Source organism: Primulina eburnea, unplaced genomic scaffold (genome assembly GCF_022965805.1).
Source record: "Primulina eburnea isolate SZY01 unplaced genomic scaffold, ASM2296580v1 ctg1426_ERROPOS348043, whole genome shotgun sequence".
NCBI classification, from domain to species: domain Eukaryota; kingdom Viridiplantae; phylum Streptophyta; class Magnoliopsida; order Lamiales; family Gesneriaceae; genus Primulina; species Primulina eburnea.
The window spans coordinates 26,096-98,184 of record NW_027330954.1 but is presented as its reverse complement, the minus strand read 5'-3'; the positions used below and the strand labels follow the sequence as shown (position 1 = coordinate 98,184).

General features: G+C 37.0%; 2 protein-coding genes and 1 long non-coding RNA gene across 4 annotated transcripts; all 3 read left to right on the top strand.

Moving 5' to 3' along the window:
* Window positions 1-344: 344 nt before the first annotated feature.
* On the top strand, window positions 345-1,328 carry LOC140820760 (NDR1/HIN1-like protein 2). Its single transcript, XM_073181105.1, has one exon. It carries the CDS (start codon window positions 415-417, stop codon window positions 1,120-1,122), a length of 708 nt encoding a protein of 235 aa, XP_073037206.1. The 5' UTR covers window positions 345-414; the 3' UTR covers window positions 1,123-1,328.
* Window positions 1,329-19,450: 18,122 nt separating this feature from the next.
* LOC140820761 (uncharacterized) lies at window positions 19,451-23,743 on the top strand. Its single transcript, XM_073181106.1, has 4 exons — window positions 19,451-21,109; window positions 21,761-22,055; window positions 22,188-22,922; window positions 23,118-23,743. The coding sequence occupies exons 1-4, from the start codon at window positions 19,451-19,453 to the stop codon at window positions 23,741-23,743; spliced, it is 3,315 nt and encodes a 1,104-aa protein (XP_073037207.1).
* Window positions 23,744-28,571: 4,828 nt separating this feature from the next.
* LOC140820763 (uncharacterized) lies at window positions 28,572-29,947 on the top strand. Of its 2 annotated transcripts, none has more exons than XR_012115572.1 (3): window positions 28,572-28,622; window positions 28,696-29,239; window positions 29,564-29,947. It is a non-coding gene; the product is annotated as an uncharacterized lncRNA (long non-coding RNA). The 2 variants fall into 2 exon arrangements; XR_012115573.1 differs by having other exon boundaries at window positions 28,578-28,622; window positions 28,682-29,239.
* The last annotated feature ends 42,142 nt before the right edge of the window (window positions 29,948-72,089 follow it).

The window sequence follows — 72,089 nt, the reverse complement described above, 5'->3', positions numbered from 1 at the left end:
ATTGTAGCGTCAAAAAAAAATTACAAAATTGATCCTAAAATTTACGTGTTTTGATATTTATTATTTAAAAAAGGAGCAGCAAATTTAGAAAAAAATCAGTAATATTACTTAGTCAATGCCTTGAATATATGGCCCTTTTCCATACGAAACTACCGAGCAACACACATCAATATCCTACTCTTCAACAAGCGAACGCGTCTATTAAATTCAACACTATAAATTAATTAATTATTTTCCTCCACAATTAATACAAACCGCCACATGTCACACGCTTTCTCCCTATATGTAATATACGCGCGTTTTACTCATTCTCCGATTCCCACCAAAATCGTAACTCAAACTCCATATTATATATATAACCCTATTGGATTCCAATTTCTCCATCGTTGTTCTTCTTTCTTCTCAAGTATTGCCATGGCTGATACTAAACAACCCCACCTCAACGGAGCCTATTACGGCCCTTCGATCCCTCCGCCGTCCAAGTCCTACCACCGCCCTGGTCGCGGAGGGAGCTGCTGCTGCAACCCCTTCAGCTGCCTTCTCAACTGCCTCTGCACCTGCGTGTGCCAGATCCTATGCGCCATCCTCGTAGTCGTTGGAATCGTCGTTCTCGTGTGCTGGCTCATCTTCCGCCCCAACGAAGTTAAGTTCTACGCCTCAGGGGCCTCGCTGACCCAGTTCAACCTCGACAACAACACGATGCTGCAATACAACTTGGCCGTCAACCTGACCATCCGGAACCCGAACCGCCGCATCGGGGTGTATTACGATAGGATCGAGGCGACAGCAATGTACGAGGGGAATAGACTCAACACCAAAGAACTGCAGCCGTTTTACCAGGGACACAAGAGCACGAACTTCCTGAACGCGGAATTCAACGGACAACAACTGATTCTCCTCGGAGCCAATGAGTTATCTGATCACAACCAGAACAAGATTTCCAACGTCTACGACATCGATGTGAAGCTTCGTCTACGAATCAGGCTGAAACTGGGGGTCGTGAAAACGCCGAGGATGAAGCCCAAGATCGAATGCGACTTGAAAATACCATTGTCTTCCAACAGCAACACGACTTCCGTTGTGGTGTTTGAATCAAAGAGGTGTGACTTCGATTGGCGCTGAGTTTGATCTGATTTTCTCAGATCAAGTTCATATATACATATATATATATTTTGTGATACGAGATTATACACGATTATATTTCTTGATTTTTGATGTTATTTACTAGGATGACTATGCATTTCGGTTATGGATTCTTTGTAGATAAATAATGAGACTATGTATTGTGGTATTATTTTTTTTGTGTTATATTATATATTTTTAGTCAATTCTTGGAGTATTTTATTTCATGGGGTTACGTTGGTTACTTAACATGATATTGAATAGTAAATGAAGTTGAACATTTAAAACGGGGATAAGTTCAATGGACTAGTTGGTTACGGTTCAGGTACGGAAGCACGAAAATAATGTAATTAATCACACATAATGGTCTGAAGAATATGATAAAAATGACATTTTATTTCGAAATTGACAATCTTTATTCATCAAACTACGAGACTGGAATACGAAAGATAAAAATATGGAAAATATTCTCAAAAATCGAAAGTGCATAATTGAAAGAATAAGCCAAATTAAAATTATGCAAATTAAAATTATGTTTGTCTTAGAGTAGATGCCCTGCAAGCCAACGGTTGGCTAAAGAATTTATTGACTCAAGTGAAATAAACAATCTTTATTTTAATATAATTTAATTTTTTATGGTCTTCGTTATACTTTATCTGTATACTAATGCAATCAGCATAGATAAAGTCCTTGATTATGCTTTAATACAAATGAATCGTAATTCGATGTTGAAACTCATTTGTAAACACTACATATTCTAAATTCGTTCCTAGTCGATTCAGCCGCATAAAACATGGATAAAGGTCGCTTGAGCTCGAGACTAGCATATGTGATGTTGTGTACTGCGTTTCTTGGTAAGGGCATGGAGATGTCCAAACATGCAGATGGATAGTCATATGATGATTATACCAAACAATCCTCCCTCGGACTTTCCAAATGGTTATCATTAATCGAGAGGATAAGTCCGTGGTTATGATTGTACACCATTAATCCTTACGACCCGGGACAACACTGAGGCTCTATATGCTAGGGCTGTGCTTTGACTCGTTTACCTTCTCCAGGAGAGTCATTAGGTGGCTAGGTTGGGTACAGTTGCGACACATATAGGAGCCAGTGCATTGTAGTCGGGGATTCACCACTCACCTACGGGTGTGGATATCCTATGTGATCTAATGAATAATAGTGCATGGAATCTCTGGCCAGAGTACGAGATGTACGTTGGAGAAGGAGTTCTCCAAATAGTACACGCGATGCCACTATTATAGTTATCACATAGTTATCGAATTAATATGCAACCCTCGATGAACCAATGGTTAAAGATTCGATAGGGATATATGAGATGAAAGGACCGTACTGTACGTTAATCATAATCGACTGGTTCTTGCAGGCACTATTAGTGATACCTAGGGGATCATGGGGCGATGCTACTAGACGCTCTTACCATGATCCGATGGGTGCAATCAGAAATGAGTTCTGACATTCTTGATCAAGGTGTTGATGAAAAGAATGGGGCTAACTAGGGTAAGCCCGAATAAAAGATTATGTTTTGAATCACAAAGAGTTGTGAACTCACGGCTAGCTGTATCCTTGAACCATTGAGGGTCACACAAGTACTGGATTGTTTGTTCCCGTTGAGAGAATAAATTCAAGAAGTTGAATTTATATTATATAGTAAATTTAAGGAGTTGAATTTATGATAATTAAATTTTGAGAAAATAAATTCAAGGAGTTGAATTTATAAAATTTGAAAATTTAATTTATTAAACTCAAAAATATGGTTTATTAAATATTAAATTTTGGAGGTAATAAAAATTCAAGGAGTTGAATTTATAATTTAAATAATAAATTCAAATGTTGAATTTATAATGTATTTATTTATTAAGCTCAAAAGTTGAGTTTATTAATTAATAAATCAAATATGGTGGGTAGTACGTTTTATGGGCTTGTAGGAGTACAAGTCCAACATAATAAATAATTAAAGTTTTAATGGGCTTTGATTAAATTAATTAAACTAGTTGGACTAGCCCAATTAATTAAATCAAACTCATTAATATTAATTATGTAATTAGGTTATAATTTAATTATATATAATACATAAAAAATCAAAACCTACCACCACCACCACCACCAACCAATTTTTCGAGAGACGCACCTCCGAAAGAAGCAAAAAAAATTCGGCCATTCTTTGTGAAGAAAAAAAAATATTGAACCGGCTCTCAATTTTCTCTCTTACGCAAAATTTCTTTCACATTCTCTAGTGCAATTTGAAAGAGGAACATACTATCTAGTCGTGGACTTGATAGGAGGATTTCATCGAAGAAAGTTAATAGGGAATCAACAAGAGCTAATCCGTTTATACCGGATTAGTTAGAGTCCAGTGATTTATTCACCAAAGGTATAATTTTCTAAACATCCTATGAATGTTTTGATAAATCATACGAGCGCCTAAAGCAACATTATTTTGTTTTTCAAAATAAAATAAAAATTTTAAACTTCCGCTGCGTTTGGGCGTGTAGAAAACCGAGCTCAACAGCTTGAAGGAAGAACAAGGAAACTTAATCGAATTTTGAACTTTCAAAGTTAATTCAAATTAAAAAAACAAAATAAAAACTAGTTCAGAAGTTTAAACGATGGAATTTGCCACAAATCGTATACACCATAGTGAAATGACGAAATTTACTCAATATTTCCATCGATCCAACTATATTTTCTTATTCCATGTCCGGCCGGCATTATTTCATTTTTGGTGATCCCACGATTAAAACCTCATTGCACGGCATCAAGCATTTAGTTTATTTAAAGAATTTATTTTTGTTGACTTGCATTATTTCTTTTGAGATGATCCCAAGTGCCATAAAGACTCGTTGTACCATGAAATGTTTATTCACGATAACCATATTCTTTTTTTAGGTTATAACAAATTGATAGAGTTCGTGAGCCAACTTGTGATTTGGGCATTATTGACTTTATGTAAAAATAAATAATATTTTAATAAAATTTTACGGTTTTATCTAATTATTAAATTTATTTTATTTGTATATTCATGCAAATTACACTGATAAAGTCTTTGAATATGCGAAAAGTAAAATGAGATATGATTCCCAAAGTAAGATCATGAAACTCATTAGGAAGTGTACCGAATATTTTAAACAAGTTCCTAGTCAAATTAGCCCCTAAAATAAGGTTAGAGGTCACTTGAGCTTGAAACTAGCATCTTTAATATAAACGTATGTTTCATTGGTAAGGACATAGAGATGTCCATTCATACAGATGAGTGATCATTTGATGAAGCCCTTAACAACCCTCATTTGGACTGTCCAAGTAGTTATCACTTATCGAGTGGAATAATGCACAGTTATGGTTGTACATCATTAGTCCTTTGAATTTAGACAACGTAGATGCTCTATTTACTAGAATGTATTTGATCTGTTTATCGAGTCAATTGAAGGTAATCACGTAGCGAGGTTGGTTGTAGTTTTGAAATACGTAGGAGCAAATACATTGTAGTTGCACTGCAAAAATATAGAATTAACAACGATTTTAAGCAAAACCTTTTTCTTTGTCCGGTTTTTTATGATCAGATACAAACTGTTGTCTATTAGAGGGTGTAAAAACCGTTGTCTTTGAGCAGGTTTTCTTTGACTATAAGGCAACAGTTTTTTTTTTTTAAAAATCGCTGTCTATGAATGAGTTCTTTGTGGCTACAACAATGGTTTTTTTAACCGTTGTTAATGAGTGGGGTTTTTGAGATTACAACAACATTTTTAAAAAACTGTCATGTTTGAGAGAAATTTTTTTATGTTCAAGAAAACGTATGTTGTCATTGACTTTTGTTTTAAAAAATTATAATAAAAGACATTGTTTGATTTTTTTTAGAAAAATTATATATAAGTATAGTAGCTATTATATACACACAATACATAAACATACTTCCCAAATCCTAAAACAGTCGTCCCTTCTCTCTTTCTCTTCAAATGCGCCGCCGTCGCCACCGCCGCAGCATGCCATCGGAAATGTCAGCCGAACACCTATCTAGAGCATGAAAAGTCTACATTGTACGACACACCTAACTAGTCAAAATACAGCAGCTCTCAAGCATATCTATTGGAAAAAACAAATTTATTGATGAGAAATCCGCAAACTCATGTTGCGATGAAGACCAATTACAAAGGAATACAATCTCATAGACTTTGACTAACTGACCCCTCACTATTTAACTACTCAATATATTGACTATGTGTGTGTGCTGACTATGCACTTATGAGAGTGAGCTGTACATTTATAATCTCTATTCTAACACTCCCCCTCAAGATGCGAGTGTATGTTGTGTACACCCATCTTGACTAATAAATCCCTAAAGCGTGAAGGATACAACAGCTTTGTGAACAATTCTGCCAGCTGTAACTCAGAAGAAACATGCATCAGTTTGATAACCTTCGCCTGCACTTGCTCATGTACAATGTGACAATCAATATCAATGTGTTTCGTTCGTTCGTGAAAGACTGGATTAGAACCAATGTGTATAGCAGCTTGGCTGTCACAGAACAAGACGGATGGTTCATCTTGTTCAATTGTTAAATCTTTGAGCAAAGGTTCTGATCCACAAGACTTCACAGGTTGCTGCTGCCATAGATCTATATTCAGCCTCAGCAGAGGACCTTGAGACTGTTTGCTGTTTCTTCGATCGCTAAGATATCATGGACTCACCAAGGAACACACAATAACCTGTAATTGACCTTCGTGTGTCCAAACAAGAAGCACAATCTGCATCTGAAAAGAACTTAAGTTTCAAATCAGATGTGCTCTTATACAACAGACCTTGACCAATTGTTCCTTTCACATATTTCAAAACATTCAATGCTGCCTCCATATGGGATGTGTGTGGTTTAGCAACATATTGACTCAACTTATTCACAACATACGTCAAGTCTAGACGAGTGATTGTGAGATATAATAAACGACCAATCAACCTCCTATATGCTGTGGGATTAGACATCAACTCCCCATCATCAAGGGAAAGTTTGGTATTTACATCCATATGTGTGGATCTCGGTTTACATCCAAGGAGTCCAGCCTCTGTAAGTAGTTTGGCAGCATAGTTTCGTTGACAAATTGAGATGCCACCTTGCGACCTAGCTACTTCTATACCTAAGAAATATTTCAACTCTCCCAAATCTTTCAACCGAAATTTGCTGTCAAGATACGTCTTCAGTTCATTCGCTTCTTTCTCGCTATTGGTAGCAATAACAATATCATCAACATATACCAATAAGGAAATAAAAACATTTCATTTTGTCCTGAGAAACAACGAATTATCAGCATGAGATTGTAGGAAACCGATGTCTAATAATGCAGCAGAAAATTTGGCAAACCACTGACGAGATGCTTGTTTTAGCCCATATATCGACTTGTGGAGTTTGCATACAACATTTGGTGGTAATTTCTCCCTCTCTCTGCCACACACTTGGGGAAGAGACATGTAAACTTCTTCGGAGAGATCACCATGAAGAAATGCATTATTAACATCTAGTTGAATTAAGAACCAACCTCGGGCAGCTGCTAAGGCCAACAATACTTTGACAGTCACAAGTTTAGCCATCGGAGAAAAGGTTTCAAGATAATCAATACCTTCTTGTTGCGTGTACCCTTTTGCCACTAAACGTGACTTGTATCGTTGCAGGGAACCATGGGCAGAAAATTTGGCTTTATAGACCCAGCGACAACCGAAAATAGATTTGCCACGAGGCAAGGGGACAATTGACCAAGTGTGATTGGATTCTAAGGCATTGAGCTCATCAGTCATTGCTTGTCTCCACTCGGGAAATACAGCCGCCTGAGAGTATTGTTCTGGTTCAATGATGGAGGAGATATTGTTGACAAGAGCAGAAAAAGAATGAGAATGTCGACGAGAAATAAGATAAGTGGACAAAGGATGAGCTATTGTGCACGGAAGAGTAGATGTCACAGTAAAGCAGTGATAGTCTCGAAGATGAGATGGAGTATGAACAAGACGCTTGGATCTAGTGTGCTGAGGCAATTCGTGAGGAACTATCGTTGGAGAATGATGAACTAGTATGACATGATCAGAAAAAATATCAAAGGAATCCCGAGTGTCTTTGAAAGGAAAATAATGTTCATGAAATATGACATCCTGTGGGATGAACAACTCGTTAGTCTCCATATTCAGCAACTATATCCTTTATAACCCGGTGGATAACCCATGAAAACAGATCGAATTGCCCGAGAAGAGAATTTGTCCCGAGTAGAAACGCAAGTGGAAGCAAAACACAAACAACCAAAAACTCTTAATTGTGAATAAGAGGGCTGCTTAAGATATAGCAATTCGAAGGGTGACTTATTTTTTAGCAAAGTTGAAGGTGTACGATTGATCAAACAAACAGCGGTGAGGATACAGTCAGTCCAATAGGCCAAGGGAATATTTGATTGAAAAAGGAGTGCTCGAGCCACATTCAGAATATGTTGGTGTTTTCGCTCAACAAAGTAGTTTTGTTGTGGTCTTTCGACGCAAGAATGAAAATGGATACTTCCTTTTTTATGTAAGAAGTCAGTAAAATTGAGTTCAGGAGGATTGTCACTCCGAACACCCTTAATGTTGACACCAAATTGAGTACAAATCATTTGGTAAAAGATTGGAAAGATTGTTTGAACGTCAAGCTTAGCTTTCAGCATGTATGTCCAAGTAAAACAAGAATGATCATCCATAATGGTTAAGAAATATTTATGGCCTTCAACAAAAATTGGATTAAAGGGGCCCCAAATGTCAATATGCAAAAGTTGGAAAGACACAGTACATATATTGTTTTGAGAGTTGAAAGTTAACCTTTTTTGCTTTGATAAATGGCAAATTGAACAAGGTATATGACTTTGTTTTACAGAAGAAGATCCGAAGTATTTACTCAAAATAGAAAGTTTAACAAAGGAAGGATGTCCCATGCGAAAATGCCACAAATGTGAAAGATCAACAGTAACATTACAAATGACTGGAGAAGGTACATGCCCAAACTTGTTCAGCACATATAGATTTCCAACGCGTCTACCCATCCCAATCATCTTGGCTTGGTTTGTATCTTGGATTTTACAAACATTAGAAAAAAAACACACTGAACATGAAAGGGATTTTGTAAGAGAAGTAATGGACAGAAAATTGAATTGGAACTGTGGCACATATAAGATGTCATTAAGAACAAGGTTACTGGCCAGTTGGATAGAACCTACATGAGTAACACTAATTGAAAAGTTATTTGGAAGGACTACTCTGGAATTAATCTGTTTGATTGTAGTAAAGACAGACATGGAGCAACAAATGTGATGTGTAGCTCCTGTATCTATTACCCAATCCAGGCGCTGAATAGCAGGAGAAGAATCAAACAGAGAGAAAATACCATTGAAGCAAGATACCGATGACTCGTGCTGCTGTCGTTCCAAAGTGGAGTTGCTTATTGTTTGAATCTTGCAGCTTAAGAGTTCAATCAGTTGATTACATTGACTATGAGTGAGAGAATCAACAGAAGTCGAAACATGTTCTGGAGAGGCATTAGTTTGACATGCTTTAGCTCTTCCATAGAATGGCTTGAATCCAAACTTGGGATGTCCAGGAGGAAATCCATGCAACTTGTAACACTTTTCTACTATGTGATTAGTGAAATTGCAATGAGAACAGACCTTGTCACTTTTACCCTTGGTATTGATAAAATTCCTGGTGGTTCCTACAGTAGAAGATGCACTTGAGGCAAACGAAGTGTCAATGTCCAGTTTGGTAGTACCAGAAGTGATAGACCTTTGTCTCTCCTCCTGAGTTACAAGATAAAATACCTTGGCAATACCAGGAAGAGGATCAATCAACAAGATTTGCGCGCGCACTTGTGTATAAGAGTCATTCAGACCCATTAAAAACTACATAACGCATTCCTGATTGTGGTAATTCATCCATTCTCTCTTCGATCCACAACTGCAGACAGAAGCTGGTTGATAATCTTTCAATTCATCCCAAAGTGTTCGTAATTTTGTGTAATAAGAATTAACACTTAGAGATCCTTGAGTAAGAACACTGAGCAGTTTCTTAATTTGATAAATCCTTGGCGCATTGCTATGTTTGAATCGGTCACGCAGATCAACCCAAACCTCGTGACTGGTAGACATATATATGAGGCTATCAGCAATTTCACGAGAAACTGCATTCAAAATCCATGAAATCACCATACTATTACATCGAACCCAAGCGCCGTATAGGAGATCATCGGGTGAAGGACAAACCACAGTATTATCCACAAAAACAAATCTATTTTTGGCAGTTAAAGCCATGGCCATAGCTCTGCTCCAAGTGTTGTAATTTGAACCAGAGAGTGGATGAGATACAAGAATGAGACCTAGATGATCGCCATTTTGTAGGAAGTATGGATTGCTTGAATCTTCAGCAAAGGTGCGATTCGCGGAAGCTTGATTTGAATTATTGTTGATCGCTTGACCTCCAGCTTTCACCATGGTGAAAAAAATCGAATCAATCAAGGAATGAAGCTGATGATTATTAAGCCGAAGCAAAAAAAATCAATTAGAGTTTTGCTCTGATACCATATTAGAAAAAAAAAATTATTGATGAGAAAACCGCAAACTCATGTTGCGATGAAGACCAATTACAAAGGAATACAATCTCATAAACTTTGAATAGCTGACCCCTCACTATTTATACTACTCAATATATTGACTATGTGTGTGTGCTGACTATGCACTTATGAGAGTGAGTTGTACATTTATAATCTCTATTCTAAAAATATCTTCCTTCGATCCTTGATTCTGGAGTTTCATTTCCATTTTTGTTAGGTGTTGGAACCCAACAAAATATGGCTTTCTCTGGATATTTTTGCTCTCTGCAATCTGTTTCTGGGCTGTCAAAATCTTCTTTTTTGATGCAAAGATCTTCAATCGATTTCTGATGCGTCTTTTCAATTTTCGTCAGCGTCTCTGAATGGAAAGAAGCCCCTTTTATCCATTCAGTCAGCCTCGGTGGAAGGTAATCACTTTAGACATTTGCGCACAATCGATATTGTTTTTTGTTTAATCATTGAAATTTATTGGAGTTTCCAGTTTTTATTTTGTGGGATAATTCAATGTAATAACATGAAAGTAAAAAGACTCGGATTGTGCTTGTTTGATGCAAGAGCAGATGATTCAATCCTTAGAGACAAATTTGTAATTTTTAGGAATGTTGAGGAGAGCCAGACTAAGGGTATTGAAATATATGTTAGGTAAGTCTAGCTTTACATTTACCTTATTAGTGATAAGCCGTTGTAAAGTTCAGAGGCTACTGTAAAACATTGCATAACTGTTAATTCTTGCCTTTTTTATATTTATTTTGTGAAACTTTGGGATTGAAATGTTACTTGTTATACATTTGTATCAGTTCTTGAACAATATCTCCATTGATGAAAAGCTTGGTTATTTCTCTGAGTTTTCTGTTCTTTTACGAAATATTAGAAATTTAAATTTCTGAATCATGGTACGATTTTCCCCTAAAAGATGAAATTCTTTTAACTTTTAAATACTTAAAGAACCTAATGCAAATTGAATAAAGCCTTGCATTTGATTGAAGTATGATCTGTAACGTACCATAATTTTAAACTATTTGAAATTTGAAAAAAAATAAAAATTTTCTTAAATAAATAATAATATTTCAAATTACGATATAAAAAATCTGTTGGTCTAAAAATGTAGGAAATAAAAACAATTACAATCGAAGTTGGCAAAAAGTAAATTTTTAACCATCATAACCAATCTCATAGAAAATCAAAGTATTTGAACCAACATGCATAAATTCTTAAAACATAGGCGGACCTTGGGTTAAGCTTCCTGCACAGACCGAGCCGGCTCATTGATCCCCACCCCTCGTCTCCTCTTAGTCTTCCTCACTTGCGTCGATCAAGTTTAGTGAGTCTAAAGACTCAACACGTATAAACTAGGAATAACAAGTAATACGTAATAAAATCACATGCATCTTTAAAGTAGAATGCCCATACTTAAACTTGAATGTAATAACATAAACATAGACGTGCCATCATCATGAAACTTTTCATAAACATACTTGCATCATACATACTTGGACATGCATAAACTTCATCGTTTTGCATAGAGATATGTTTCAAAGCAAGTGACCCATGCATAAATGCGTCTGATCAGACTAAACCACAGTACTTGACTGGCAGGAAAAATCTACTACCACATACAAGAGATCCCCGGTCATGATTTACCGAGTGGATTGGTCCCTGGTCATGCTTTACCATTTTCCAATCCTGATCTAAACCCAGTCATGTTTTACCGGGGTAGAGAGGTCCCCGACCACATTCACCGGCTTCCAATTCGTTCATAGTTGGTCACAAGACATTTAGCATACCTCAAAAACATAAAATATTTTCTTTTGCACGTCGAACATACTTACATGGCGTTGAGGGATTTGTTGGATCTTGCTTGGAGCCACAGCTGCAAATACTATTACGATTACGTACACTTACTTTTCATAACTTGGACGTAAAATTCATGCTCACCACCTGAAATGAAAATTTACTTACGACCTTCTAAATCACTCGGGACTTGACCTGGTTTAATCGTCGTACTAAACCATGACATCGAACCCCAAAACAATCTCTATATGAAGTGTGAACATTTCCCCAAACATGGAAACATGGACCTAAAATAGTGATTTAAAAAGACATGGACAAGCACCTAGGCGCTGGATAGGTAGTGCTGCAGCGCTGCAAGGCCGCAGGTCGAGCGCCACGGCGCTAGTCTTGCGCAGAACGGGCGCTGCGGCGCACTTGGTGAGCGCTGCGGCGCCAACCTTGTGGACAACCATCCAAAAGAACACATTTTGATGCAATTTTAAAAGTCACGCACAAAAGACTCGAACCAATGCAATAAGACTCATACTAGGACGCTATGGCAATGATTCAAACTCACATGACGCCCCAAAACAACGACGCAAATCATACAACGCAACACAACCCGTGAACACGAACTTTTGACACCAAAATATTTCTTACAACTTCTAATGCAACTAAGTGTCTATTGACACGAAATGAAACACCAAAAATCGTCCAAACATCATACTTAATATACCTAAATGTAGCATCGATCACCCAATGGTTGCCAACGAAGCCTGCAACAAATAAATTTCAAGAACACGTCAAGAACACATTTTCATAAAATCACAGTTTGAGCAGTCTCACGAAAATGATCATAACTCACTCATTTCTTTTCCAAAAATTACGAATTTACTGTCAAATCGAAGATATCGAAGAGTAATACGTTTTATATGTTGATAGATTTCCCAGAAAATCAACCGAATTTCACATAGCAGACACGTTTTGAGATCTAAAACTTTTTATCTAAAAATAATTTCAAACGTTTTTACTCAAACGTTTGCACAACATACATAGATTTTAATGCATAATAAAAATCAAAACATATACTATGATGAGATCGATGAAAAATGAAAGAACATACATGCCTTGATCTTTAAAACTACCGAAACGAAGATACCGAAGCGGGAAGGATGCGAGGTTTGATTCGAGACGAACGTGGCACGATTTTCTTGTAGAAAACCAACATGAATCACTAAAAACCGATGGGAAAGATGGCTACTGGAAGAGAATTCTAAGAACCCTTAACTTTTCTTCAAACAAATGCAATGGAAGCCAAGGAAAAATGTGTGTGTGTGTCCTATAGGTGTGTGTCTGAAAATGTGTGCGCGCGCATGTTTAATATAATTAAGGGAACAAAATTGCTTAATTAATAATTAAAAAACTAATTAAATATTAACCCCTTCTAACTTTAATAAAATCCCCTAATTAAAATAAAATACACAATTTATAAATTTTAACAATTTTAAAATCACCTAATAATTACATTAGGCTTTAAAAATTCTAAAAACTAAATAATCCTTTAAAAAGGACACTTTATTGACTTGGAATAAAATACCACGTTTTAAAATCGTACCAATCGTCGCAGTCTCTTTACCTCGATCCCGCATCGAATAATCGTCTGAAACATTAAAATCAAGAAAAATTTTTTAACTTGCATCGAATAAATATAAATAATTTAAAACAATACAAATTCATAAATCATGCACCGCTAAAACTCATTTTAAATTTAATTAAATAATTTATCAATTGAATAAATGCATGGGTTTTACGTGTACTGATTTTGGGTTCTACAATTCCTCCCTCACTTAAATAAATTTCGTCCTCAAAATTAAACCTTACCAAACAGTTCCGGGTAGCGATTCCTCATATCTGCCTCGGCCTCCCAAGTGGCCTCGTCCACTGATTGATTCAGCCACTAGACCTTGACCAACTTGGTCACTTTGTTCCGAAGTCTTTGCTCTTGCTTGTCTAAGATTGGACAGGTCTGGAGCAAGTTGCAACGGCTCAAAACTCAAAACATGCTAAGGATTTGCCATATACTTCCTCAGCATTGAGACGTGGAACAAATTGTGTACTCCGGCCAGATTCATCGGTTGGGCTACAAGATAAGAAAGTGTCCCGACTCTGTCAAGAATTTTGAATGGTCCAATAAATCTCGGACTAAGCTTGCCTCTCTTCCCAAATCTCATAACACCATTCATATGTTCTATCTTTACGAAAACATGATCACTTACTACAAATTCGAGATCTCTCATTCTCTTGTCAGCATAACTCTTTTGACGACTCTGGGTGGTTTTCATCCTGTCTCCAATCTTGACCACCAAATCTGCAGTTTGCTGAACAATCTCAGGACCAAGTTCAGATCTCTCACCGACTTCATCCCAATGAATCGACGATCTGCACTTCCTTCATACAGTGCCTCGTGGGGAGCCATACATATCGATGATTGAAACTGTGTTGTAGGTAAACTCCACTAGAGATAAATTTTATTTCCAACTCCCATGGAAATCGATCACACTTGCTCTCAACAAATTCTCCAAAATCTGAATCACTCGCTCAAGCTGGCCATATTTCTGAGGGTGAAATGCAGTACTGAATAGCAACTTTGTCCACATGGCTGCATGTAAAATCTTCCAAAAGGACGATGTGAACCTCGGGTCCCTGTTGGACACAATAGAAACTGGGATTCCATGCAATCGGACCATGTCCCTGATATAAAGCTCTGCATACTGAGTTATGGAGAAAGTCGTCTTCACCGGTAAGAACTATCCCGATTTAGTAAGTCGATCTACTATAACCCAAATGACATTAGATCATCTGACTGACCTCGGCAAACCAACAACGAAATCCATGGTGATTTTCTCCCATTTCCACTCGGTAATAGGGAGCGGCTTAAGCATTCCTGCTGGCCTCTGATGCTCTGCTTTCACTTGCTGAAAAGTGAGACATTCAGATACAAATCAGCGGATGTCTCGTTTCATACGTGACCACCAATACAGAATTTGCAAATCCTTGTACATCTTGGTACCTCCTAGATGGATCAAATACAGATATGCATGTGTCTCTTTCAGAATATCCTCTCTAATCGAATCAACACTAGGCACCAAAATCCTTCCTCTGTACTTCACAATACCATCAGACACTGTGTAGAGTACACTGCCATTGGCTTCATCCTTCAGTCTCCTTTTCTGTAACTGCTCGTTCAAAAAAGGCTGACCTCTACGGAACCGATCTAGCAAATAAGACTGGACTGTAAGATTAGACAGCTTAGGAGCTCTGCCCTTAGGATAAACCTTTAAACTTAACCTCTGAATCTCTGACTTAAGATATCTCTGCACTGACATCTGTGCTACGACTACAACTTTTCAGCTCAAACCATCTTTCACAACATTAGCTTTCCCTGGATGGTAGCTAATTTCACAATCGTACTCTTTCACTAACTCCAACCACCGTCTTTGTCTCATATTCAGCTCTTTCTGCGTGAAGAAATACTTGAGACTCATATGATTAGTAAATATATGGCATTTCTCTCCGTAAAAATAATGTCTCCATATTTTCAACGCAAATACAACGGCTGTAATGCCCGGTTACTTGTACAAATGATTAATAATGTGTTTATGTCATTTATTAGGTAGTTATTTAGCTCATTATGTTTTACATATTGATTGAGATATCGATATTGAGATTGAAAATGATTTTTAGATTGCTAATAGTATATTGAGAATGCATATGTGTCTAAATAGTGATAGTAAGACGTGTAGGTAAAAGTAATGTAATGGAAGTTGGTAGGAAAATGAGATGAAAATATGGTAGTTTTTACGGGTTTTAGTATAAAGATTTTAATATTGATCTAAATTGTGTGAGGCCACAACCATTAGAAAGATAAGATATAATTCTACAAATTTCATGTTTTGCGTTTTGTTCAAATGATTGTGGAAGACAAGCCAAAAGGGCCCTGAAGTGTGTCGTGTGTATCGTTATTCCTACCATAACACATTTTGGTAGATTGAGCATAACCTTTTACTCATACGTTCAAATGACATACAGTCAACTGGAGATGCATGCCAAGCCATAGGGCTACAACTGTCATGTTTACCACTTTTTCAGATTATGAAAGGAAGATTCTGGAGCGATCTTTGGTGAAACAATGTACATGGACAAAATGGTTGGCGCCCGAGCGGTTAGATATCACCACCCGAGCGCCCCTATGCTAAAAATTCAATATTTTTCCAAATAGTTCCGCGCCCGGGTGGTAGAAAATGACCGCCCGAGCGCCGGTGCACCAAAACTTTAGTTTTTTGGGCAAAATGTTCTGGTGCACCATTTCCATCATTTCTCAACTATTTAATAGCAAGTAACTCGAGAGAACTTCAATAAATCTTCCTCCAAAAGCTCTTTCATCATTTTATTCAAAGATTTGAATTTAGAACTTAGTTCTTCATGACAAGAACTTCCTAAGGGTGTTAGTTTTGATCTCTTTTGGTTGTTATACATGTAGAGGAGTAAATTTCACCTATTATAGACATAGTAACTAAACTATTGATATATTTGACAGTATAGGAACGAGAAACATCGTCTCAAACCAGTATTACGTTTGGACGGTAAGTTGACATGTTCTTGAAGTACTACATGAGAAATATTATGATTTTCAAATGCTTCCCATTGTTTATTGATATATGTATATTGTTAGTATGTTTATTGATGAAAACATAGCACCATATTTCATTGTTATTGAAACGCCTGCTTATTCATTTTGCTTAAAAAGCACTAGTTTTTTTTTATTTTTTTATTTTTAAACTTACTACATAACCATTCGGCCGAAACATGTAACTACACTTAAAAATATTTTTGCACCATTTAAAAATAAACCAACCAACTAGTATTTTAAAATCCAACAGAAATAGTCAAAACATGAAATCGTGTTACGTTTTACCAAACAATTTTTTTTTTTGAAAAGTATAGCTCATACTAATCTTTCAAAAATCCCTCATAAATAAATCGTTGTAAAAATATCTTTGACATCAATTAAAATCATAAATCATAACTAGTGCGGAAAAATAGGGTTGGTCCTCGGGTTATGAGAACCTTCAATCCAGCAAAGTCAACCATCAAGACCTCCAAAAACATTATTATCATAATCACCTGCATTAATCACACATAGTGAGTCTAAAGGCTTAACACACCATAACCTTGATAACAAGTACTACATATACACATCACATACATATACAGATCACATACAACAGTGAAAATGTGACACCCTAAAAACAAAGGTGCATATATGCATTTTTATTAGTATATATTTTATTATTTTCATTTTTAAATTTTATCACATTATTTTTTTCGGTACAAATTTTATTTTTCCAAAGTATCTAGAAATACATTAAAATACATCACAATACACTTAAAAATTCATCGAGCACTATAAGGTTCTCATTTCAAAATCAAATACCCAAAATATAATAAAATATAATAAAATAATATGATTAAACTCAACATATATGTTAAGTAATTAATTACAATAATTATTGAGTTCAATATAAGATAATTAGGTTCAATAATTAGATACACGAATATAATAATATAAAGTTTGGATAAACATGAGATTTTTTTCATTTAATAAATAAATAAATAATAAATAAAAAAATAATAAAAAAACGAGGGATAAACTTGAAGTTCAGCTATAAATAGCTGAAAATTCTCCTCACTTTCCTCACGAGACCAGCCGAGAGGAGGGAATAGAAAAGAAGGAAGAGGAAAGGAAGGAGAAGAGGAAAGGAAGGAAAAGAGGAAGAAAAATAGAAGGAAAAGCCATATCCTTTCCGAAAAATCCAGATAAATCACCAACTATTCACCTCATATCATAAAACAATATAGCGCTGGAGGTGACGTAAGAAGATCGACCGAAAACAAGGAAATCCAACAAATATATTCCGCAAATCGTCAACGGTATACCGTATTCAAGCTAGGTACTTTTCGCTTATTTTTCTTATAGTTACACACCAAACTAGAGGTCGACTTTAGTAACAAAGTTGCACCTCTTGTTGCATAGATGAAGTACATATCGTCCGTCGTCCCAAAATATTGTCAGAACTAAGATTTCCGGAATGCCGGAGTACCTCAGTTAACCATACAACGATATTTAATTCTGGTCTTGATCGGCTAGGAATTTGACAAATCTTGCAACTAAAGAATTAAAGATCATGAAAAGTTACATATCCTGGAAAAAAAAGCCGGCCGCGCGTGGCCGCCGGACGGCCAGCCACGCGCCGGCACAGTAGGCGCGTGTATCACACGCGCCGCCGGAACGGCGAATTTCCGGCGGCCGAACGTTCCTGAGGTTATTTCCGACTTTTTGGCCAATTTTCATAATTTTTGGACATACCTTCTAATTAATATGAATTTTTGAAACTTAATTAAAATCAACCGGATTAAATTTGGAACAAAAAATTATCTGGAAATGATCAGCTAATTACTTAAAAAACTCTAACACATAAATATCATTCATAATATATTTTTAGGACTTGCTCCAGCAACTCGGAGTATTAATCAAGCCTAAACTGTAAGTTAACAGGTGAGGAAATTACTATTCATTCTTCTACTAAAGCCCTTGGCATTTGGCCTGGAAATTTCAATAGCATTTATTTAATGTTCAAATATCATCCACTGTTCATTTCAATTACTGATATATTTTCTTGCATATTTATGAATGGATTGATATATCATGAATGAATGAATGAATGGAGTCATGGACAACGGATTTCGGTCCGGAAATTGAGTCCACTGGACAACGTGGCTTCGGCCCGGAAAATGAGTCCAATGAACAACGGGTCAAAAGTCCCGGGTATATGGTTCATCTGAACAACGCGTACCGAATATTTCGGTCCGGAGAATGGTTCACCTGGCTCGCAAAAAGTGCTCGATTAGACCCACCAATGTTATTTTATGGAATTTTCATTTATCTATTATTTCATTGCATATCATTCATAATATCTAAATTTTTATTCTTATTATTTCATGTATAATTATGATGAAGTGTTATTTAAAAGCCATATATTGATTTAAACTCACTAAGTCCTCAAAGACTTAACCCTCTGTTTCTTTTCGTCTATTGTAATTTCCAGACACAGGAACCCCCGAATTGGAACAAGAGGAAAATAACTGAAGCTGAAATAAGAGTATTTGAAACTTGAGATGATCTGTTCATAAATGAATGTTAAACTTCCGCTGTAACATAATTGTACATATGAATGTTAGACTTCCGCTGTAAAATAATTGTACATATTTGAAATAAGAATGTAAATATTTGTAGATAATCCTTAAATTATTGTAGAAAATATTCAAATTTTTATCTACAATATCTTTCTAATAATAATAATGGTAAAAATAAAAATAGAAGTTCAATAAAGAAATTTTGAAGGTAAATGTGGCACTTAGTAAGGGAATAATTATGAATTCCTAAACCGGGCGCCACAGAGGTGGTATCAGAGCCTAGGTTTCTTAGAGCCTAGGTTTCTTAGAGCCTAGAGTCTAGAGACAGGAGCCTTAAGTTTATTATAATGTCATACATTAATTTTTATGTTTTCCTGATAATTGAAATGTCTCTTCTCAGGATGACTCAGTTTGCTTGTTCTGTTTGGGTATTGTAAATATTTGAAACATGTCTTGTTTATAAATAAAACTGACTGTTTACCCTCTGACCTAACTATGTACATGATATGTTCATATTTTATATTCATATGTTTAGAATGACGTCTTCACAAAATAGTACTCAAGCCAGAATCAGACAAGACATCCCTCCTCAAGATGACCACAACTCGACAACTGGTGGAAATTCCAGAAACGCTCAACACAATCCCCCCGAAGAACAAAACATACAAAATATGTTTGAAATAATGCATCAATTTGTGCAGTTTTGTCAGCAAAATCAACCACGACCTCATGATCAAGCTCAAGAACATCACCTTGAGGCGAATGATCGAGCTCTTGAGAGATTTTTGAGATTCAAACCGCCAAAGTTTGAAGGAAAACCAGATGCTTATCAAGCAGAATCTTGGTTAAGCAAAATCAACAAAATATTCTCTATTCTCAAATATCTTGAAGAACAAAAGGTGAATTTTTCCACTTACTTATTTGAAGAAGTAGCTCATAACTGGTGGCGTACAGTGGAACATAGGTGGACAAAGAATCACACCCCAAAAACGTGGGAAAATTTTCTGCAAGAGTTCGAAGGTAAATATATAACTCAAGTTATATTAAATACCCGAGAACGTGAATTTATGGATTTAGTCCAAGGTGACATGACCGTAGCTCAATATGAGGCAGAATTCCACCGTCTTATACATTATGCACCACACTACATGGAAGATGAGGTAAGAAAAATGAAAAAATTTGTTCAAGGGTTAAAACTCGATATTCGTTGGGCAACACTGTCCACAGAAGTTACCAGTTATGTTTCTGCTGTTAATCAAGCCTTACGAGTGGAAGAAGACATCAAGACACTTCTTAAAAAAGAGGAAGAAGAAAAGAAAATTGGGAAGTCCAACCTTTTTGAGGATAACCGGAAAAGAAAATTTGAAAAGAGAACACAACCAGTCAAGCAAGGAGAAGCTGTTAAAGGAAAATTTCCAAGAAACAACAATAAAAAGTGTGGATATTGTGGATTACCAAATCATGAAGAAGAAAAGTGCTGGAGAAAAGGTGGGAAATGTCTTATTTGCGGAAGTGAGCAACACCGTATTCAAGATTGTCCAAAAAGAACGCAAAAGACTCAACCCACAACAAAGCCAAAGATACCTGCTCGAGCCTATGACCTCTTAGGAAACCAAGAGGAGGAAGTTGACCCCACTGCAGTCGTAGAAGGTACTGTTACCATATTATCCAGTTCTGCAAAAACTTTATTTGATCCAGGAGCTACTCATTCTTTTATCTCAAAAGTTTTTGTGCATAAATTACCACTGTTACCGGAGCAGCTACCATATAGCTTCGAAATTAGCTCACCTTTAGGGACAACAATGATTACTGACATCATTTACAAAAACTGTCCCTTAAACTTCCAAGAAAAAGAATATCTAGCAGATTTGATTGAATTACCAATCAAGAACTATGATATTATTCTTGGAATGGACTGGTTATTTAGATACCAAGCCCAACTCAATTGCTACACAAAAGAAGTTTATCTTCAAACTTCTCATCCAATCATTTCCAATGCTAACCATACCATGGGAATAGTATCAACCGTAGAAGCTAGAGCTATACTAAAAGACAACAGACAAGGATTTCTAGCTTATTTGATAAATAAGCCAAAAGATCAACTCAAGATCTCAGAGATCTCAGTTGTACAAGAATTCCCAGAGGTTTTTCCTGAAGAGATCAATACTTTACCTCCTCAAAGAGACGTAGAGTTTTCCATTGATCTAATACCTGGAGCACAACCCAGATCAAAAACTCCATATCGAATGGCACCTTCAGAGTTAAAAGAATTAAAACTTCAATTACAAGAGCTCATGGACAAGAAGTACGTCCGGCCTAGTACATCGCCATGGGGTGCTCCTGTATTATTTGTCAAAAAGAAAGATGGAACTCTAAGGATGTGCATTGATTATCGAGAACTTAACAACGTTACCATCAAAAACAAATATCCTCTTCCCCATATAGAAGAATTGTTTGATGTTTTACAAGGATCTCAAGTATATTCAAAACTTGATTTTCGGCAAGGATATTACCAATTAAGGACTAAGGAGGATGACATCTCCAAAACGGCTTTTAATACTCGTTATGGACACTACGAGTTTGTGGTAATGCCATTCGGATTAACCAATGCTCCTGCAGCTTTCATGGATATGATGCATCGAATATTTCAACCATTCTTGGACAAATTCGTTGTCATATTCATAGATGACATTTTGATATTTTCAAGAAGTCATGAGGAACATGCTCAACATCTACGATTGATTCTCAAAACTTTGAAAGAGCATCAATTGTATGCCAAATTCAATAAGTGTGAATTTTGGCTAGAAAAAATGTCATTTCTTGGCCACTTTATCTCTAAGAAAGGACTGGAAGTAGATCCTGCAAAAATAGAAGCCATATCTCGTTGGAAACAACCAATCAACATCACAGAAATCAGAAGTTTTCTCGGCTTAGCAGGATACTACCGAAGATTCATTAAAGATTTTGCGAAAATTGCTGTTCCCCTGACACAGCTAACTCGCAAAGACAACCCTTTCTTGTGGAATGATGAGTGTGAGAAAAGTTTTCGCAAACTAAAAGAAATGCTGACCAGTGCACCTATATTAGCTTTACCAGAAGGAACAGAAGGATTTGTGGTTTACACAGATGCCTCAAAAGAAGGCTTTGGATGTGTACTGATGCAAAACGATAAAGTTATTGCATATGCATCGAGAAAATTAAAGAATCACGAGTTAAATTATCCCACTCATGATCTGGAATTAGGAGCAATAGTGTTTGCATTAGCAAAATGGAGACACTACTTGTACGGTTCCAAATTTGATATTTATACAGACCACAAGAGCCTGAAGTATTTATTTACTCAAAAAGAGCTGAACATGAGGCAAAGAAGATGGATTGAATTTTTGGAAGATTACGATTGTTCCATTCTTTATCAATCAGGTAAAGCTAATGTAGTGGCTGATGCTTTAAGTAGAAAGATTAGCATGGCTTGTTTGGAAATGAAAGAAGAAAGAGAATGGGTACACATCCATTCTCTTGGGCACTTGGCCGGATTGAGAATTGAACTTGAATTTCATACCAGAATTAAGCAAAATCAAGAATTGGACCAAGAAGTTTCAAAACTCCGTACTGATACCAATTTTGTCACCAATTCACAAGGAATACTATGCTATCATGACCGCATTTGTGTGCCTAGCTCAATGAAAAAGGAAATAATGGAAAAATCACATCAGTCTCGGATCAGCATTCATCCAGGAGGATCTAAGATGTACCAAGAGATTAAAAAATACTTTTGGTGGAAAGGAATGAAACGAGATATCGCAGATTTCATTTCACAATGCCTATCTTGTCAAATGATAAAGGCTGAACATCAAAGACCAGCAGGTCTTTTGCAACCACTTCCTATACCAGAATGGAAATGGGATCAAATAACTATGGACTTTGTGACCGGATTACCCCAGCTCACAGGAGGTTTTAATAGCATATGGGTAATTGTTGATCGCTTGACCAAGTCAGCACATTTCATACCCATAAGTCACAAATATGGGGTGGAAAAACTGGCTGAACTCTATCAGAAGGAAATTATACGGTTACATGGTATTCCCACTACCATAGTATCTGATAGAGATCCGAAGTTTACGTCAAGATTATGGAAAAAACTTCAGGAATGCCTTGGTACCAAATTAAATTTTAGCACAGCAACACATCCGCAAACTGATGGTCAGTCTGAACGAACCATTCAAATATTGGAAGACATGCTTCGCGCATGTGTGCTGGATTTTGGGGCAAATTGGGGAAAACATTTGCCTCTAGTTGAATTTTCATACAACAATAGTTATCAATCCTCAATAAAAATGGCTCCATATGAAGCATTATATGGAAGAAAATGTCGATCTCCTCTTAACTGGGATATGGATGAATGGAGAGGCACAAGGAATGGACAAGAACGAGCAATCAGGCCTGACATTATACAAGAAGCTATCGACAAAATACAACTTATCAGGCAACGAATACAAACAAGTCAAAGTCGACAGAAGAGTTATGCGGATAAGAGGCGGAAAGATTTGAAATTTGAAGTCGGAGATTACGTATTACTAAAAGTATCACCAAGAAAAGGAATCAAGCGTACTGGAAAGAAGGGAAAGTTGCATCCTCGATTTGTAGGACCCTTTGAAGTGATAGAACGAATAGGCACTGTGGCTTATCGTCTATCTTTACCAGAAAACATCTCTGGTATACATAACGTATTCCACGTATCACAATTAAGGAAATGTAAAGTAGACTCAGCCCAATTGATTGACCACCAACAGATAGATCTGGAAGAAAATCTAACATATGAAGAACAACCTGTGGAGATTTTGGACCAAAGAATAAAGGAAATTCGTGGTCGACCAATTCAGTTGGTAAAAGTCTTATGGAAAAACCACAACATTGAAGAAGCAACGTGGGAAACAGAGAAAGATATGAGATGTCAATATCCTCATTTATTCCAATAACTCCTAAATCTGGGGACCAGATTTTTAAAAGGAGGGGATATTGTGACACCCTAAAAACAAAGGTGCATATATGCATTTTTATTAGTATAAATTTTATTATTTTCATTTTAAAATTTTATCACATTATTTTTTTCGGTACAAATTTTATTTTTCCAAAGTATCTAGAAATACATTAAAATACATCACAATACACTTAAAAATTCATCAAGCACTATAAGGTTCTCATTTCAAAATCAAATACCCAAAATATAATAAAATATAATAAAATAATATGATTAAACTCAACATATATGTTAAGTAATTAATTACAATAATTATTGAGTTCAATATAAGATAATTAGCTTCAATAATTAGATACACGAATATAATAATATTAAGTTTGGATAAACATGAGATTTTTTTCATTTAATAAATAAATAAATAATAAATAAAAAAATAATAAAAAAACGAGGGATAAACTTGAAGTTCAGCTTTAAATAGCTGAACATTCTCCTCACTTTCCTCACGAGACCAGCCGAGAGGAGGGAATAGAAAAGAAGGAAGAGGAAAGGAAGGAGAAGAGGAAAGGAAGGAAAAGAGGAAGAAAAATAGAAGGAAAAGCCATATCCTTTCCGAAAAATCCCGATAAATCACCAACTATTCACCTCATATCATAAAACAATATAGCGCTGGAGGTGACGTAAGAAGATCGACCGAAAACAAGGAAATCCAACAAATATATTCCGCAAATCGGCAACCGTATACCGTATTCAAGCTAGGTACTTTTCGCTTATTTTTCTTATAGTTACAACCAAACTAGAGGTCGACTTTAATAACAAAGTTGTACCTCTTGTTGCATAGATGAAGTACATATCGTCCGTCGTCCCAAAATATTGCCGGAACTGAGATTTCCGGAATGCCGGAGTACCTCAGTTAACCATACAACGATATTTGATTCTGGTCTTGATCGGCTAGGAATTTGACAAATCTTGCAACTAAAGAATTAAAGATCATGAAAAGTTACATATCCTGGAAAAAAAGCCGGCCGCGCGTGGCCGCCGGACGGCCAGCCACGCGCCGGCACAGTAGGCGCGTGTATCACACGCGCCGCCGGAACGGCGAATTTCCGGCGGCCGAACGTTCCTGAGGTTATTTCCGACTTTTTGGCCAATTTTCATAATGTTTGGACATACCTTCTAATTAATATGAATTTTTGAAACTTAATTAAAATCAACCGGATTAAATTTGGAACAAAAAATTATCTGGAAATGATCAGCTAGTTACTTAAAAAACTCTAACACATAAATATCATTCATAATATATTTTTAGGACTTGCTTCAGCAACTCGGAGTATTAATCAAGCCTAAACTTTAAGTTAACAGGTGAGGAAATTACTATTCATTCTTCTACTAAAGCCCTTGGCATTTGGCCTGGAAATTTCAATAGCATTTATTTAATGTTCAAATATCATCCACTGTTCATTTCAATTACTGATATATTTTCTTGCATATTTATGAATGGATTGATATATCATGAATGAATGAATGAATGGAGTCATGGACAACGGATTTCGGTCCGGAAATTGAGTCCACTGGACAACGTGGCTTCGGCCCGGAAAATGAGTCCAATGAACAACGGGTCAAAAGTCCCGGGTATATGGTTCATCTGAACAACGCGTACCGAATATTTCGGTCCGGAGAATGGTTCACCTGGCTCGCAAAAAGTGCTCGATTAGACCCACCAATGTTATTTTATGGAATTTTCATTTATCTATTATTTCATTGCATATCATTCATAATATCTAAATTTTTATTCTTATTATTTCATGTATAATTATGATGAAGTGTTATTTAAAAGCCATATATTGATTTAAACTCACTAAGTCCTCAAAGACTTAACCCTCTGTTTCTTTTCGTCTATTGTAATTTCCAGACACAGGAACCCCCGAATTGGAACAAGAGGAAAATAACTGAAGCTGAAATAAGAGTATTTGAAACTTGAGATGATCTGTTCATAAATGAATGTTAAACTTCCGCTGTAACATAATTGTACATATGAATGTTAGACTTCCGCTGTAAAATAATTGTACATATGATCTGTTCATAAATGAATGTTAAATAAGAGTATTTGAATGTTAAACTTCCGCTGTAACATAATTGTACATATGAATGTTAAACCTCCTCCAGCACTTGATTCAGATCGTCTCCAGTTGAAACCAAGCTACGAAGCCGAGCTACGTCCATCTCTGACCACGAACTTAAGCCGCGTCGTCGGAGTGAGGGCATAAGCCGTGACGAGCTCAGTCTAGCTCTTGGTATTTTCATGTATTCTTCTTTCATTTTCTGAACTCTCGCTTTTGGTATTTAACGAAAGTTTTTGCTGATTTAGAACACGTCTGCCCAGTCTAGCTTTTGGTATTTAACGAAAGCTTGTCCATAACCTTCTATATCTTCTGCTGATTTCTGCTCGGCTATATCTTCTGCTGATCTCTGCTCGGTTTCGATCGCCTAATCGGTGAGAAATCTTTGATGTTCCATTTTTCATATCTGACTGAATCTTTGTTGTTCTATATACTGACATAGGATGATATATTGATATTGCCAGTAGGTATCAATGCAAGAAAATATTTCAAATATGGACGTTGATGGTAGTTGTTCAGTACGACAACCTTCAGTGGGAACAAAAACATGTGTTGATTCAAAAGTAAAGGCAACCAAGCGAAAACCTGTCCAATCAAGAAGTGAGGTATGGAATCATTTCACAAAATTTACTAATGAAGATGATGAAAAGAAAGCCAAATGCAATTATTGTGAAAAGGAATTTTTTCCTGACCCGTACAAGAATGGAACTACAAGCATGAAATATCATTTGAATTCATGTAAGAAACATCCTCATGCCATTGAAATGAATCAAGCACAACTGTGTTTACAGGCAAGTGCAATAGAGGGTGAGGTTAGCTTGAGTTCTTGGAAATTTGATCAGGATGCATGTAGAAAAGCTTTGACTAAAATGATTATAATGGATGAATTGCCTTTCAAATTTGTAGAGAGAGATGGTTTTAAATTATTTATGGCCACTACATGTCCAAAGTTTCGAATTCCTTCAAGATGGAGTGTTGCACGTGACTGTGTTGAATTATATAGAATTGAAAGAGAAAATTTGAAAAATTTGTTGAATACTTTGTCACAGAAGTTTGTTTGACCACTGATTCATGGACCTCAATTCAAAACATCAACTATATGTGTCTAACAGCCCACTTTATTGATAAAGATTGGAAGTTACACAAAAGAATTATCAATTTTTGTCCAATTACAAGTCATAAAGGTGAGGCAATTAGTTTAGCAATTGAAAATTGCTTGAGGGGTTGGGAAATTGACAGAGTTTTCACAATTACAGTTGATAATGCAAGTTCAAATGATGTGGCTGTAAATAATTTCAAAAAGAAGATGGCTAATTGGGATTCTACTATTTTGAAGGGAGAATACATTCATATGAGGTGTGTAGCTCATATAATCAATTTGATTGTTGTTGATGGATTAAAAGAGATAAATGAATCTGTGTCGAGGGTCAGGAATGCAGTTAAATATGTTAGACGATCCCCCTCCAGATTAATCAAGTTCAAAGAATGTGTAGAGATTGAAAAAATTGAAAGCAAGAATTCTTTGTGTTTGGATGTATCTACTAGATGGAATTCAACTTTCTTGATGTTGAATGTAGCTCAAAAATTTGAAAGAGCTTTTGATAGACTTGATGAACAAGATGTATGATTCAAGTTAGATCTTCAATATAAAGAGTGGAGTGATATTGTTGATGATGATGGAGGTGTGATACTTGGGCCAGATGGCAAACCAAAAAAAGAGATTAAAATTTGTGATGGAAGGCCAAAAAGTGTAGATTGGAACAATGTTAGGATTTTTGCATCTTTATTGCAAGTTTTTTATGATCTAACATTAAAAGTTTCAGGTTCCTTGTATGTCACTTCTAATACTTTTGCACACGAGATTAGTTCTATTCATACTATATTGAAGGAATGGCAAGAAAGTGATGATTTAGATGTATATGCAATGGGGATGAGAATGAGGAAGAAATTTGAAAAGTATTGGGGAGAACCTGAGAAGGTGAATAAGTTGCTTTATATTGCGGTGGTACTTGCTCCAAGGCATAAATTGGATTTCGTTGAATTTATGTTGGCTGAATTGTATGGAAATGAAAAGGGTGCAAGAGTAGCAAAGATGGTAAAGGACATGTTGCTTGCTTTGTTCAAAAATTATAAGGAGAAGATGGATTCTAAAGGTGGTATCTTGAAAGAGTCATCTACTCAAGAATCAGGTGACATGGAGCCAAAATATGTGAGTCAAATTGATTTGAGAAGACAATCAATTCTTGCAAAATAAAAGAGGCAAAAAGCTCAACTTCATGGTGATGGCAGCATGTCGGAACTAGACAAGTATCTTAATGAAATGGTTGAGGAATATTGTGAAACTTTTGACATTTTGGCATGGTGGAAGCAAAACCATCATAGATTTCCTATACTTGCTCAAATTGCACGTGATGTGTTAGCCATCCCAATATCAACAGTTGCTTCAGAATCCGCTTTTAGCACCGGTGGTCGGATACTTGATTGTTTTAGGAGTTCATTGACTCCTAAGGTAGTAGAAAGCCTTATTTGTACTGAAGATTGGCTTCGTTTACGTCCAAACCCAATCAATGTTGAATAAATTTTAGAAGATGTAGAAAAACGTGATATCGGTTAGTTATTTCTTTTAAAATAACATATTATTTTTTTCTTTCTCATTCTAAAATGTGTATTTAGTGACTTATTTAATTTGTATCTCATTTTTTTCTCTATAATTCTTGAAAATTACATTGGATTCGTCGTCGTCGACCACATAAAGGGATGGTAAATTACATTATGTTGTGAATGTTTTATCTAACTTGGAAGTGTACTTACTTTTTCAGCTTCATTCTAGCAGATTGGTTGGTTCTGGTTTTGAGAGGAACGAGGATTGCTCCATCTGTTGGCTGTAACAATGGAGATTCTAAAAGCTTCTGGTTCTGCTAAATCTCCTTCAGCTCATCTCATTTGATCTTGAGATGATGTGGTTATTTTATCTCTTTCTGTTTTGTGAATTGTATTTTGATTCAAAATGTTTCCTAGCTGGTTCCTACCAGCAGATTGTTGATTGTTGCTTGTTTCTAGTACATGGACCATTTTGAATCTAATGGTAAAATTGGGTCATGGTATGATTCTGATTCAAAGTCCAATTCTGAATCAATGTCATTCAGTATAGATGATTTTGGAAGCGTGGGTTGTTTTACTTGTTTCAATGCAGGGATGTAATATTTGTTCTGCTTCATTTTTGGCCATTGGTTTGTGAAAGCGAAAAGGTGGAGAAAGAAAGAATAACCAAAATGCTAAGAAACAGCTTGGAATTAGAGGAGCCTGTAGCCACCATGAAAGCTGCTACAATGTCTCTGTCATTAGCTATGAAACAAGAAGAGAAATTGAACTTCCCTGTAAGTAATGGTGGTGTCTATATACTGTATTGTAATCCATCCATTTAGGCTGCATTTGGATTGAGTCCATGAATTTTAAATACATTTTCATGGTTCATACAACTTGAGCAAAATAAATTCATATGCATCTCTACTTGTTTACATAATAAATATGCTGATTATTATGGATTTCAAGTTCTTTATAATATTGGAGTCATTTGAAATGAGTCAATAAAAAAGCAACCTTAATGTTAGTTTAAAGTGTTGGTTTATTATGGGCGTTTAGCTTTTTCATTGCATGAATATAAATAAAAGATATTGATGGGAATGTGATATGTTGTTCAGGTAGGAATTAAAATCAAAACACCGAAATCAAGAATCTCCACATCTGCATTGAAATCAAGAATAGATATTGATGTTTCTTCAGAATGCAGCAGCTATTCCCCGGGAACAAAGACTCCAAATCTTGTAGACCGGCTTATGGGACTTGATTTGCTCCCAGAATGCACCACCTCTCCTTCGAATCCCAAGTTGAAAACAAAATCCCATTTCCTCAAAAAATTGTGTTAAATTGTCTTCGTTTTCTTAATTGATCAAACTTAGGCAAGGTGAATTGATTATCTCTGTATATTTGAATCATGTATTAAATTCATTTGTAGTTTTGTGTAAATATGTTTAAAAAGTTTATTTAATAAAAAAATCGGTTATTTCGGTCGAAAACCGAAATAACCGAATTTTTATCGGTTCGGTTTCCTCGGTTTTCCACTAGTAGAATTTTTGGCTTTTACTTCGCCACTAGTTACTTCGGCAATGAATAATTATGAAGTAGTATATATCAATCAACTTCGGTAATAACAGCGGCGAAGTAAAACATTATTTTTTACTTCACAATTTAAAAAACACGGGCTTCACTTTTAATTTTTTGCATCATTTTACTTCGACAGAATAGTTTTAATGAAGTGAAAAGTTAAAAAAAATTTGAAACTTAAATTTAGCGAAGTAAAAAAATGAACCATAATTTTAATTAATTTCCCTTAAGTGATGAAGTAATAAAATATAAAATAACTCGTCATATTAAAATTGTGTCGAAGTTAAAGAAAGAATTACTTCACCACAACTCAATAACTGCGAAGTCGATCTCTATTAATTACTTCACCACAACTCTATAATTGCAAAGTCGTTCTCTATTAATTACTTCAATACAATACAAAAAATGAAGTCTTTTAAATCTACTACTTCATAATTGGTGAAATAATAAAAATCAAATATTTACAAACAAAAAACAAAGCCATTTAAAAATTTGGAAAATGAATGTTGGTGTATCGGCGACGGTTTATGAAACATCGTCGCTAATTAGCGACGGCGTAGCGAAAACTGTCGCTATTAGAGACATATTATGTACCGTCGCCGATTAAAATGGCGACGCAATTAAATAACCGTCGTCCAATAGCGACGGTTTAACCTAATCTGTCGCTAGTGCAATCGGCGACAGTGCAAACACCGTCGCTAATAGCGACCGTTTGAAAATAACCGTCGCTAATAGCGACGGTTTCTACACCACCACAAATTTCCTATAAATATTCCCGTCCTCTTTCTTTTCCCTCTACACCGCTTCACATTTTCGATCTATTTTTTTCTCTTGAACATTTTTATTTTAGTTCTAGATAAATTTTTTAGCTTCCATTTGTAATTTATGATCAATAATTTAATTTTGTTATTCGTTTTTTTTATCTTTTTACTTTATGATCAAGAATTTAATTTTGTTGTTCGTTTATTTTATCGCAACTTAAATCGTTTTATATGTTATTTAAAAATATAATATTTAGATTAGTTGGAGAGATTATTTAAAAATATGTATAAGAAATTATAAAATTAAATATTTTTTATTAAATTTAAAAAAATAATAAAAAAATATAATTTGCGACATTAGCGACGATTTTAGAATATCCGTCACTAAATAGCAACGATTTTGTTAGAGGCTGTGGCTGAGTAGCGACGGTTTTGAAACTAACGGTCGCTAATTAGCGACGGTATATGTTAATATGTCGCTAATTAGCGACGGTTTTAAACCGTGGTAATTAGCAACGATATGAAATACCGTGGAAAAGTAGCGACGGTAAATATTACCGTCGCAAATTAGCGACGGTCTGTCACAAAAAACCATCGCAAATTATAAAGTAGTTCCATAATACCGAAGTCATTCGCATCAATTACTTCACAAAATACAAAATATGTGAAGATATACAGCACATTTACTTCGTCATTCAATGTAAACTATGCAGTTATATATAAGCTACTACTTCTGCACTTTACGAAATCGATAAGGTAGAAGACATTGTTTTACTTCAGTATCAATCTAATTTCGACCAAAGACTTCGCTAATTTCTTAGATACGACTTCGGTGATAATGTGAAGTAAAATGATTACCTATTACTTCACGTGCGTCTACTTCGGCAATTATATACCTATTACTTCATTGAATATGCGAAGTAAATCGAGGAAATTCTACTAGTGTTCTTTTCAAAAGTCGGTCGGTTCGGTTTTCCAAAAAAAATCGGTCGGTTCGGTTTTCGAAAAGTTCGGTTCGGTCGGTTCGGTTCTGACCGATTGCACACCCCTAGAATTACTTGCGAGGCCATTAACATGGGATACATTTAAATCCACGTTTTACAACAAATATTTCAGTAAAGATGTACGAGCCAATAAAGCAAGCTATTTTCTCAATTTGAAACAAGGAACCATGTCAATGATTGAATATATACAACAATTCGAGGCTGGAGTCCAATATGTACCATATATTGCACATGATGACACAAGTAAGGGCGAACACTTCATGTGGAGACTTCGCTCTGAAATTAAAAGAGATGTACGAATTTCAAAAGTTGCTGCATACGGGGAGATAGTTGAAAGAGCACTGATGGCAGAACAGAATGAACAAGACATTGACAGAGACAGGCAATAACGAAGGCAACAGTACTTTCAAAAGAGCCAAGGAACATGAGAAGACAAAAAGACCGATAACAGAAGTACTCGACCAGATGAACCCCGTGGAAAGGGTCCCCCTCAACATAAGGAACAAGATAGACCACCTTGTCCTAAATGTGGCAAACTCCATGGTGGTGAATGTATGCAAGGTATCAATGTTTATTATCGTTGCAAAAATCCAGGGCATCTCGCCAAAAATTGTCCAGGGAGTTCTGAGAAAGTATAAGGACGCTTTTTCTCGATGACTAAAGAGGAAGTGGATGGAGATACATCGATTATCACTGGTATGTTCTTGATTTCTGGTATCACTGCTATTCTTTTACTAGACTCAGGAGTCACACATTCCTTTATTTCTAAATCGTTTGTAAAGAGACTGGGCATTACAGCAAGTACAACAGAGACACAACTCGCCATAGCTTTACCTTCCGAGAAAGAATTATAGACAAATCAGGTTGGGCGAGGGTGTGCAATATATTTCCAAGGCCATCAGATGCATGCTGATTTAATAGTTCTGAAAATGAATGATTTTGATGTGATACTGAGAATGGATTGGCTCTTGAAGTATAGAGTTACTATTGACGGTTGCATGAAAATGATCAAGTTTGCGTTAATAGGAGCTGAACCATTCACAGTAGAAAGTGCATGTATATCCTTACCTCTTCGGATAATTTATTGTATGAGGCTTGTACATTACTACAGAAGGGGTGTCAAGGATACTTAGCATCTTTTTAACTATTGACCCACCTGTTCGTGAATTAAGAGATATAGATATAGTTTGTGAATTCCCAGAAGTATTTCCTGATGATGTAACAGGCTTACCCCCAGATAGAGAGATCGAATTTGTGATTGAAATGAACTCATCAGATCTCAAAAGCTCCTACAGAAATTAAAGAATTGAAAGAACAATTACATGAGTTACTTGATAAAGGGTTTATTAGACCGAGCTTTTCATCGTGGGGTGCACCTGTTTTATTTGTGAAGACGAAAGATAGTATCCTTCGTATATGTTTTGATTATAGGGAGTTGAACAAAGTGACAATTAAAAATAGACATCGTATAATTTAACCGGATTGAAGAATGGTTACCGTATAAAATTGTTATGATTTTCAGAGTTGATTTATTGAGATTATACAGATTTGATATCAGATTATGTTTGTCGACCGATTATGAGTTGAGATTGGTATTTATTGATATTTGTATTGATGGGTATATTGAGATTGTGTCGTGATGCCGTTGAAACAGAATTAGATTGAGTTCTGATTATATCCAGTATTGACTTGAGTGGTATATTGATATTGTACTCCTCGATATTGGCATTGCCAGATTGAGTATTGACAAGCTTCGAATTCGAGACTTCGACTTCATCAGATCGACAAGAGAAAGGTATAAATCAATGTTGAACCGGGAGATACGACTCGAGTTAGATATGACTTGACTTTCCCTAAACCATATAATTATTTGTATTGTTTAATACCTTTGAATTCATTGATTGTGTATGCTTATTCTATTGATTTATAAAAAAATATAGAATAGAAAATAGATATCGAGAAAGAGTTATGGGCGGATGCGCCTAGTCTTTGGCGGAGTTGCCAACTCTTCGGCTGAGTTTCCAATACACTGGATGTTTGGTCATATCGATGTTTCTTAGGAGTGGATTGACTTCTATCTCTGAGATTCGATACAGAGAGGACCAAAGTCCGCGAATATGAATGTACTGTCACCCCGAGCAGGAGAGTAGGTGGGAGATTTGTTACGTTCTTATTAAAATTGGGATCCCTAGATTAGATAAGAGTCGAGTCAGAGAGTTAGAGTCAAAGAGTTTGAGTTACAGTTTGATATCATTTCATGTTTAAGATGGATACATGTTATTGATGATTGTTATGCTTTCTTATATGCTTTTATATGATTTCATTGTATACATGGTTTATACTGGGAATTATATTCTCACCGGAGTTATCCGGCTGTTGTTGTGTTTGTATGTGTGAATTTCAACAGGTGGGATTGGATCAGGGTCGAGAAGAGGATGAGAGATCAATATTAGCGTGGAGATTCGGACCCAGAAGTAGAATTGGTTTCAGCACTTGATGTATAGTGATTGAACACTAGTTTGACTGTAATGTATTTGTACGAGACTTGTACTTTTACTTTTAATGTTTATACCAGATTGATTATAATATGTTCCGCACTCGTATTTTAAAAAAATTTAGACCCAGATTAATTATTGATCCAATTATTTCCAAAGATGATTAAGAAATGAATTAGCGTCCGGGTCCCCACAGCACGTGGTATCAGAGTAGTAAGTTCCAGAACTGTAGGTTCCTTATACTGAGATAGAAGAGAGTGAGCAGGGTAGATTAAATTTTCTTCCTTGCTTTTGTAATGCTAGCATACGATTGATTATTATGTCGAGTTACATATATGTATAGCTTTAATACATGTTTACTTGATTATCTAATTTGAATTGTAAGCATGTATTATTTGAGAATGAATCAAAACCGATTTTGATCAGAGGTAAGATGATCAGAGGAAGACTGAGACAGATTTGTCAGATTTGATTACTAACCCTTGTGATAATCAGATCTACCTCTTCGAACAATCCCAGAACAAGGTAGTACCTCGACTAATCTGATGGATGTGTCAGCAACTCCGATTGAAACACTATTGAAGAGGTTTCAGTCATTTCAATCGCCGATTCTGAAGGGTATTGAGATGTCTGTTGATTGTGAGAGTTGGTTTCAGTCATTTCAACCGCCCATAATTTTGCCGATGCCTTGAACAGAGCCAAGGGAGCTGAAACAGACTTAATCAAACAGCGAGGAATGTCGTATGTTGCTCAATCATAGAAACAACAACAGTCTCCCGACCAATTCTTGCAACCCCTTCCTAGACTTGATAGTGGCAGTAGTAGCAGTGGAAAGAAAGAGAAACTGAAAGTTAGAGGGAAACAATTTAAGAAATCTGGACGTAGTTCATCTAGTTCCAGTGGCTCACGACAGACCGGTTCTGGCCAGAGTTATATCGGGATTTATTGTAAAACCTGTGGAGGAATACATCCCACAGAGCAATGCCAGAGTTATAACTGGACGTTTGGTTTATATTGATGTGCGTAGGAGAAGATCGAATCCTATTGTAGATATTAAATATAGAGAGGGTCAAAGTCCGGGAATAGAAACGTACCGCCACCCCGAATGGGAGAGTAGGTGGGAGATTTGTTACGTTCTTATTCAAAACAGGATCCCTACACTTAGAAAAAGAGTCGAGTCAAAGATTAAGAGTTTGATTTAGAGTATAGTTTTTATATATGTTTCTAGATTTGGATTCATGTTTTTAATACATGTTTTATGTGTTGTATATGTTTGTATGGCATGCATGTATACATTGTTTATCTGGGAATTCTATTCTCACCGAAGTTATCTGGCTGTTGTCGTGTTTGTATGTGTGCATGGGAACAGGTGGGACAGGATCGGGACCGAAAAGAGCTTGAACTAGGGAGGATTAGCGTGGTGATCCAGGCCTAGATATGAAATTGGTGGTTTATTCATAGATTTTTAGTGACGGAAAACAAACACTAGTTATGTGATTTGTAATTTGGAATAAGTTTGTAAGTTGATCATGTGTTGTAGACTTTACATTTGATCTTGTATAATAAAGAAACTTAACTTGTTGTATGATGGTATACATTTTAATCAGGAATGCTTTGATATTATAATTTTTTATTTTTTTTTATCAAAGTAGCATACATAATTGATCCAATTAGTCCAAATGATTGAAGAAGATGAATTAGCACCCGGGTCCCCACATTGACCCTGATCCTGTCCCACCTGTTGTCATGCACACATACAAACACGACAACAGCCGGATAACCCCGGTGAGAATATAATCCCAGTATAAACAATATATACATGCAACCAGATAACATATATAAAAGAATGAAACATATATCAATAATATGCATCAAAATCTGAAAGACATGAATCGATATAAATATGTAAATCATCTAGTTACTCTTCATTTCAGACTCGACTCATCTCTAATCTAGAGATCCCGGTTCTTGGACATTGGCACAATATATCGAATCTCCGCAATAGAAGTCGATCTGCTCCTACGCAACATCGATATAAACCAAACATCCAGTGGCTTGGCATATCCGCCAAAGACTAGGCATATCCGCCCATGACTCAATACACCTTTGCTATTACTCAATAGACTAAGCATATCAATCTCACGAATTGAAAATATCAATGCAATAAAATAAAGTATGTGAGTTTTGGGAAACTCAAGTCCAATCTAACCCGAGTCGATCTCCCGGTTAACATTGATTTATACCTTTCTTTCTGTCGATCTGACGAAATCGATATCTCGAATTCGAAGCCTGTCAATACTCAATCTGGCAATGACAATATCAAGGAGTACAATATCAATATTGTTGGATATTGGTTTTATACACGCCCAAACGCAGCGAAAGTTTAATTTTTTTTATTTATTTTGACAATCAATATATGATTTGCTTTGGGCGCTCGTATGATTTTAACAAAAACATACATAGGATGTCAGAAAATTATACCTTTGTGAATTAATCACGTGGCTTCAACTAATCCGGTATAAACGGATTAGCTCTTGATGAATCCCTACGAACTTTCTTCAAGCGACTTCTAGTTTGATCCTCCTATCAAGTCCACGACTAGATAGTATGTTCCTCTTTCAAATTTCACTAAAAAATTAGAAGATATTTTGCGTCGGAGATCAAAATCGAGAGGCGGCTCATGATCTTGAATCTCATTCAAGGTGGCCGAAATTTCTTATGATAGGAAAGGGATAGATTTTCGAAAATTTGGATTAATGGAGGCTAGGGTTATGGCTTGATCACACTTATTTATAATTAAGCCATGTCCTAGCATTCATAATTTACATTAATGGGCTTTATTAATTAATTAGGCTAGTCCAACTAGTTTAATTAATTAATCAAGGTCCATTAAAAACTTTAATTATTTAATATGTTGGACTTGTACTCCTACAAGCCCATTAAACACACTAATCACTATATTTAATTTAATTTTTAATAACTCAACCTTTGAGCTTAATAAATTAAATTAATTATAAATTCAACATTTGATTTTATTATTTAAATTATAAATTCAACTCTTTGACTTTATCACCTCCAAAATTTAATATATAATAAACTCAACTTTTGAGTTTAATAAATTAAATTATCAAATTTTATAAATTCAAATCCTTGAATTTATTTTCTCCAAATTTCATAAATTCAACTTCTTGAATTTACTATCTCATAAATTCAACTGCTTGAATTTATTTTCTCAAAATTTAATTATCATAAATTCAACTCCTTGAATTTACTATATCATAATATAAATTCAACTCCTTGAATTTATTCTCTCAACGGGAACAAACGATCCAGTGCTTGTGTGACCCTCAATGGTTCAGGGATACAGCTAGCCGTGGGTTCACAACTCTTTGTGATTCAGGACATAATCCTTTATTTGAGCTAACCCTAGTTAGCCCCATTCTTTTCATCAACACATTGATTAAGAATGTCAGAACTCATTTCTGATTGCACCCATCGGATAATGGTAAGAGCGTCTAGTAGCATCGCCCCATGATCCCCTAGGTATCACTGATAGTACCTGTAAGAACCAGTCGATAATGATTAACGTACAGTACGGTCCCTTCATCTCATATATCTCGTTCGAATCTGCAACCATTGGTTCATTGAGGGTTGCATATTAATTCGATAACTATGTGATAACTTTAGTTGTGGGGACCCGGACGCTAATTAAATTCTATTCATTCTTAGAATTAATCAATCAATTATGATAAACAGGGTCTAATTTTTTTTTTTAAGTATAAAGCGGAAACGTAATGTGAATAAATTCGAAATACATATTTATACAAGTTTTGTATTGTCTATGAGAATTCAACTAGGTTCAACTTGATATTCGTACTGAATCTTAATTTACTTTTGAGCCCGGATCTCCACGCTATCTAGTCCAGCCTCGTTCTCTTCTTGACCCTGATCCTGTCCCACCTGTTGTCATGCACACATACAAACAAGACAACAGCCGGATAACTCCGGTGAGAATTATATTCTCAGTATAAACCATGTATATATGCAATCACAAAAACAATACAAAAGCATATAACAGATATCCCTAACATGTATTAAAAATCAGAAACATGAATCAAATATTCATCACATGTATCATAATCCTAAACATGAATCAATATCAAGAATAAATCACATTCTAAACATGTACCATCATCAGGAACATAATTCAATATCAAGTAATGAATCACTCTCCGTGATTCTCAGACTCAGACTCGACTCAATCTTAATCTAGGGATCCCGATGGGAATAAGAACATACACCCACCTACGCTCCCGATCGGGGTGGTGGTATGTTCTTATTCACGGAATTTGGCTCTTTCAATATCGAACACCAGTAATAGAAAAGACTCCAGTTCTATCCACTTCGATATAGCCAAACGTCCGATGTCTTGACCTATCCGTCACAGACTTTGGCATTTTCACCAATACACTATCCTGCGACAAAGTGCAATGGGCCAGTGACGAGTCCTTACTATCCGGCCCTTCTGTCACAAGATCAAATGTCTACAACTAGGCACTTCCGCCTATGACTCAAGACATACATTGTCTATACATCCATAGACCAAAGATATCAATCATATTCAATTGGAAATAACAATGCAATAAAATAAAGTATGTGATTTAGGGAAACTCGAGTCAAACCTCACTCAAGTTGTGCAATCCCAACTCAACATTAATTTATACCTTTATCTTCTCGGTCCGACGAGGACGAAGTCCCGAATTCAACTCTGTCCATACCCAATCTGATAATGACAATCGAATAGATACAATATCAGTATATAACTCAGTTCAAAACATGTTCTGATCAATACTCAAATCAAAACATAATCTGATCAATGCCAATCGACATATTGTACCACAATACAATCTCAACCAATACCGAATTTGATCAATATCAATTTATGGATGTTTCGACGGCATAATAATACAATCTCGATAACCCTGTCATTCCCAACATCACAAATATAGTACCAGAACTCATAATCAATATCGGTACTAATCATAATCTCAACGATAATAAATCTGATATTGATTCTCAATCAAATCGACTCCGAAAATCATAACAATTACATAAACAATCTGTTCTTCATTCTGACTTCAAATATACGATGTCTACTGTATCAGAAACACCATACATGATTTTTATTCAATTCTGACAATATCATATTTTTAAATAATGTTCAAACATTACAAAACTTACGTCATGTTGTAGTCTGCGTCGATAGGAATTCAATACTGAAGTCGGATTCAAATTCTAACGAGCGGATTTCTCGTAATTCACAAATCTACGAGACAAAAGGCGTAAGGATTTCTTCGCTTTCTCCTTTCTTTCTTATTTCTGAAGAAAGAATCGTATATATATATATACACTCAACTTGCACACAACTAAAACGTGGCCGATTTTCAAATTGCATGAGTCGCGCAAATGTGCGCCCAAGCCCCGCGCATATGCGCCGGAAGCTTTATCCGTGCTACTGGACTGCTCGTGCATATGCGCACACATAAGTCGCGCATCTGCGCGAGACCTACTGTCTCGTGCTTTCTACCACTCGCGCATATGTGCGCCGTCCGCCGTGCATGTGCGCCGAACTCTCTAGAAATCTTACTTGTGCTACTGATCACCTCGTGCATATGCGCGATCTTACTCCACGCATATGCGCGGGGTCTTCTGGCCAAATCGCGCATGGCTCGCGCATTAAGTCGCGCATGTGCGCAAATGGCACCTCCCTCGCACATATTTTACGTCTTTCCCGCTCTAATCCATTCTGTCCATATTTACCTTAATTAATCCATAAATCATTTCAGATTAATCTCAGATTACAGTTATTAAAATCTCGGGCATTACATTTCTCCCCCCCAAGATACGATTTCGTCCCCGAAATCACAGGTAAGCAAATCAGATAAAGAAGAAATGTATAATAGAGGTTAATTCAGAAAACTCATTTTATAAAACCATTCTGAAATCTCAATCTCATATCAGATTCTGTCTCTTAGGTAGCTTCTTTCAATGCCCTGCCAACTTTACTGTATTTCCAACAACAGAATAGTCTTCATTCTGAATTTTCATTCTTTCATGCATCCCTGATTTCAATCTGAAGAAGAATTCAATAAGTATAATATCATCATACTACTTAAGATCATTCTGATAAAATCAATTGCAAATACTGTCTATACAACATCCGTATATACCAATCAATAGCTCCTAACAACTCAATCTCGACCTCAAATACCCACAGTCATCGCCCGAAGTTGGCATATTTCATATCAATTTCCGAGCTATCTTCATTTGCTTCTGAATCAGTTTCATTTTCTTTATTAGATCTCTGATCCTATCAAATCCAATCTCAGGCATCACCGCAGTATCATCCCCATACGAAGGAAATCCGCAGGTCTCACTGTACAATACCTCGACTAAAGCTATTTCGATACTCATCTAATAGCTATTATTGTATAATAATTCATAAAGTGTCAAGACATCATATCACTAGTGCTAAAATCCAGCACTACAGTTCCTGGATAACCTCCAGTATCTAGATAGTTCGATCTGACTATCCTTCAATCTATAAACCATAAATGAAAAATCATGTTATACATTCTGCCAAAAGTACAAAATCAATCAAAAATCACAGTATGATATAATCAACTCTGGCATTCAATACAATCCGACCCCTTTTCAGACATACCTCTCAGTCATCTAGTCATATTTGTACGTCATCTTGTACAATATAACATATGCAGAATTGAAAAATTGTTCAATCATAACCACATCCCGGTACAGTCTTGGCAAGATTTCGGTAAGTCTATCACAAGATCCATAGAATTGTACTCCTATTTCTATTCAGGAATCAATAATCTGTATAACCAATCTCATGGTTTCTATCTTCCTGTCTTCATCTGTCAGTGATTTAGACATTTCAATACAAATTTTGACATAACTGATTTCATTTGTTTACATCAAAACTGTCCGCTCGAATTATCACACATTTCCTGTTACCAGAATAATACTGAATCTATTACTGTGTGCATCTGACAATACCTGTCGTTTCAAATTCGAAATATCTGGCACAAACAAATCAGCTAATTATATAAAATAAAGCATTACCTACCTGGTATTCTGATTGACACACTGTTCTGACTATCGAAATCAAGTTCTGAACAGTCTGATTAAACTTCTGAACTGCTGTAATTTTCAAAATCAGCTCTGAGTCGGCTTGAACTGTATATAATCCCAACGGTTCATATCAATTAGTATCAAATACGGATTCACAATAACAGCCATATCGGATCGGATTCAAAATACCAATAATTTGTACTGATCTAGTAAACGCATAAAACGTAATTTCTGACATTTTTGACATTTCTGAAGTTCTGCCATTTCCAATATCGTTCTCAGCCATTGATCACAGTCTCAATTGTGCTACAATTAATCCATATACTATCTTCACATATCACAGACTTTGAATACAATCGGTTGCAATCAAGGTTCATATCCGAATAATTCTGTATGCAACAATCTCAGTTTCCAAAATATTCAATACAATTTCAGTTGTTCGCTTCAACCTATGATACGCTATGAATATATCAAAATATCATAGATACAATGAGCATAAAATTATCAGAATATCTCTGAACACAAGATTTATCAACCCATAAACGGAACTGAAGTATTTCCCAGAGAAACACATAATCAGATGTAACTCTAACTCTCAGGCAATAAATCTTCTATCTGACATTTTAATTCTTTCAATTCAATCAGTATCATTTTATACGGAATTCTAAAATGAAACTAGTACCTGGTATCAAATCAAGGCTGAAATCACTCTCCCTGATATAAGGCAAACCTGAAGTCTCATATGAAAAACTATAGTAACTCTCCTGCTACTAACAAATCAGTCCCTGGTAGGCTCAACTTCAGTAATCAACTAAATATATAAGGAATTAATCCATTCCTTTCGATAATCATCGAATCATAAATAATACGGATATCATAGGAATCCAAGATCAAGAATTCTTACCGTATATTATTCATTCTTTTGCCATTTCAGGTCCGAATCTTACCATCTCCAGGCTAGAATCTGTAATGACTCTGTACTTGATCAGCATATTAGTATCAACTGAATCAGATATCGCAAGTACAATACAATATACTCAATCTCATTTCTCTATTACTGCAGTATACGATGTCTCACAGAATTTCACTCATATTAGCCTTTCCCCAAAAAGGTAAGGAAATCACTACTACGGTACATACAGTCCCAACCGATCAAGCATCTATCAATGCAATTTATTCAAAAATAATTGTAGAGCATGCATTAGTTGTGACACCTTGACCCGTTACAATTAAAATGCAGCGGAATTTAAAATTTTCAATTGAAGGATGGAAGGATTACAATACCATAGCATAAAATCATTTACAAAATATTTGCAACCAAAATAAATAAATGATCATTCAAATGATATAACAACAAAAATAACATATCATTCCTATGATCATGTCCCAAAATAACAATAAAATAACATCTTCCTTCCTTCCAACTCTATATGCATATGACCCCGATCCACGATCACTGTCCTGGTCCGTCGCTCTTAGCTGCATCACATGAAAATAACTGAAATGAGTATAAAACTCAGCAAGTGGAACTCTTACATAGCAATGTATATATCATACTCTGAAATCATTACTTTAAAAACATTAAATACCATCAACTCTGAATCATGAATAACATAGCAATAATATAACAATAAGATGATATTTCTCTTTTCTCTGTTGGATTGATATCAATAGTATCTCTGTCTGTGGTGCTCGTATCCCATCGATATAAATCGATAACTCTGTCGGGATATAAGCCTATGGTCGTTGATCAACTAATTGCATGCAATCTCTGACTATGTATCTATCAATCCATAAATCATTTTTAAACTTTCTCTTTGGCATTTCATCAAACACTTTGAAGACTTTATTCTCTTGTATTCCCTTTTTACATAATTGAGACATTCAATTGCCTCTAATATACCAACAAGTATATCAATACATAATATGAATCAAATGGAAGGGAATAACATGTTAAAACCATTGAAACACAATACATATACTATCATGTGAGCACAAGGAATGAAATTCCACTTACAACCACTTGAAACCTTGATTCTATACTCTTGGTAGTAATCCTACAACAATAAACCATATAATGAACCATCAACATCTCAATAATCATAAGCCCATATCAATTAATCCATAAACCAACACCATCAACAAACCCGTATCATCTCCAACACCAAAAACTAAGAAATAACCAAACCAAAAGCTTACCTTAGCTTCCTTGATCCCAAAATAATCTTGTTCTAACTCCGGATTGAAGATTAATTGCTTGATTGAAAGAAATGATAAAAAGAAAATGAAGAACCCTACTTGGAAACATTGGAGGAGAGAAAAGAAGAGAAGGGAAATGATAGAAATGAGTGTCCCAATCGGTTATAAAGCCTAAAATCACCCAAAACACGCTTATACTGTGCCCGGCGCTCGGGCGGTCAAAAATTACCGCTCGAGCGCCAACATTTCTGCCCGAAATCCAAAACTCCAGAAGTGGTGGCGCTCGGGCGGCCATATATTACCGCTCGGGCGCCACTCTTTGCACTGCCATGTTAAAGATCGCTTCAGAAACGCCTCTTCCCGTCCGAATTAGAAAAAGTGGTAAACTACAAAGTTGTAGCCCTATGTCTTTTCATGCATCTCTCCAAAGTGCAGATCATTTGGAGCTCTGAGTAAAAAGTTATGCCCATTCTCCCAACATATGTCACTGGAGGAATGACGACACACACGACAAAATTCGGGGCTCTTTTGGCTGACCTTCCACGATGATTTGAACAAAACCCAAAACCACAAATTTATAGCCTTATCTCTTATCTAATCACTCCAATTGGCCTCATACCAATTGGCTCAACATACGAATTATCATGAATTTAATCGTAACGCCGCTACAATAGCACGACACATAATCTATAACCAACCATACTATAAATCCTAAATCGAAACTCTTAACATCCAAACTATACTTAAACTTGACCAAATAGTCAATAAACTTATGAAAACTTAAACCGCACCGTACACCAAGCTCGGCTATTACATTAGTATCTATCGATACATATGCAAAATAATCGCAAAAGAACAGTTACCTGTCAGTATATCATCAAATGCTTCCTGTGTCTGTACTTCGGTCACCATATCCAGATGCCTATGCTCCCTGGAAGCTTCGGGAACCTTTCAGTGGACAAACTCTAGCAAAATGTCTCTGATGTTTACAGACATTGCATCTACCAGTCACTCCTTGGCATTGCTCTGTGGGATGTCTTCCTCCACAAGTTCTGCAATAAACTTCGGTGTAACTCGGGCTAGAACCACTGGAGCTAGATGAACCGCTCCCTAACTTCTTAAACTGCTTCTTTCGAGCTTTCAGTTGTTCTTTCCTTTCGCTACTACTGCTACCCATCTCGATTCTAGGAAGCAGTTGCTGTGGTCTCGGTGTTGGAAGAAAATACGAAGCGTCCTTTTGTCCCATCAGAACTGTTTCTGCTCTTCTGGCTCTGTTCAGAGTATCAGCAAAGTTATTCGGTTGTTTCACATTTACCAATGTACGTATCTCCGGATTCCATCCCTGGATGAACTGATCAAACATAGCTGCATCATTTCTAGCCACGTGAGGGGCAAAACGTAGCAAGGTGAAGAACTGGGCCAAATACTCATCAATATTTAACTGACCCTGTCTTAAATTTGCAAACTCTGCACCTTTGTCATGTCTGTATGATACGGGGAAGAATCTTTGATAGAATTCAACTTTAAAAAATTCCCACGTAATCGCTGGACCACGCTGTTCTAAGGCTTCTTTGGTTACCAGCCACCAACTCCTTGCGACTTCCCGTAACTGGTTCCCGATTAGTTTAACTCTACAATCATCTGTGAACCCAAGAAATTCAAACAGCATTTCTATGTCTTCTAGCCAATTCTCACAATCGACGGGCGTCTCAGTATCCTTCAGAATCAGCGGTTGAAACGACTGAAACCTCTTCATCATTGTTTCCATCGGAGTTTTTGACACATCCATCTGATCAGTCGAAGTACTACCTCGCTCTGGAATTCTTCTAGGGGGTATATCTAATAATCACAGGTGTTAGGGGTAACATGCGACAAATCCGTCTCAATCTCAATTCCGATCAGCTTACCTCTGATCAAGAATTGGTTCCAATCCAATCTCAAATAATACACATTACCAAATCAACTCAGATATTCAGGTAACATGTATTTAAAAGCAGTAAAACATAATATCATGCTAGCATACACAATGTAATTCAACATTTTAATAAATCACATGCTAGCAATCACATGCAAGGAAAGAAAATTCATTATACCCCGCTCACTAGCTTCTATCTCAGTCTCAAAAATATACAGTTCTGGACCTATTGCTCTGATACCAACTGTTGTGGGGACCCGGACGCTAATTAAATTCTAATCATTCTTAGAATCAATCAATCAATTATGATAAACAGGGTCTAATTTTTTTTAAAATACAAAGCGGAAACGTAATGTAAATCAATTCGAAATACATATTTATACAAGTCTTGTATTGTCTATGAGAATTCAACTAGGTTCAACTACATATCCGTACTGAATCCTAATTTACTTCTGAGCCCGGATCTCCACGCTATCTAGTCCAGCCTCGTTCTCTTCTTGACCCTGATCCTGTCCCACCTGTTGTCATGCACACATACAAACAAGACAACAGCCGGATAACTCCGGTGAGAATTATATTCTCAGTATAAACCATGTATATATGCAATCACAAAAACAATACAAAATCATATAACAGATATCCCTAACATGTATTAAAAATCAGAAACATGAATCAAATATTCATCACATGTATTATAATCCTAAACATGAATCAATATCAAGAATAAATCACATTCTAAACATGTACCATCATCAGGAACATAATTCAATATCAAGTAATGAATCACTCTCCGTGATTCTCAGACTCGACTCAGTCTTAATCTAGGGATCCCGATCGGAATAAGAACATACACCCACCTACACTCCCGATCGGGATGGTGGTATGTTCTTATTCACGGAATTTGGCTCTTTCAATATCGAACACCAGTAATAGAAAAGACTCCAGTTCTATCCACTCCGATATAGCCAAACGTCCGATGTCTTGACCTATCCGTCACAGACTTTGGCATTTTCACCAATACACTATCCTGCGACAAAGTGCAATGGGCCAGTGACGAGTCCTCATTATCCGGCCCTTCTGTCACAAGATCAAATGTCTACAACTAGGCACTTCCGCCTATGACTCAAGACATACATTGTCTATACATCCATAGACCAAAGATATCAATCATATTCAATTGGAAATAACAATGCAATAAAATAAAGTATGTGATTTAGGGAAACTGGAGTCAAACCTCACTCGAGTTGTGCAATCCCAACTCAACATTAATTTATACCTTTATCTTCTCGGTCCGACGAGGACGAAGTCCCGAATTCAACTCTGTCCATACCCAATCTGATAATGACAATCGAATAGATACAATATCAGTATATAACTCAGTTCAAAACATGTTCTGATCAATACTCAAATCAAAACATAATCTGATCAATGCCAATCGACATATAGTACCACAATACAATCTCAACCAATACCGAATCTGATCAATATCAATTTATGGATGTTTCGACGGCATAATAATACAATCTCGATAACCCTGTCAGTCCCAACATTACAAATATAGTACCAGAACTCATAATCAAAATCGGTACTAATCATAATCTCAACGATAATAAATCTGATATTGATTCTCAATCAAATCGACTCCGAAAATCATAAAATTACATAAACAATCTCTTCTTCATTCTGACTTCAAATATACGATGATACTATATCAGAAACACCATAAATGATTTCTATTCAATTCTGACAATATCATATTTTTAAATCATGTTCAAACGTAACAAAACTTACGTCCTGTTGTAGTCTGCGTCGATAGGAATTAAATACTGAAGTCGGATTCAAATTCTAACGAGCGGATTTCTCGTAATTCACAAATCTACGAGACAAAAGGCGTCAGCATTTCTTCGCTTTCTCCTTTCTTTCTTATTTCTGAAGAAAGAATCGTATATATATATATTTATATATATATATATACACTCAACTTGCACGCAACTAAAACGTGGCCGATTTTCAAATTGCATTCATCGAGCATATGCGCGCCCAAGCCCCACGCATATGCGCCGGAAGCTTTATCCGTGCTACTGGACTGCTCACCACTCGCGCATATGCGCGCCTTCCACCGTGAATGTGCGCCGAACTCTCTGGAATTCTTACTTGTGCTACTGATCACCTCGCGCATATGCGCCATCTTACTCCGCGCATATGCGCGGGGTCTTCTGGCCAAATCGCGCATGGCTCGCGCATTAGGTCGCGCATGTGCACAAATGGCACCTCCATCGCACATATTTTACGTCTTTCCCGGTCTAATCCATTCCGTCCATATTTACCTTAATTAATCCATAAATTATTTCAGATTAATCTCAGATTACAGTAATTAAAATCTCGGGCATTACAATAATATTGGCATCGCGTGTACTATTTGAGAACTCATTCTCTAACGTACATCTAATACTCTGGACAGAGATTCCATGCACTATTATTTCATCAGATCACACAGGATATCCACACCCGTAGGTGAGCGGTGAATCCCCGACTACAATGCACTAGCTCCTATATGTGTCGCAAATGTACCCACCCTCGCCACCTGATGACTCTCATGGAGCTGGTAAACGAGTCAAAGAACATCCATAGCATATAGAGCTTTAGTGTTGTCCCGGGTCATAAGGACTAATGGTGTACAATCATAACCACGGACTTATCCTCTCGATGAATGATAACCACTTGGAAAGTCCTAGGGAGGGTTGTTCGGTATAATCATCATATGACTACCCATCTGTATGTTTGGACATCTCCATGCCCTTACCAAGAAACGCAGTACACAACATCACAGATGCTAGTCTCAAGCTCAAGCGACCTTTATCCATGTTTTAGGCGGCTGAATCGACTAGGAACGAATTTAGAAAATGCAGTGTTTACAAATGAGTTTCAACATCGAATTACGATTCATTTGTATTAAAGCATAATCAAGGACTTTATCTATGCTGATTGCATGGGTATACAGGTAAAGTATAACGAAACCATTAAAAGTTAAATTATATTAAAATAAAGATTGTTTATTTCACTTGAATCAATAAATTCCCTAGCCAACCGTTGGCTTGCAGGGCATCTACTCTAACAATCTCCCACTTGCCCTAGAGCCAACTACCCTTAACTTTAATCCCATTGCTTCGCGATGCTTTTGAAACAATGGTCCTAGCAAGGACTATGTAAGTGGATCAGCAACATTATCTGCAGAGGGGACTCTTTCGACTGATATGTCTCCTCTTCCCACAATCTCTCGTATGATGTGGAACTTCCTCAGTACATGTTTGGATCGCTGATGAGACCTTGGTTCCTTTGCTTGCGCAATGGCACCAGTGTTGTTCCAGTACAACAGGACTGGATCAACTCCATTAGGAATAACACCCAACTCTTGGACAAAATTCCTCATCCAAACTACCTCTTTGGTTGCATCAGATGCAGCAATGTATTCAGCTTTAGTGGTGGATTCCGCAACGGTGTCCTACTTGGAGCCTTTTCAAGAGACAGCCGCACCATATATCATGAATACAAAACCATAGGTCGATTTCGAATCATCTACGTCACATTGGAAGCTAGAATCGGTGTAGCCTTCCAATTTTAATTCTCCACCACCTTAGACCATGAACAAGTTCTTAGTTCTTCTCAAGTACTTAAGAATATCTTTCATTGCCTTCCAGTGCATTGGACTAGGTTTCGCCTGATATCTGCTTGTAACACTCAAAGTCTAAGCAACATCAGGACGAGTCGATATCATACCATACATAATACTTGTTAGAGTAGGTGCACGTCGAGCCAAGTGTTGGCCGAGTGTTCACAATGAAACTCTATGTATAAACGATCTTTATTTTAATAAATTTGAATTTATTGTTTTGGCACTTCTTTATCTGTATACCCATTCTAGTTGCATAGATAAAGCCCTTGAATATACAAATAGTAGAAAGAATATGAGATGCTCATATGATGAGTATCATGAAACTCATATTTGTAATATTGTATATTCTAAAAGGTTCCTAGTCGATTCAGCCGCCACTAAGAAGGATATAGGCCGCTAGAGCTCGAGACTAGTATCTGCGATGTGAGTACCATGTTTCATTGGTAGGGGACATTGTGATTTCCGAGCATGCAGATAGGTGCTCCTGGTAGAGTGCACTGAACAACCCTCTATAAAGGACTTTCCAAGTGGTTCTCACTTATCGAGTGGAAACGTCCTAGTTTATGGTTGTACACCATTAGTCCTTATGACCCGGGACAACATTGAGACTCTATATGCTAGCGTTTCACTTTGACTTGTTTACCGACTCTCATGGGGTCATCAGGTGGCAAGGTTGGGTGTTAAGTCGAAACATATAGGAGTCGATGCATTGTAGTAGGGGATTCACCGCTTACCTACGGGTATGGATATCCTATGTGTTTTCATGTATATGTAGTTTGAAATCTCTGATCAGAGTATGGTGGTAATTATGAAAGAGGTTTCATAGATTACACCATCGATGCAACTACGACATGACACATAGTATCGATTCATTGACAACTCTCGATAAACCAATGGTTGTCGAATCGATCGGGATATATGAGTTGAAGGGACCGTACTGTACGCTAACCATAATTGAATGGTTCTTGCAGGCACTATCATTTGATACCTAGGGAATCATGTAAGCGATGCTGCTAGTCGTTTAACATGATTGGTTGGGTACCATCAAACTTGAGTTCTGACGTTCTTGTTATCAAGGAGTTGATAAATAAGAATGGAGCAATTGGGGTATGCTCATATAAGGATATTTTTAGTCCGAATCACATGGAGATGTGAACCCACGGCTAGTTGTATCAGTGAACTATTGAGGGCCCACACAAGTACTTGCTTTCTAGATCCTGTTGAGAAGTAAAATAGTTCAATGTGTTGAACGGCTTCTAAATGAGTTTATGAGCGTAAAGAAAAATAGAAGTATGACTTCTATGAGAGAAATGTAAATTTTAATTTATGAATGTGTTCCTAAATTAAAAGTTGGCCAAGTGAATAATGTATTTGAAAATTGTGATTTTCATAAACATTATTATGGACTAAATTAAATTAATTCATGTTTTGAATTAACTAAACACTAGTTGACCTAGTAGAGTCCAAATAATTAAATTAATTCAAGTGTTGAATTAATTAAATTATATTGAGTCTTTTAGAGCTCAATTTAATTAATTATTTAACTAGTGGGACTTGGGTAAATTCAAGTAATGTTTAATTAGTCTCAAATATGTTTGAGATAATTAAATTTAATCCATGGTTTTTAATTTGTTAAAAATCACATAATATATGCATGCATGGGAGGTGAAGAGTTGGAGACAACTTTTTGTGTCTCCAAGGCTTGGCATGCAAAAGTTGGTCTCTACTTTTTCACAAACCAAGACAACTCATTCACTCTTCTTCCCACACTCTCCTTGGCCGAAATTTTGGTTGTTCTTATCTCCAAGTTTTTCCTCTCTTTTCTTCTTCAAGTGTTGAGGAAGAAATAATCTTCTCCTTGAAAAATCTTCTTGTTTTTCTAGCGCAAAACAAGAAGGGATTTACCTTGCAAGTGGTGGGCCTAATTTTTGAAGGAAGGAGAGCTTGTAGACTTGTCATCCATTCAAGAGCTTTGTTGTATAACAACAAAGTTGGAGCCACAATCAATCTTTTAAAGATTGATAGGTATATCTCTCAAACACCCTATGTATGACATGTGTTTGTTTTTGTATTTGCTACACAAAAGGGAGGTTGCCGAAAATTACATGCAAAAATTCGATTTTTAAACTTCCGTTGCGCTTCCGGTCACCGTAACCGATCCCCTTTCAAGTTGTATCCGAGCTATGGTTACGATTTTGTGTAGCATTTACAAGATATTAGATTGAGATTGATTTCTAACCGCATGAGAATGAAATTTGCAACCAAAAACCGAGGCTTTTGTGGGGAAGCTTCGGGCAGCATGTTGCTGCCCGTGTCGGGCAGCCCATAAAATTTTTTTTTTTGTTGCCAGAATCTGGCGACGGAGCTCCGGCGACGGCGATGACGGCTAAGGTTTCCAAAAGTGTTTTGGATAATCAAAGTGTCATGGGCCTTGATGTTGTTTGGCCATTAGATGGTTAACATATTTGTGATTTATAAATGGGCCTAAATGTTTTTGGTGAAAAATGAGTTTTTGGGCCCTTAAGTTTAAAATCACAAAAGTTGCAAACATTTTCTCATGAAATAAATATTTTAAGTTGGACTTTAGATATTTATAGTAAATGGTGATTTACAAGAAATTCGGTTATAAATAAATTAATTGGAAAGTAGACAAAGGTGTTTGTATATTTTGTTAATTTAGTTTATAATCGTGGCGGTTAGTATTTGGATCAAGATATATAATATTGGATCAATTAATTATTGTGATAATTAATTGATGGTGTATGATATGTGATATTATGCATGAAGGATGATCAAAAGCCCAAGCCCAATTTTCTAGGTGTATGCTAGGATATTTTGGGTTGAATGATTGTAATAATTATCAATTTATAAAGTGGGCTTTGTTTATGGCCCGTTACCACCCCCATGAGATGTATCCCTATTTGCCATGGATATTTAATTGTAAATATTAGTATAATGGATGATCAAGATTGGAAGATGGTGGCCATGATGATTATGAAGATCGAAGAGATGTAAATATTGGAAGCTAATGTATTAGTTGCATTTGCATCCCATGCATTTCCCTGGGATTGGACCTAGGCCCGTGTTTAGCTCACACGGTCCATTAGTATTGGGGCGATTGATCATCCTTGCTTGTTTACTGTTTATAATATATGCATGATATGTTATAAATAATGAGTATGTGCGTTATTATTATGATAATAACAAAGTTGCATGAATCCGGCAAACATACGATCAAACATGGCGAGCTTTTAAATAAAATTAATGATGAGACCTTTCAAAATTTAAAACCCTCATTTTGAATAAGATTCAAAATTTATATCAAGCCCGAAAAGGGGAATTATAAATTTGTTTATAATTTCCTTGTCTTTCATCGACAATGGGTGCATGATGAACGCTACCCGTACTCGGGGCTCGGCTCATATTATTGGGGGAGCTTTGGGTGCCGGAAAGCTGTGACATCCATTGACACGGTGATGTGAACTACGTGGAACTCCCATGATTTCGGCTCATATTATTGAGGGAACTCATGGCGACCGTCCATTAAGGTTCAATATCGATGGGTTAGGCTTGACACGTAAAGATGAACGACGTCATATTATTGGGTCCTAATCAAACGTGAAAAAAAGTTTACGTATAGGGTTGCATGGCGATGCAATTGGAAACTACCTTTTAGGAATTATGATTGGCTGATATTATTCGGGTTCATAATTCGCTAATTGGACCTTACGTACCTACTGAGGAAAGGAGTTTCCCGTTTTCACTAGAGGGTAGTGAAAATGTCAAAACAGTGGGAGCAAAAATTTATAAAGTAAATGTCCAAACTTTATATCTTACTAAATATTTTAAAATAGTCATTAACATTTATCTGTTTTACTTTTCAGTACAAAATTTGATAATGTCACCCGCTATCTGCTATACTCGAAAAGCATGTGTTAACCGGACCTAACTATCTCACTTGGCTAAGAAATATGAAAATCATCCTAAACTCGGAAAAGATTGCATATACACTGACTGAGTTGCCCCCTGTTGAGGCTCAGACTAGCTGCACTCCTGAGGAATTGTAGACCTACAAGGATTGGTGTGACCATGACTTGAAGGCTAGGTGTTATATATAGGCTTCTATGAATGATGAGCTGCAGAGGCGTTTTGAGGATGCAAAGAATGCTGCTGACATTCATATGCACCTCAAGGAGCTCTTTGGTGAGCAGACTCGGCCTATTAGGCATGCTACCGTCAAGGAGCTGATCACTATGCGCATGCGAGATGGGGCCTCGGTCCATGAGCATGGCCTGAAGATGATTGGGCTCGTGGACAAGCTCGTGGGCATGGATCTGATCTTGCCTTCGGAGTTGACCACCGACGTGTTGCTCTTATCGCTGCCTAGCTCATTTGATCCTTTTGTGGTGAACTTCAATATGAACAAGATGGAGCCGACCCTTGAGGAGTTGGTGAACATGCTTGTGACCTTTGAGTCCACCATCAAGAAAGAGAAGCCGGTTCTTTTTGTGGGCTCTTCATCTGGTACGAAGACCGGTCCACCTGGGAAGGGAAAGAAGCGTTCTTTCCAATGTCCCAAGAAGAGCGTGCCCTTTAAGAGGCAGACTCCGGGTCCCGTAGTGGCAGCCACACCAGTGAAGGCTGACAAGACTGTTGACATCTGTCATCACTGAAAGAAGCCTGGACATTGGAGGCGTAACTGCAGGGAATATCTTGCCCAGAAGAGTTCTGGAAACGGTATGTTCTATATCGAAGTAAACATTTCAATTAACTCTACTTCTTGGGTATTGGATACCGGATGTGGTTCACATCTCTGTAATGATTTGCAGGTGATGGGAAGAAGTAGGAGGCTCAGGGAAGGTGAGACCTTCTTGAGGATGGGCAATGGGGCAAGGGTTGCTGCCAAAGCTGTTGCAGATGTTACTTTACTTTTGAACAATGATTTTAAGTTAATGTTAAGAGACTTTTTGTTTGTACCTGAGTTGGTGAAAAACATTATTTCCATTTTTATGTTAGACAAAGATGGATTTTCTTGTTTATTTAGCAAAGGTGTTTGCAATATTTACAAGAATGAATGTTTAATTGGTACTGGAGAACTTGAAAACGATCTCTACACCTTAAAATTGAAAGATATTCCATTTAACAATGTCCAAGCAATAACAACAACAAACAAGCGAAAACAAGATACTCTATATTCGGCACAATTATGGCATGCTCGATTAGGACATATTTCCCTAAGAAGGATGAACAAGTTAGTGGGAGTAGGCATGTTTGATATGTCTGATATTAATGCTCTCACGACTTGTGAATCCTGTCAAAAAGAAAAGATGACCAAGATTCCCTTTAAGGGCCATGTGGAGCGAGCCAAAGGGTTATTGGATTTGATCCATACTGATGTGTGCGGTCCGCTTAGCATCACCACTAAGCATGGACATTCCTACTTCATCACCTTTACCGATGACTTTTCGAGGTATGGGTATGTGTATTTGATGAAATACAAGTCTGAAGCCTTTGAAAGGTTGAAAGAATTTAGAAGTGAAGTAGAAAAGCAATTGTGACGAAGCATCAAGACACTTCGATCGGATCGAGGTGGTGAGTACTTGAGTGCCGAGTTCCAAGAGTATCTTAAGGAGAATGGGATTCTCTCGCAGTGGACTCCACCCGCTACACCGCAGTTGAATGGTGTTTCAGAGCGTCATAACCGGACTTTGATGGACATGGTTCGGTCTATGATGGGGTTCACGGAGTTGCCGCCATCTTTTTGGGGATATGCGCTTGAGACAGCGGCACTGTTGTTGATCAATGTCCATTCAATGGCAGTTGACAAAACTCCATATGAGATATGGATGGGTAAGCCTCCCAAGTATTCTTATCTTAGAATATGGGGGTGCCCTGCTTATGTGAAGCAGGCAGTGGGAGATAAATTGGATAGTCGATCCATTTTATGCTACTTTGTGGGATATCCAAGGAATTCCATTGGATATTATTTCTATCATCCCCAAGAAACAAAGGTGTTTGTTTCTAGGAATGCAACCTTTTTGGAAAGGGAATTTCTATTGGATAGAAAAGGCGAGATGATAGAACTCGAAGAGGTTCGAGAGACACCCACAGTTGTAGAATCCACACCCAATGAGCCAAGTGAGGAGATACAAGATCCTAGAAGATCCGAGAGAGTCTCGAGACCACCTATGAGGTATGGTCTGCTTCTTGAAGAGGGCCATGATGAGCCTAACCTTGGATGTGATCCAAGGACCTTCAAGGAAGTGTTATCTGATGCCGATTCATCCAAGTGGCTTGAAGCAATGGAATCTGAGATGAATTCCATGCATTCGAACCAAGTATGGAATCTCGTGGATCCACCTGAGGGAATTGTTCCCATAGGGTGTAAATGGATTTACAAGAAGAAACTTGGGGCGGATGGAAAGGTATTGACCTTCAAGGCGCGATTGGTGGCAAAAGGATATACTCTAAGACAAGGAGTTGACTTTGAGGAAACCTTTTCTCCAGTTGCAATGTTCAAGTCTATAAGGATTTTGCTAGCCATAGCTGCATGGTATGACTATGAGATATGGCAGATGGATGTTAAGACAGCCTTTCTTAATGGGGATATTAAGGAAGAAATTTACATGTCTCAACCCGAAGGGTTTACATGTATCGGAAGTGAGCATATGGTATGCAAACTTCAAAGATTTATTTATGGTCTTAAGCAGGCATCTAGGAGTTGGAACCTCATATTCGACAGTACAATCAAAGAGTTTGGTTTTGCTAAGAATCCTGAGGAACCCTGTGTGTATAAGAAGGCCAGTGGGAGTGCTGTGACATTCCTGGTGTTGTATGTTGATGACATTCTACTCATTGGGAATGATGTAGGAATGTTGCAATCAACTGAGATATGGTTAGCGAGTAAGTTCTCGATGCAGGACTTGGGTGAAACATCTTTCGTATTGGGAATACAGATCTATAGAGATAGATCAAAAAGATTGCTTGGTCTCACCCAGTCTACATACATTGATACCATCGTGAAGCGGTTCTCGATGGATGAGTCCAAGAGAGGACATCTACCAATGTGTCATGGCGTGTCCCTATCCAAGTCGATGTCTCCCAAGACTGATGCAGAGATAGCGGCGATGACACGCATTCCGTATGCTTCGGAAATTGGTAGTATCATGTATGGGATGATATCTACACGTCCTGACTTGGCATTTGCACTAAGTGTATTGAGTAGATATTAGTCCAACCCTGGTCTTCCACACTGGAAAGCTGTGAAAGACATCCTCAAGTATTTGAGAAGGACCAATAAGTTGTTCTCGGTCTATGGGGGTGGAGAACTGAAATTGGAAGGCTATACCGACTCTAGCTTCCAAAGCGATATTGATGACTTGAAGTCAACCTCTGGGTTCATATTCATGCTCAATGGTGCTGCTGTCTCTTGGAAGAGTTCCAAGCAAGACAGTACTGCGGATTCCACCACAGAGGCAGAATATATTGCTGCATCGGCTGCAGCAAAGGAGGCTGTTTGGATTAGGAATTTCGTCCAAGAGTTGGGCGTCATTCCTAATGGAGTTGCTCCTATCCCGGTGATGTGTGACAACACGGGAGCCATAGCTCAGGCGAAGGAGCCAAGGTCTCATCAGAAGTCCAAACATATACTGAGAAAGTACCACATCCTCCGAGAGATCGTGGAAAGAGGAGATTTCACGATTGACAAAGTCGGCTCCGTAGATAATGTTGCTGATCCGCTAACTAAGCCTTTACCTGGACCATTATTCGAGAAGCATCACGAATCGATGGGTTTAAAGCATATGGGTTGTTGGCTCTAGTGCAAGTGGGAGATTGTTAGAGTAGGTGCACGTCGAGCCAAGTGTTGGCCGAGTGTTCACAATGAAACTCTATGTATAAACGATCTTTATTTTAATAATATTTGAATTTATTGTTTTGGCATTTTTTATTTGTATACCCATGCTAGTTGCATAGATAAAGCCCTTGAATATAAAAATAGTAGAAAGAATATGAGATGCTCATATGATGAGTATCATGATACTCATATTTGTAATACTGTATATTCTAAAAGGTTCCTAGTCGATTCAGCCGCCACTAAGAAGGATATAGGCCGCTAGAGCTCGAGACTAGTATCTGCGATGTAAGTACCATGTTTCATTGGTAGGGGACATTGTGATGTCCGAGCATGCAGATAGGTGCTCCTGGTAGAGTGCACTGAACAACCCTCTATAAAGGACTTTCCAAGTGGTTCTCACTTATCGAGTGGAAACGTCCTAGTTTATGGTCGTACACCATTAGTCCTTATGACCCGAGACAACATTGAGACTCTATATGCTAGCATTTCACTTTGACTTGTTTACCGACTCTCATGGGGTCATCAGGTGGCAAGGTTGGGTGTTATGTCGAAACATATAGGAGTCGATGCATTATAGTCGGGGATTCACCGCTTACCTACGGGTATGGATATCCTATGTGTTTTCATGTATGTAGTTTGAAATCTCTGATCAGAGTATGGTGGTAATTATGAAAAGGGTTTCATAGATTACACCATCGATGCAACTACGACATGACACATAGTATCGATTCATTGACAACTCTCGATAAACCAATGGTTGTCGAATCGATCGGGATATATGAGTTGAAGGGACCGTACTGTACGCTAACCATAATTGAATGGTTCTTGCAGGCACTATCATTTGATACCTAGGGAATCATGTAAGCGATGCTGCTAGGCGTTTAACATGATTGGTTGGGTACCATCAGACTTGAGTTCTGACGTTCTTGTTATCAAGGAGTTGATAAATAAGAATGGAGCAATTGGGGTATGCTCATATAAGGACATTTTTAGTCCGAATCACATGGAGATGTGAACCCACGGCTAGTTGTATCAGTGAACCATTGAGGGCCACACAAGTACTTTCTTTCTAGATCCCGTTGAGAAGTAAAATAGTTCAATGTGTTGAACGGCTTCTAAATGAGTTTATGAGCGTAAAGAAAAATAGAAGTATGACTTCTATGAGAGAAATGTAAATTTTAATTTATGAATGTGTTCCTAAATTAAAAGTTGGCCAAGTGAATAATGTATTTGAAAATTGTGATTTTCATAAACATTATTATGGACTAAATTAAATTAATTCAAGTGTTGAATTAATTAAATTATATTGAGTCTTGTAGAACTCAATTTAAATTAATTATTTAACTAGTGGGACTTGGGTAAATTCAAGTAATGTTTAATTAGTCTCAAATATGTTTGAGATAATTAAATTTAATCCATGGTTTTTAATTTGTTAAAACGATATAATATATGCATGCATGGGAGGTGAAGAGTTGGAGACAACTTTTTGTGTCTCCAAGGCTTGGCATGCAAAAGTTGGTCTCTACTTTTTCACAAACCAAGACAACTCATTCACTCTTCCTCCCACACTCTCCTTGGCCGAAATTTTGGTTGTTCTTCTCTCCAAGTTTTTCCTCTCTTTTCTTCTTCAAGTGTTGAGGAAGAAATAATCTTCTCCTTGAAAAATATTCTTGTTTTTCTAGTGCAAAACAAGAAGGGATTTACCTTGCAAGTGGTGGGCCTAATTTTTGAAGGAAGGAGAGCTTGTAGACTTGTCATCCATTCAAGAGCTTTGTTGTATAACAATAAAGTTGGAGCCACAATCAATCTTTTAAAGATTGATAGGTATATCTCTCAAACACCCTATGTATGACATGTGTTTGTTTTTGTATTTGCTACACAAAAGGGAGGTTGCCGAAAATTACATGCAAAAATTCGATTTTTAAACTTCCGTTGCGCTTCCGGTCACCGTAACCGATCCTCTTTCAATACTACCAATAGCTGACGCATATGGAATACGGGTCATCATCTCTATCTCTTCATCAGGTTTGGGACACATAGCTTTAGATAGAGTAATACCATGACACATTGGTAAGTATCCTCTCTTGGACTCTTCCATAGAGAATCGTTTTATGATGGTATCGATATAGGTGGCTTGTGTGAGTCCGAGCATCCTCTTTGATCTATTTCTATAGATTTGTATTCCCAATACGTAGGATGCTTCTCCGATGTCTTTCATGGAGAATTTACTGGCTATCCATATTTTAATTGATTGTAGTAATCCTACATCATTCCCAATGAGCAGGATATCATCAACATAAAGTACTAGGAATGTCACTGCACTCCCACTAACTTTCTTGCACACACACGGTTCCTCAGGATTCTTAGCAAAACCAAACTCTTTGATAGTGCTATCAAATATGAGGTTCCAACTCCTTGATGCCTGCTTGAGACCATATATTGATCTCTGAAGTTTGCATACCTTATGCTCACTTCCTACTGATGTGTATTCCTCAGGTTGAGACATATAAATATCTTCTTTGATATCTCCATTGAGGAATGCAGCCTTTACATCCATTTGCCATATCTCATAGTCATACCATGCTGCTATGGCTAGTAGTATTCTAATGGACTTAAACATAGCAATTGGTGAAAAAGTTTCCTCATAGTCAACTCCTTGCCTTTGAGTATAACTTTTTGTAACCGGTCTTGCTTTGAAGGTCACTATCTTCCCATCCGCCCCAAGCTTTCTTTTGTAGATCCATTTGCACCCTATAGGAACGATTCCCTCAGGTGGATCCACTAATGTCCAGACTTGGTTTGAATACATAGAGTCCATTTTTGACTGCATGGCTTCAAGCCATTTGGTTGAATCAGTATCAGATATTACTTCTTTAAAGTTCATTGGATCACATCCAACACGAGGCTCATCATGACCTTGTTCATGAAGAAGTGTACATATTGAAGGCGGCCTAATAACCCTATCAGACCTTCTAAGAGCTTGTACTTCAACTACTGGTTGTTCGGTATTAGGTTCAACTACTATAGTTGAGGGAGTATCTTGAATTTCTTCAAGTTCTATCATCTTGCCTTTTTCTATATAATAGAAAGTCCCTTTCCATAAAGATGGCATTTCTTGAAACAAACAATTTTGCTTCATTAGGAAGATAGAAATAATATCCAACAGAATTCTTAGGATATCCTACAAAGTAGCATAAAGTGGATCTACTATCCAATTTGTCTCCCACTGTCTGCTTCACGTAAGCAATATATCTCCATATTCTCATGTAAGAATATTTGGGAGTTTTTCCCATCCATATCTCATATGGTGTTTTATCCACTGCTTTAGTATAGACATTATTCAACAACATTACCGCAGTTTCAAAGCAAAGCCCCAAAACAATGTAGGCAATTCAGTGAATCTCATCATTGATCGAACCATGTCCAGCAATGTTCGCTTACAATGTTCAGAAACACCGTTCAATTGTGGTGTTGCTGGTGGAGTCCACTGTGAGAATCACATTCTCTTTTAGATAACCCAAAAATTCAGCACTCAAGTATTCTCCACTTCGATCAGATCGAAATGCCTTAATACTTCTTTCTAGCTGGTTTTCTACTTCAGATCTGAATTCTTTGAACATTTCAAATGCTTCAGACTTGTGTTTCATCATATAAACATACCAATACCTCGAATGTTCATTAGTAAAGGTAATGAAGTAAGATTGCTCATATTTTGTGCTAACACTTAGCGGGCCACAAACGTCTGTGTGGATCAAATCCAGTAGACCATGTGCACGTTCCACGTTTCCATTGAATGGAGTCTTGGTCAATTTTTGTTTTAGACAGGACTTACAAGTAGGTAGAGAATTTATGTTTGACAAGTCAAACATGCTTTCTCCCACTAGCTTGTGCATAATTCTTTGGGAAATATGACCTAGTCTAGCATGCCATATTTGTGTGGGATTTGGACCACCTAACTTTCTTTTGGTTTTTTTTTGAAATCACGTTTACTTGGACATTCACTTATCATTTCCAGAACATTTCTGGCGTATATAATTTCTTATGTCCGGACTTCATGCAATGAAATAAATTATTCTGACTTATCGGGCTTTGTTGGTCTTTTAAGCGTCCTTCAGAGTTTGCCTCTTATTGAGATTGTTTTTCTTGTGAGGGGCAGAACATTTCTTTCCCTTACTTTGTGGGTCATTTTTCGTCCGACAAAAGGCCCATTGTAAAAACAACAATTTTTCTTATTTTGTGGTGATCTCATAAGTCAAAAGCATATTGACTAGCTCTTCAAGGCTATCAAATATCTTATTAAACTTGAAGTTCACCATAACCCCGTCAAATGAGGAATAGAAAGACAACAAATTGATGTTACCATTTAACTCGTTAGGAATCACATATTCCAGGACCACCACTTTCTCAATAAGCACAGTCATATGTACACCATGCTCATGGGCTAGAGCCCCATCTTGCATGTGTGTAGTCACGAGCTCCTTGAAAGTAGTGTGCATCATCGTATGAGTTTCATGCACCATGAAACTCTTGCACGTGCATTCGAATGTCAGCAGCATTCCAAATTTCCTCAAACTGTCTCTACAGTTCATTTGACATGAAAGCGAGCACATCACACTTTAGCTTGCATACTATGGTCCTACCATCTTGCATGCTTTGTCAGTTCAGCAGGACTGAATTAGTGTGTATATCATTTTCTCTGAATTTAGAACAATTTTCCCAACCGGTCTTGAAAATTAGATTCAATTAGCTTGTTAGTAATAAAAATGGATTACGTAACGAAATCGAGAATATAATGATACGGAAACTGAATAATAACCGCTAATTATTTTAAAATAATTATAAGATATAAAATATGGATTTTTATTTTATAAATTCCTTCCTACTATTTTAACATTTCCACCACCCTCTAATGAAAAAGGGAAATCATATTTCCTTAGTAGGCATGTAAAGTCCAATTAGCCAATTATAATCCCGAATAATATCAGCCAATTATAATTTCTAAAAGGTAGAGTCCAATTGCATCCATATGCAACCTCCGCGTGTTTTGCCTCACGTTTAATAAGGACCCAATAATATGACGCCATTTATTTTCACGTGTCAAACCAACCCATCAATATTGAATTGTGGTAGACGGTCGCCATGAGTTCCCTCAATAATATGAGCCGAAGTCATAGGAGTTCCACTCAATTCACATCATATGTCTTGTGAAAGTCACAGCTTTCCGGCGTACAGGCCTCCCCAATAATATGAGCCAGACACTGTCCGCGGGTAGCGATCAACATGCAACCACGGTTGATGGAAGGCAAGGACTTCTTCGGTTTGATATAAATTTTGAATCTTATTCAAAATTAGATATTTTTATTTTAAAATTGTCTCATCATTTTAATTTAAAAATCGCGTGCCATGATTGTATGTTTGTTGGATTCATGCAACTATATTATCTAATAATATACATACATGCATACTACTATATATCGCATATATCATAATATGACATTAAAAAATAATTAAGGATGATCGATCGCCAGCACTATTAGATCCATGTGAGCAAAAAATGGATCCAGGTCCAAAAACTAGGTGAATGCAGGTATGCAAATGCAACTATTACAAGAGATTCCAATATTTTACATGTCTTCATCTCGTTCATCGGGCGCACCATCTTCCAGTCTTGATTTCCCAGTATTTCTAATAATTACATTTAAATAGACATGGCACATAAGGGATACATCTCATGGGGATGGGAACGGGCTATAAACTAGGCCCACTTTAATAATATCAAATATTAAAAACGAATAAAACAGTAAAATATCCTGACATACACCTAACACATTGGTCAAGGCTCTCGATCATCCTTCATGCATTTAATATCAAATATTAAAATCAATTTAATTAATTGATAAATCATATATCTAATAATTTTATCACTAACCACCACAATTATTAAAGAATTTAATAAATTAAATAAACTCCTTTATTTAATTTTCAATTAAATCAATAATAATTGATTTCTCGTAAAACTCATTTTTACCATAAATAATTAAAATCATATTCTAATTATTTATTTCACAATAAAATTATTAATTTTCTAAAAATTAATTTTCAAAAAGGAAAAATTGAACCAATTTTCAAAAATATCAATTTTACCCAAAAATTTGAAAAATCAAAAAATTGCACCCTAGGCCCAAACAATTCAAGCCCATCATCCAGCACGCTTCCCGAGACAATTCGGGCATCCTCCCTTGCTGCCCGAACATTTCGGGCAGCCGCAATGGCACTGTGCGAACCGCCGCACGCTGTGCGGACGCTCCGCACAGCATGCCGCGCGTTGTGCGGACGCTCTGCACAGCCCGCGCGCCCATTGCGCGCGCGCACAGTGCACTGTCCGGAACAGTTCCGTTCAACACCGATTTTTTTTTTTTATTTCTGGAAAAATAAAATTTTTAATGGTGCTACAATTTTCTGAAAAAAATTTTTGTGTGGTTAGAAATAAATTATTCAATATCAAAACCATACAATTTAGAAAAACCTTGGCTCTGATACCACTGTTGGATCTTGGTTTTCAACACGCCCAAACGTCGCGGAAGTTTAAAATTTTTTATTTATTTTGACAATCAAAATATGATTTGCTTTGGGGGCTCGTATGATTTTAACAAAAACATACATATGATGTCAGAAAATTATACATTTGTGAATTAATCACGTGGCTCTAACTAATCCGGTATAAACGAATTAGCTCTTGATGAATCACTACGAACTTTCTTCAAGAGACTCCTAGCTTCATCCTCCTATCAAGTCCAGGACTAGATAGTATGTTCCTATTTCAAATTGCACTAGAAAAGTAGAAGATATTTTGCATTGGAGATCAAAATCGAGAGGCGGCTCATGATCTTGAATCTCATTCAAGGTGGCCGAAATTTCTAATGATAGGAAAGGGAGAGATTTTCGAAAATTTGGATTAATGGAGGCTAGGGTTATGGCTTGATCACATCTATTTATAATTAAGCCATGACTTAGCATTCATAATTAACATTAATGGGCTTTATTAATTAATTGAGCTAGTCCAACTAGTTTATTTAATTAATCAAGGTCCATTAAAACTTTAATTATATAGTATGTTGGACTTGTACTCCTACAAGCCCATTAAACACACTACTCACTATATTTAATTTAATATTTAATAAACTCAATCTTTGAGCTTAAAAAATTAAATTAATTATAAATTCAACACTTGAATTTATTATTTAAATTATAAATTCAATTCTTTGAATTTATCACCTCCAAAATTTAATATTTAATAAACTCAACTTTTGAGTTTAATAAATTAAATTATCAAATTTTATAAATTCAACTCCTTGAATTTATTTTCTCTAAATTTCATAACTTCAACTTCTTGAATTTACTATATAATAAATTCAACTGCTTGAATTTATTTTCTCAAAATTTAATTATCATAAATTCAACTCCTTGAATTTACTATATCATAATATAAATTCAACTCCTTGAATTTATTCTCTCAACGGGAACAAACGATCCAATGCATGTGTGACCCTCAATTGTTCAGGGATACAGCTAGCCGTGGGTTCACAACTCTTTGTGATTCAGGACATAATCCTTTATTTGGGCTTACCCTAGTTAGCCCCATCCTTTTCATCAACACATTGATTAAGAATGTCAGAACTCATTTCTGATTGCACCCATCGGATAATGGTAAGAGCGTCTAGTAGCATCGCCTCATGATCCCCTAGGTATCACTGATAGTGCCTGCAAGAACCAGTCGATTATGATTAACGTACAGTACGGTCCCTTCATCTCATATATTACGATCGAATCTGCAACCATTGGTTTATCGAGGGTTGCATATTAATTCGATAACTATGCATCGTGTGTACTATTTGAGAACTTCTTCTCTAACGTACATCTCATACTCTGGCCACAGATTCCATGCACTATTATTTCATCATAACACACAGGATATCCACACCCGTAGGTGAGTGGTGAATCCCCGACTACAATGCACTGCTCCTATATGTGTCGCAACTGTACCCAACCTCGCATATAGAGCTTTAGTGTTGTCCCGGGTCATAAGGGCTAATGGTGTACAATCATAATCACGGACTTATCTATGCTGATTGCATAGGTATACAGATAAAGTATAACGAAACCATTAAAAGTTGAATTATATTAAAATAAAGATTGTTTATTTCACTTGAGTCAATAAATTCCCTAGCCAACCGTTGGCTTGCAGGGCATCTACTCTAACAAATATACCATTCAATTCAATACTGGATATAATCAAGATTCAATCTAATTCTATTAACGGCATAACTGCAGAATCTTAATATACCCAGCAATTCAAATCAACAGATATCAATTCCCACAACTCGTAATTGATAACAATACAAATCTGATATCAAATCTCAATCAAATCCATTATGAAAATCATCACAATTTCATACGATGTCTATTCTTCAATCCGATTTCGATTATACGATGTCTAATATATCTAGAACACCATATATTAATCATGTCTGATTCCTTCAATATCATATTTTCAAATCATAACAAAACGTAGTAAAACTTACGTCTTTGTGAAGCTTTTGTCGATAGGATCACAGTACCGCACTCAGATTCAAAATCAGACGGACAGATCTTTCGCAAATCAAAATCAAAAACTTGAAAAGGCGTAAGGATTTTCTGAAGCTTCCTTCGTTCTTCTTGATTCAGTTTGGCGAAAATGAAGTTAACTTATATATATATATATATATCTTGCATGGCCTGGACACGTGGCTGATTTTTCATACACATCAAGCGGCGCTCGAGCGGTCAAAAACTACCACTCGGGCACGGAACTTTCTGTCTGATCATATTCTTATTGTACACTGGAGCTCGGGCGGTCATTTTCTACCGCTCAGGCGCCAGAAATTCTGTCCAAGTTCTAATCTTGTGGTGCACTGGCGCTCGGGCGGTCTTTTTTGAAAGAGGATCGAATAAGGTGTTCAAATGCGCAACGAAATTTTCAAAATTTGTTTTTCAACAAGAAATTCGAACAACTCATGCCTAGAATGTGTAGCAAATACAAAAACACCAAAATGTCATACATAGGATGTTTATAAATCTTTACCTATCAATCTCTTAAGATTGATAATGGCTCCAACTAAGGTGTAAACACCTTACCTCTTGAAAGGATGACAAATCTTCAATCTTCCCTTGAGCACACCTTGCTCAAAATAAAGCCCATCACCTACTAGGAAAATCCATCTTACACTTGCACTAGAAAATGTAAGGCATTTTCTTTGAGAAGTTTGCTATCAATTCATCAAAATGAAGAAGCAAATTTTTTTAAGAAAATAAGAGAAAAATTTCGGCCAAAGAGAGTGGGGAGGAGAGAAAGAAAGACCTTTCATGGTCCTTGAATAAGTGTTAAATGTGCATGAGCATGCCATGCAAATTTTTAATGAAAAAGTGCCTCCAACCCTTCACCTCCCTAGCATGCTTTTTAAGTGGGCTTGTAACATTTACAAATCCCATGGACTTTATTTAAATGTCTCAAACACATTTGAGCCCATTTAAAATTTTACTTGATTTTACACAAGCCCACTAGTTTAATAATTATTTCTAATTAGGCTCTATGAGGCCCAATGTTATTTAATTAATCCAAAACTTGAATTAATTTAATTATTTGGACTCTACTAGGCCCACTAGAGTTTAATTAATTCAACACTTGAATTAATTTAATTTAGTCCATAATAATGTTTAAGAAAATCGTAAATTTTAAATACACTATTTATTTGACCAACTTTTAATTTAGCAACACTTCCTCAAATTAAAAGTTACATTTTCCTTTTAGAAGTCATACTTCTATTTTTTTCCTACGCTTATAAACTCCTTTATAAGCCGTTCAACACATTGAACTATTTTACTTCTTAACGGGATCTAGAAAGCTAGCATTTGGTAGCAATCCTACAACAATAAACCATGTATTGCACCATTAATAACTTAATAATCACAAACCCATACCATTAAATCCATAAAACCAACACCATCACAAACCCAATACTTCTCCCAACACCAAAACCAAGAAATAATCAAAGCCACAATCTTACCTTAGCTTCTTGAACCAACAAGAACCTTGTTCTCACCACAAATAACTAACAACAAGCTTGAATCAAAGATAGGAAAAGAAAAGAATGGAACCCTAGCTCTCCCTTGAAGAGAAGAATCGAGAAGAATGAAGAAAGAATGTGAGAAATGAGCCAACTCTTCCATTTAAATCACTTATATCGCGAAAACACGTTTCTACTGTTCACAGACCGCGGGTGCGCTGCCTTCTTCACCGCGGGTGCGCTATGCTCTCGGCAACTCATCCAAAAATCCCAAAATGACGACTGCGGGTGCGCTCCTAAATGGACCACGGGTGCGCTATGCCTTCGGCAATCCAACCAAAAATCCAAACATGACAACCGCGGGTGCGGTAACCTTCACACCGCGGGTGCGGTGTGTCTTCGGTAATCTCATCAAAAATCTGAATTAAATACCGCGGGTGCGGTATTCTCTTGAGCGCGGGTGCACTGTCACCTAGAGCAAACAACAAACTCTATGCAACAAAAATCGAATCGCAACGTCACTTCTCTTCATAATTCGGCCACACACTCAACAAGGAAGTTGCACATCTATAACATATCTAACCACTCCAATTGGTCTCATACCAATCAACTCAACATACAAATTACCATAAATCAAATCGTAACGACGCTACAATAATCGCCACACAACAACTAAAAACATCAACACTATAAACCATAAATCAAGATCCTTAACATCCAAACCATACTATACTCGACCAAATAGTCAATAATCATATGAAATCTTAGACCGTACCGTTCACAAGGCTGGCTTTTACAATCTCCCCTCCTTAGAGGAATTTCGTCCTCGAAATTGACGTCACTGCGCAAAAAACTCAGGATACTTCTCGTTCATCCCATCCTCTGGTTCCCACGTGGCTTCTTCGATCAAATGATTCCTCCAAAGGACTTTAACAATACCGATCTCTTTGTTTCTCAATAATCTAACTTTGCGATCCAGAATCTGAACCGGAATCTCTTGGTACGTCAAATTCGGCGTCAAATCCAATGACTCGTGGCGAAGAACATGGGAAGGATTCGCAATATACTTCCTGAGCATGGAGACATGAAAAACATTATGAACTCTATCAAGATCTGGCGGTAGGGCTAACCTGTAAGCTCGATCACCAACTCTATCCAAGATCTCAAATGGGCCAATGAATCTCAGACTCAACTTTCCCTTTTTTCCAAACCGCATCACACCCTTAAGAGGTGCAATCTTCAAAAACATATGGTCTCCAACCTCAAACTGCAATGGCCTACGTTGGACATCAGCATAACTCTTCTGTCTCGACTGTGCTGTCTTCACCCTCTCTCGAATAACAACAACAACATCAGCTGTCTGTTGGACCAACTCTGGACCCAACATCTTCCTCTCACCAATCTCGTCCCAATTCAAGGGCGATCTACACTTTCTGCCATAAAGTGCTTCATACGGTGCCATGCCAATCGTCGCTTGGTAACTGTTATTATACGTGAACTCAGTAAGAGGCAATTTGGAATCCCATCTACCAGGATAATCGATAGTACAAGCTCTGAGCATATCTTCTAGAATCTGAATAACTCTCTCTAATTGACCTTCGCTCTGGGGATGATATGCTGTACTGAATGCTAACCGTGAACCCATAGCTCTGTGCAAACTCTTCCAAAACTCTGAAGTAACTCTAGGGTCACGATCAGACATGATCGACACAGGAACACCATGAAGACTAACAATCTCTGCTATGTACTCTTCAGCATACTGGTTCTTGGAATACGTCGTCTTGACTGGAAGAAAATGCGCTGACTAGGTCAACCGATCAACAATAACCCAAATAGAGTTAAAACCTTTCTGCGTTCTGGGTAGACCAGTCATGAAGTCCATCATAATATGCTCCCATTTCCATTGAGGAATCGGCAATGACAGGGACATTGAAAACAATGTCCCAGTAGGTCTCTGGTGCTCGATCTTCACCTGATGACAAGTTAGGCACTGAGAAATAAACATGTCAATATCTTTCTTCATACCTGACCACCAATAGAGTCTACGAAGATCCTGATACATCTTGGTGCTGCCTGGATGTATCGAATATGGCGCGGTATCTGCCTCTGTCAAGACGTCTCGTCGAATATCATCATCAACAGGAATACAGATACGGCCTCTGATTGTCACCAAACAATCTCCATTCAACCGAAACTCTGAATTACCTCTCTCCTCTGCTCTGGCTCTCAACTCTGTCAACTGAAAATCATTGACCTGCTCACTACGGATCATGTCCGTCAATGTAGCCCGAATGAACAATGCTGGAAAGCGAGCAATGGTTCCTGGGACTACCAAAGCTATATCCTCTCGCTGCAAGTCCGACAACAACGGCTGCTGAATCATCGAACTCAAAGAAGAACCCGACTTACGGCTCAATGCATCTGCTACAACATTCGCTTTCCCTTGGTTGTAACTAATCGACACATCATAATCTTTGACAAGCTCTAACCACCGTCTCTGTCGCATATTGAGTTCTTTCTGAGAAAACAAATACTTGAAACTCTTGTGGTCCGTGAAAATTTCACACTTTTTGCCTATAAGTAATGTCTCCATATTTTTAGGGCGAAAACCATAGCTGCCAGCTCCAAATCATGTGTGGGATAATTCTTCTCATAGTCCTTCAACTGGCGAGAAGCATAAGCTATGACCTTTCCACGCTGCATCAGCACTGCACCAAGACCTTTCTTCGACGCATCGGTGTAAACAACAAAGTCCTTTGAACCACTGGGCAATGCAAGTACTGGAGCTGTCGTCACTTATCCTTCAACTCTTGAAATCAACTTTGGCAATCATTGGACCACTCAAACTTCACAGTCTTCCTAGTCAGATTGGTTAATGGCAGGGCAATCTAAGAAAAATGTGAAATAAAACGACGATAATAACCCGCCAAACCAAGAAAACTGCGTACCTCTGATACTGTAATAGGAATAGGCCACTTTTGAATCGCCTCGATTTTCACTGGATCAACAACTATACCATCCTTCGAGAAAACATGGCCTAAGAAAGAAATCTGCTCCAACCAGAAATCACATTTCTTCAATTTAGCATACAACCTCTTCTCTCTCAACAACTGAAGAACAACTCTGTGGCGCTCTGAATGAAGCTCTATGGTCTTGGAATAAATCAATATGTCATTGATGAAAACAATGACAAAGCTATCCAAATACGGCTTGAACACTCGGTTCATCAGATCCATGAAGACTGAAGGAGCATTAGTCAGACCAAAAGACATCACAAGGAATTCATAATGACCATACCTGGTCCGGAACGCCGTTTTAGGGATATCAGACTCCCTAACCTTCAACTGATAATAGCCAGATCGCAGATCAATCTTCGAAAACACTGTAGCCCCCTGAAGTTGATCAAAAAGATCATCTATCCGTGGCAACGGATATTTATTTTTGATGGTCACTTTGTTGATCTCACTGTAATCAATGAAAAGCCGCAAGGACCCGTCTTTCTTCTTGACAAAAAGAACCGGAGCTCCCCAAGGCGAAGAACTCGGCCGAATAAAACCTTTATCCAAAAGATCCTGCAACTGCGACTTCAACTCTTTCATCTTTGAAGGGGCCATTCTATACGGAGCCTTAAAAATAGGAACCGTACCTGGAACTAAATCAATCACAAACTCGACTTCTCTGTCCGGCAGCAAACCCGGAACATCATCCTCAAATACATCAGGAAACTCTCTCACAATATCATCATCAATATTCAACTTCACAATTCTATCCACATCCACAATCGAAGCCAAAAACCCATCACAACCTCTAAACAACAACTTCTTAGCCTCAACACACGAAATAAAAGGAAGGACCAGCAAAGTACCTGCACTGGCGAGCATACCTTCCCTATTGCCATCATCTGCAAATTTCACCGTCTTAGCAACGCAATCAATCATTGCATGATAGTTTGATAGCCAATCCATGCCAAGTATAATATAAAATGCAACCATTGGAATAACAATCAAATTGGCATAAACCACTCGGTCATCAATTTGAATAGAGCACGCATACACAATAGATGTCGGGCACAACACATCCCCAGAAGGCAATACAACATTAAATTGGAGGGGAAGAACAGAAGGAACTATGCCCAAAGACCTTAAAAATAGTTCAGACATAAAAGAATGATTAGCACTTGTATCAATCAATGTCGTAGCTACTCTGACTGAAATTAAAATAGTGCTAGAGATCATAGAAGAATCATGGTTTATACCTTCCTTCGTCATGGTGAAGATGCGACCCTGTACCTTCTCTTTACTCGCTCTTCTTGGACAGTCTTTGGCAATATGGCCTGCAGTGCCACATCGGTAACAAGTATGAGTACCAAATCTGCACTCTCCCGGATGATGTCTACTGCACTTGGGACACAATGGCTTCTCAGGATCAAATGGAACTTCCGGTGGTTTAGGACTCGGCTCTAACTTGCCTTTCCCCTTGAAATTGACTTTTCTTCTTTGTTTTGAACCTTGACCCCTTTGAGCAATAGCCTGCTGCCTCGCCTGTCTCTCTCTGGCAATGTCTTTCTCATCTTGCTCGGCCAACAAAGCCTTAGCCACAATCTCTTTGAATGTCACCGCCTTCGACATGTTAATGTCCTTTCTGATCTCTGCTCTAAGGCCTCTAATGAAATGAGCACCCTTGTCTTTGTCATTGGAGGCAATATACGGGGCAAATAGATAGCCTTCCTCGAACTTCAGAATATACTCATCAACATTCATACCTCCTTGACGAATCTCCAAAAACTCAGTCACCTTCCGAGCTCGAAATGCATCTAGGAAGTACTTGTCATAGAAAAGATCAGTGAACTCTTGCCACTTCAATGCCGGAACATCCACACTAACCTTGGTAACATTCCACCAAATGC

What these genes read in the sequence shown, in the direction of transcription:
- LOC140820760 (XM_073181105.1), top strand. Translation starts at nt 415, where the DNA reads ATGGCTGATACTAAACAACCCCACCTCAACGGAGCCTATTACGGCCCT.
- LOC140820761 (XM_073181106.1), top strand. Translation starts at nt 19,451, where the DNA reads ATGCATCAATTTGTGCAGTTTTGTCAGCAAAATCAACCACGACCTCAT. An exon ending in CATCGCCATGGGGTGCTCCT is followed by an intron (nt 21,110 to 21,760) that starts GTATTATTTGTC and finishes CCCCTGACACAG; the next exon opens with CTAACTCGCAAAGACAACCC. An exon ending in ATGGAGACACTACTTGTACG is followed by an intron (nt 22,056 to 22,187) that starts GTTCCAAATTTG and finishes TTTATCAATCAG; the next exon opens with GTAAAGCTAATGTAGTGGCT.